The sequence below is a fragment of the Coturnix japonica genome, chromosome 1 (assembly GCF_001577835.2).
Source record: "Coturnix japonica isolate 7356 chromosome 1, Coturnix japonica 2.1, whole genome shotgun sequence".
In the NCBI taxonomy this organism is placed as follows: Eukaryota; Metazoa; Chordata; class Aves; order Galliformes; family Phasianidae; genus Coturnix; species Coturnix japonica.
In genome coordinates, this window is record NC_029516.1 from 53757114 (window position 1) to 53818058 (window position 60945).

Below are 60945 nucleotides of genomic sequence, written 5' to 3' on the forward strand. Positions count from 1 at the left end.
AGGCAAAGGTTTGTGTGTTGGTTTTTCAGTGGCTTAGAGAACTAGAACAGCATGAACAATCACAAGAGCCATTTCTCTCTCCTTATGTCAACATAATGTAATTGCTTCAGTGTATTTCTGAGGAAAGCTGGAAAATTAGTCAACAGCCACCGAAAATTGCAAATTTTCTTCAGTCCTTTGCATTTGAAAATGCATGAATGTGTGGAAAATTCACTGTGCACCATGATATTTTCCATGTGCATATATAGGCACAGTCCTCACCTGAAAGGCAGAGGGAAAAAGAAGCCTCCCACCTTGCAGCATGGCCTAAGATTTGCGTGGCCCTGTGGAGTGGGGAGAGATCTGTGCCTGCCAGCAGGACAACCTGCCCTGTGCCCACATCTGCCCAGGCTCTCTGGAGAAGCTACAGCTGGCTATTGTAAGGAATGCAGAAATATTCCAGAGTGATTTAAATACAGGGTTTAGGAATTTAAGAGGAAATTATATTGTGCAGGTTACAGTGAAATCTTACATGAGGTGACACTGCTTCTATACAACCTGCGCACGAATTTTCCAAAGTAAACTACACTTCTCAGAACATCAGAACATATCTCTCTAATGAAAATGAATACTTTATACATGAAAGAGAGAATTTTAAGATTAACTGAACTGAATTGCATTTAGTATCATAAGCAGACATCTGAATAAAAATAGATGAATGTTCTACCAGCAGATATCAGAAACAGAAGTTGAACTGCAATACTACATATCTAATTTCACTTCAACAGAATAACAAAAGCATGCCAAAGGGCAATTGTTTGTATGTTGAACTCCAATACTATTTTTCTTCAGACTACATGCTCCATTGCTGCAGAAATAACATTATGGTGATTTTTTTCTTTCCCTAGATTTTATCAGATGCTATTTATCAATAAGTTTAACAGAAACAAACAAACAAACAAACAAAACAAAACAAAACAAAAAAAACCAAACAAAACAACTATGAAAAACCCAAAACCTAGAAAACAAACAATCTCACTCAACCAAAACTCTATAATTGCAATTTAGATTTCTTCTTTACAAAGTACTTTAATGCTAAAAAGCTACTGAATATCTGACAGATTTGAACCTGTCTACCCTGGATTATTATTGCTACATAACATTGCCATTAACACCATTCATTTTAAGGACTAACTAAACCCTGACTACATCTGTTTTTCTTTTTAGCTTCATGGTAAAGTTATCATCTGCTTGATTTAAAGAATTAGGCAAGTATGTGCAAGACAGCTGGAAATTTGTCCTGTGTCTCTACGTGAGACACCTAAATAATCTTAAATACTTTAATAATCTTAAACTGAGTAATTAACTCACTACTTAAAACACGCTCTAATGACTTTAAAGATTACAGTAAGTAATATCATAGCAAGGTATGGAAGACAATGTGAAAAATGTTACACAAAGCATTAGTTAATGTGTTGGAGCTAGCTGAACCTACATTCATGTTCCATCTTCAGTACTGCAGAACTGGTGGCAAAAACGTCCACTTCATGGTATAGAATTTAAAAGTAACTGATTTATTAGTAGGAAGTGTTATGTAGTATTTGGCATGAGAAGGGGTTCTCAATATGGTACCAAAATGATACAAAGGCTGCTCTTACCTGCCATTGAAATGAAAATGAATTTATTTTTTGGGCTTAAAGTTAATCTTAAGGCATCAAGCCCCTAGACATATATTGCAGGAACACAAGGAATTATGGCATGTTGGAGGTAAAGAACAAATGAGAAAAGATGGTCTGTACATCTTTTTACTTATAGCACCAACTGTAGAGCAAGCAGCATTTTTTTCCCCAGTGTAGTCCATTGTTTCCTTGTAAATTAAAATGCAATTAACAATTATAACCCACTGAACTCTATTTACTTTTTGAACAGATTGCCCTTGTACAAAAGACAAAAGAAGAGTAATTTTAGTCACTTTATTTCTTGTTCAAAATACATATGAAACAATTAGAATAAAATTCTTTCAAATATGTTCTTTTTCTTTTCTTTTTAAATATAAAATTATCACAAACTGTACACTTCATAACATCTTTTGAGGTTTAATTGTTACATATTTTTTTTCATAACTGACAAATAATTTCACACTTCCTAGAGAATACAGTGTAAAAATACCGAAATGTGTTACAGTTCTTAAAGTCTAGTGCAAAAAAATAACATTTACGATCAGTAGTACAATTATATGCTGTCAAGTTTCACAAGTGGCCATTTAGCGCATACAAAAAGCCAGTAACACAAGTCTGGAAAGTTATTGGTTTTTTTCATTTTTTTCATTTTTTTTTTTTTCTTGTCTCTATAATGCAGAAGCCAAGGATATTGACTTGAACAATGGCTAAGTATCAAATCACAGACTTCATTTAAAAAGTCACATCATGAACATCGAATAAAGGGTACTAAAACAGTCAGGTATTTAATATTAGGTCTTGGGCAGCCAACATCACATAGCGAGAAGAGACAAAATCCTAGAAGAACTCTGCAGCTACATAGACTTGGCAACATTTTTGATCTAATCATAGAAATTATTTTAAAGGTAGGGAGTTCTGTTAGAGTTTGGGCCAGTTGGGGCCTAATCCGGTACCACATGTTGTCATAGCAAATATGCTTATTCTGACAGGCATTATATTAGGTGCTTCCTTTTCATGTTTTAAAATATTTAGTATTTCAATATTAAGTAATACTGAATATTTATTAACATTTCCTATGGCCAGGACTCCAATTTAACTTCCTACCTTTTGAAGCGTACACTTGTGCCTTTCCCACAAATAAGCATGTACTAGAAGAACATAATGATCTCTGCTGAAGGAAAGATCTGGCTAATTTCTGCATTCTACTCCCTCCACTTCACCTCTCCTGAGGAGTCCACTGAAGCCAGTTGGCTAAAACACAGAGTGAACTGCAAGCTCAGGGCAAGAAAGGAGAGCTTTGTTGGGCTCCCTTTTACAGTGGTTCGAAGGGCATCTGGCTGGCACACAGAGGAGCCAGTGCTGCAGATCTGCCTTTCAATGTGATGAGGACTGGGCAGGGCAGGAAAATGAGGAAATACAATTTGTCTTTGCCCTCCCCTGTCCCAACTAGTACAGCTGGTCTGGCATGGAGGGTGCAGAGATGCGCTTTTAGCGAAGATTAGCCATGAAACTCCCTAATTAGTCCACTCCTAAACAGCAAAGAATCTGATCAGGTGCTCAAATCAGAGTGCATGCGCAAACCAGATTGACTTCAACTAGCAGCTCACTTAAAAAAATAATTCTGAACAGTTTGCTGGAAAATGGCCCTCATTGTGATCTCTGCCACAAAGGGGAAACAGCACATAAGGCACTTCAGAAGTGCCTCTTCAAATCAGAACGCCAAAAGTAGCTACTTTTAGGGTAGAGAAGTAGCCATCTCCTGTCTTCAGCGCATTTAAATCTAATGTACCCTACTGAGACCACTCATGGGAATAAAGAATAGAGAAGAATTTAGACCCACACTTTGAAGAAAAAGAAAAAAGAAACCGCATGAAATATGTATCTATATTTTCTACTTTCTTGAGAAATAGTTTTCTGTTTATTTAACAAAAGTAAATTTTGCTTAATATATATATTTTTTTTCCATAGAAATATAGAGCAAAAAAATTGCTAGATGTGCAACAGGACTGTCTAAATGTTACATATTAATTATTTCTATCTATAGAAACACTCTCTAAGCTTCAATAGTACAACGGTACCATGTGGAAAAGTATATGCCACTACTAAAAAGGAAAAATACAGTAAAAATATATCTGATCTCTGTGCCTGACTACAGAGACTAGACACTTTTTATTTTGGAAATCAGGCAGCTGAGGCTCATATTTCCTACCAGCATTAGTAAAATCAGCAGTTGCAATAGTAGTTCATACCCTAGGGATGCACTGAAGACTTTTACTGTAATCTGAATTGTCAGCAGGCCAAAAACAACCATGGTGGATACAGAAGAATTCATTCTGCTTGTCTTGAGACTCCTAGCTGAGTTTACTTCTTTAGTTGCTATCATACATCGTCACATGCAACCTGAGGCAAAGGCATCTGAAATCAACAGTAGTATTGATGCTTGCTTTCAATGGGGGTCAAGTATGTGATGCTGTGCTTCTGAATGCAGTGACCTAAAGAATTAAAAAGACCTACAGAACAAATTTGCTGTACTGATTTACTGGTCTACTGTCGTGATATTGAAAATAAAGACAATCATTTACATTAACACAGAAAATAATTGCTGTATAAAAGAACAAGTGATAGGCATAAAAGAAAGCTTGTTTTGAAAGCATGTTACACTTCTTGTGCACTGGCAATAGATTAGCAATGAATAGATTTTGGTAAACATTTTTTTATTAATGCAAAATGTTAAAATTTGTATTGTTAAAATTGTACCATCAGAGGCTGAACTGAATCACATTTTGTGCTATATTATTTCAATAAACACAGAAAAAAGCATTTATGTTTTTTTTTTCCCTCAGCATCTTGAAATTTTGCTGCCACAGGTATTTTTGCTAAAAAGGCCTTTTATTTTATATTATTTTATTATTATTATTATTTTTATTTTTTTTTATTTTTTTTTTTTTTGCGTCAGTGTTAGTTTCAGTGCATGGAAGTTTGAGTAGACTGGTACTAAAAGACCACTATTTGCCCCGTTAGAGATGAAGTCTTTGAAGAAAAACTTTGTATTTAGCAACAGTACAGAAAACAAGGGAAACATTTTTAGAAGATGCCTTAGAATTACTTGAATGAAATCTCTTTCCTCAGCGTGGACTTCTCATTATCCAACTCTCTTCAGGACTGCTTGCCTATTTAACAGCTTGCCTTGTTTCTGGAGGGTATGCAGAATCAGGTCCAAAAGTTTAGAAGATGATCCTCAGAGCTTCTCTGAAACCAAGCTATTGACTACAGGTTTCTGTCTGCTACTGGCAAGTAGCTAAAGAGCAGTAATGCCAGCCTCCCTTTCAGAATAACATGGAATCAGGTGTACAGATTCAGTTGCTCGCTAAGATAACACTATATTTTGTAGTTAGTGATCCTGATTCTGTGGCCCAAATTTACCTTGATAAAAGACAAAGGATGATGTGGTGGGCCCAGTAGTGGAGAGGCTGTATTTTTAAATGAGTGTATTAAGTTCTTGTGCTGTAAGGGTGATTAAGATCATTAAACACTTACACCAAGAAAGCTTGAAAGAATAAATGTAATGTAGTGCAAAGTGCCCTTTTGAGAGTCTAGCAAATCTTGTTTTTTTCATTTTCTGTGGTAGCCAAATTTCCACTTACATAAGGAAGAAAGATACACCCATCCACACATACCCATTTAGCAAGAATAATTACAACTGGCAATTTTATGTATTGTTCAGCTAAGCAGTCCTCTCCCTCAGAACTATTATTATGCAATTAAGCCTCAGAAAAGCATGGTGAGGGAGGTAATGGTCATGTATTGATCACTGACTTTCAGCAAGAGGCAACCACTCCCAGGGTGGAGAAATCACAATGCACCTGGTACTGTGTGACAATTTAGGATGATGGAATAAGAATTCATTATTCAACTGAACCTGCATGAATAGGAAAAACGGGAAGAGACGAGATTTGCCTGGAACAATTGTGCAAGTATCCTATTCATACATAAAGACCTGTGATGTATTAACTGAGAAATCCACAATAAGTACAAGTTTGGTTTTGTGAGTCATTAGGGAACTGACACCTGTGACAGCCCAGTGGCTCATTCACCATTGTGTGACATTGGTCTAGTCCTGACTCAAAACCAAAGCCAGTACCTTTTGTACCACAGTAGGATTTTTAAAAGTGTTGCCTGTTGGTTTTTAATTCAAGTACTGATTGTCTGCAGCTTTGCAAATGTAAAGAGGTGACATTATATAAAATGATTTTTTGCCTATCATAAATTTTCCATTGTATGTCATGTGCCAAGGAACAGGAGGCCATTACAGATAGGAATGTGTCTAAGCAGACTTTGGTGATATCTATTCTTTTTTCTCATTAATGCTGCAAGAGATGGACCAGAAAGGGATGATGTGCTATGCTATGCGCCACTAACAGCAGCCTTTGTACTATGACTCCTCTAGGATCAGGATCTGTGGGGTGGAGAGCTATTTTGCAGATTCCTTTTTAGTGGTGATCATGTTAAATGCCTAGAATGTCTGTTAAACTGGCAAGCATCTGTTAGAACATCACCAATGTTAAGAATTACAAATGATTACACAAATAGGAATTCTGCACTACAGAACTGTATTAGGAAGCTCAGCCTTTGCTTTTAATACTAACAGGTCTTCAACTATCTGGTCTTAAAACCATGCCATTGTTTTACAAAGGAAACTAACTCTAGGCACTTTCTAGAGCTAACTGATTTTTATTGGAGGTTTGATATTTCACACTTTTTTTTAATTATTATAATTTTTATTATAATTTTTTTGTGGGTATATTTGTTTTACTTCCAAAACCTGAATTTCCAAAGCACAAGAATATCCCAACCCATGTTTAAAAAGTAACCCCTCCAAAACATTTCTATGCTTCTATGCTTGCATTCTGAGGGACAGTAAAATCGTATATACAGGGCAGGTTGCTGTCATGAAAACATGTTGCTGTTATTCTATTGCTGGGCTCTGTGTAATGAGTGAGTGGCAAATCTCCTAGGGAGCCCTGAGGATGACATAAAATAGCCACATCCCCACACTTTCCTTGGTCTCCCTTCAGCTACTTGCTCAAGTCAGGCTTCCTGAATTTGCCTCTCCAAGGGAGAAGCAGGATTTCACAATCCTCCTTCAATTTTACTGGGCTCCAGGACACTGTCTCTATAGCAACTGTGCTAACCGGGACAGTCTGAATGGATTTGCAGCTTTTCTTTCAGGGAGGTAATGAGTATTCCACTTAATTAAAAATTGAATGTTATTTAAATATTTAAGTACTCAATATGTAATATTTCAAACAAAAGGATTCAAAAATAATAATCTATATGCATACAGAGTGTAATCTAGCCAAATTTCACTGTAAACTTTAGCAATATCTTCCATCAGCTTACTCGGACATAAATCTTGACTGTTCTGAAACAGAACTTTTAATCTTTCCCATGTATTTTTTTATTTGTTTTTTTTTTTTTATTTGTTTTTTATTTGTTTGTTTATTTCTTCCTCTGTCTGCTTGAACTTCCACCGTTTGTGCAATGTGCAATACATCTGCAGACTGAGTAGTGCACCAAATGAATCTCCTAGGCCACCATGACAGATATTAACTTTCAAAATCCCACATTCTTCTTAGAGGCGCCCTGCTGACAAATATTCTCTTTTTCCCTTCTCTTTTTCTTTATTTTATTTTATTTTACTTTATTTTTTTTTTTCCTGAATCCTACCTGAAGAACTCATTTATTTTGAAACCAATAGCCAAACCAACATGCTGTATTCATAAATTATTACAGAGAAGCTCCACTTTCATCACAGCAGGCATGGGACTTCCTGCAGACCCAGCTTCGAGAGCACAGTAGTGAATTATGTATCAGTCTTCATGTCTTCCCCACTAGATAGTGCTTTGGTGTTCTGATAACCTATTTAACCTGTATTTATATTTTTTTAGTTGTATTTTGCCAGTGTTGATACTGGGGGTCATCAACAGTGCTAACATGGGTCACAGACACACTTAGCATTACAGAGCACTCAAGGACATGCTCTCTTATATTGGTAAGGCACCAAAGCTTATTGTTACTATCATCAAACTGAGTTGTTCTTGTGATGGTACAGTTTTAATTGATTTTTCATGTTTTGCAAATTTAACATGCTTTGTGATTTTCTGGAAGAATGAATCCCAAGCTACAGAAGAATCATTGTCTGTTCTGGAGAGGAAAAATTTTATAGCTATAGCAGAGGCATTCTCTTTGATTCAGTAAAGAGGTTTCCCAGCAACAGCAACATTGTAGAGGTGCTATCAGATAAAATATAAAATCACAGACCTGAGCACTTGCTATCATCAAGCATCCCCTTGCACTCAGCACAAGATTGAAGGTGTTAGTTCCATTTTCCCTGCCAGATCCCCCTGTGATATTTAAATGCCACATGCAGCTTCATCTTTTCTCAGAGTTCCAGCTCCTAGATTGCCAGTTTCCATCCAGGACTATGGAAATGTGGAATTGTGTTTGAGATGTCTATTTATCTGGACTAGTAAACAAAAGACAGTCTAGAAGTTAAGGTATTGTGATGCTCTGGACATCTGGATGGCTGTGACAAGCCCCTCATTTAGTTCCTACCCTTAATTCTAGCTCTTCTTCATGCACCTCCCTTTTTCTGCTTGCTTAATTGCACATAAAGAAAAGATAGGTGATATGAATACTGGAATAATTATGAGTTTCCAAGGGAAGATTTTAATTTTGGAGAGTCTGCAGTTGCACTGAATAACCGCATGTCTGCTGCCACATTTTCCTTTGTCTTTCTCAGTTCCGCAGGCTGCTCTCTGGCACAATCTGTTTTTTGACACCAGATAGCTCAGTTTAGACTGACAAGCCTCAGAAGCCACGTGAAAGTGAATTCTGAGGAAAAGTTTAAACTGAGTCTCAGCTGTGGTGTGAATGAGAGAGAACATTTTCCATCAAAACTTGCATTAATATTCTTGTCATACATACTGTATTCTATTTGCATTTTGGATGGTCTGACAGATATTATATGAGCTTTGTCTAAAAGTTACCTCAGTGTCTAATTAAATGTTTCATTTCGGTATAAGTGCTGAACAGCACCAATTTCACATTCTTGCAAGTGCAAATGCTTGTATGTGCAAATTAAGTTTTTGTGTTCTCTATTAAAAGCTTTTCAAATTTGGCAGGCACGTTTATGGATCTCTTAAAAACTTTGCATTCTCAGCAGGAGAACTCTGTTACTGAGTTCTAAAATAGTTACCTTTATTTAAAACTCTTACATGCTTAAAATATAGTCAAATGGTTTCAGAAGACAGTGTACAAATTTTGTGAGGCCACTAATCAAATTAACATGATGATGTGCTGAAAAATCAGCGCGTATAAGTTTATTGGATGTAATCCATTAACTGATTAAAAAGGCATAGGAAAATAATCTGGGAATTAGAGCATCATGTATAATTTGTGCAACATCATGTTGAAATTTTTCAAAATGATTAAATAGAAGCCAGTAAAAAACCCTGAAAATTAGGTGTAATGGATGGATTGATCATGTGTTTTTTTTTTTTTTGGAAAATTACTTCTCCTACTATTGCTCAAAAAATGCATCAATAGAAAAAATATCAGAAATAATTGTTTTTTCCCTCTGAAAAAAATAACCTAATGAAATAACTTCTTTCTTGCTCAAAATAATGAAGAAGGCTGTGATTCTTTTAAAAAAAAAATAATTGTTACTTAGAAATAGTAAGTGCAAACATTTCCATATACTGAAAAAGAAATGTTCCAGGGGAAGGCTTGTCCTGAAATACTAAGTTTGTATTTATCTTGTTTGTCCTGGACACATTCTTTGTACATGTCCCTGAGACACGTATATTCTCCTTAGTGCTTCCTCAAAACCAAATACCAGTCAGTGTTACTGATTCCATAACCTCTGGTAATCATAAAAGACTGTGGAAGAGGAAAGTTCTTTGACAGTTCTTCATAGAATTAGAATGAGAAATGTAGTGATCCTACACCTTTTGGTCAGGACCCCACAGGCTTCACATCACTGCATTTTAAGGCCAGGAGTCATGTTTAGGCAACACAGACAAAATTAAAGGTCAAGAATGTACTGCTTGAACATATAGAAGCCAGTCTATACTGAAGCCCAAGATAGAAAGAAAGATAATGGGAAAATAGCTGGTCACTTGCCAAGAAGGTGAGGACAAATGTTTTATCACCAGATGGATACTATAACGCTAACCAAAGTTGAGAACATAGAGTGCAGTCAATCCTATGCTACTGCCTGCAGTGCCAGTGGAACTGTAAATCTACCTATGTTGTAGGGTCCTAGTTAACATTTTGCATAGACCTAATAATAATTTTATGGTTGCTCAGAGCAAATCTAATGGTCCCTGAAAACTTATTTAATATGAGGAAGGGAAGCAATTGTTTGAAAACAGTATTTACCCATAAGACTAGAATGACTCATTAGATACATTTGTATGTGGGCTTTTTTTCACTTTACAGTGCATTATTGAAAATAAATATAAACTTTAACAGCTCTCCTGAAACCACTTAATCCATCATACACTTTCTCTGTACAATTCTGTGGTTTACTGTTGTGAAAGTACAAAAAAAGCTCTGCAGTGCAAAATTCTTATTAACTACAGTTACTGTTTCCAGTAAAACATTTCAATAAAAATATCTCAGGCTTTTGAGTTAGCCTCAGGATTATGAGTTTTTCAAACTCTTTTAAAATTACTACTATATATTTTACACCAACCATTTGCCAAATTTGATTTCTCTCAAATCAGAGTAATTGTGATATAGCAGAAATATGAAGAAGTAAAAAACTGCATATTCAGTACAGGAATAGGAAGTTTACAACAGTTTTGCAAATTAAACCCGTAAGAGTTAGATAAAGCAATATATAAATTGACCAACTGTGTTAAGCTTTTATTTAGAGGATACTTCTATGAGTGCACACACAGAGTAAGTTGTGCACGGGGCTCTAAAGCCAATGGACTGGTTGTGCTAAGCATTTACTCTACCTTGAGAAAACTAAGAAAGCAGTAAAAAAAAGAAAAAAGAAAGAAAGAAAAAATATAGTATTTTGCATTATTTATATTTATCACTGATAAGCAACAAATTAAACAAGGGATCGTTTTTAAAATCAGATATTTTGTTAATCTTGCAGCCTGATTTTTCGTAGATGCAGAGCATCCATAAATCAAGTTTAGACACAGTAGTCATACAGAATTGTTATTAGCCATACAGAAAACAAAACAATAACGTAACAACAACAATAAAAACAATTAAAAAACTCTCTGCACCTACCCTCCCCCCTCCCACCCCAAAAAATAACAAAAAAAGCAAGAACCCAAAAGAAAAGAAACAAACAAAAATACCAACAGGGAAAAAAATTGAGCAATTATTTCTTTGGTGTTTTACAACAATTTAAATTTAAGGAAGTGACAACTGAAATATCTTACTACTTATGATGAAACATACAGGACACTCATAGATAACAATGAAATAGTGAAAAAGGTGTTGCTCATCACTGAACACTTATGCTACATTTCATTGTGAAATTGTTAGCTTTTTGGATATTAGGTGCAAGAAAGTGCAAAGAATATTCAGTCAACTGTTACAGTACCACATTACAAAAAGTATTTTCTAGGCCACAAAGGCCACAGCTGATATAATTTGTATTAAGATAAATGTATACACAAAATAAGTTTTCAATCTCCATGTACATATCTACGTATCTATATCAGCATTGCAAGACCACTGGGAAAATGATTTAGGCCACAAATCTCGTATTTAAAATATTAGACATCTAGAGAGAATAAAGAAATGAAATTCTGCAAGGTAGCTCTGCATTTATGGTAATGAAAGTACAACCTTGAACAGGAAGGATCAGTACTTAGCATTACCAATCCTCTCTGGGAAATGCATTTCTTTCTAGAGGCCATGGAAAGCAATTTTGAAGAGACATGAAAAAACTTCAGTTGAAGCCATTATTGTTAGTGTTTTTAATAATAAATAAGGAATACCTTATATAAAGCTCTATTTGTCTATTTGGCTTGCTTTCTTCATGTGTATGAAATCATTTTGAATTACTCCTTTTTGCCTCTTAATAAAAAAAAAAAAAATAAAAAAATCCACCACAAAAACCAAAAACAACCACAAATAAAAAACCCCTAGAATATTAAGAACAGCCTTCTCAGCATCTCTAGAGCAGTCAAAATGTTTCAAGGCATAATTGTCAAATGTAGGATTCAGTTAAAGGAATGGAGGTGGCTGGATCTTTATTAATTCATTCTGTGTCAATCAGGCCAAACTAACCAATTCCAAGTGGTTCTTTGCAAGTCTCTCAATTTGCAGACCTTTTCCCCTTCATAATCAGATTAATTTCCACATTTTTTTTCTGTTCTCATAAAACAATCTTCCATTTTTCTCATGTGACAGTACAAAATGCTGGTTTGGAAAAATGCCATTCTCACAAGGATATAAAAAGAGTCACCACTCAAACATTTTTCTAGTTGCTCTTCAGCTTTCAAAATCCAAGGTCCAACTATTCAGTCTTTTCTGTGCTCTTCACAATAAATAAATAAATAAATGAATGAATTGGTCTGATTGAAGTTAGATCTACAAAATAATATTCAGTTCTCTTCCAGTTTTTAAGTCAGCTCACTTCAGCAGATGATTTGTTGTATTTTCTTTCAATGTGTATTCCAATAAATGAATTTTCTTGTTTATAAAATTGTTGCATTTCAATTTCTTTTTCCATATATTGATACAAAGCACAACTCAAATTTATTTTGGACATCTAATTTGAGGTACCAATGAAGGACCAGAAACACAAACTACGTATTTAGTTAAAAGTACTTCAAACAAATCTAACACTCATGCTAAATCCAGAAACATAAAGGTGTTGTTTTTTTTTTTTTTTGTTTTTTTTTTTGTAACCACAGCTTTTGTTCATGTTTTTGAATACCTAAAATTCATAAAACAGTTTATGTTACATCAGAACATATTCACAACTTCAGTTTGGCCTGATTAAATACTGAATATGGGATGCAAGATGCCCACAGCAAACAGGCTCTACGGAAAGTGCTAGAAGCATCTGCTTGGGAGACCCTTATACTTCTGTGGTGCTACTGCAACCTCCACAAGACTCCTCGTAGACACATCCACTGTCCATAATGATACACCCATACCTGTTGTTCAATGTCATGCAGAGCTAGTGGATAACTGAAGTAAAACTGCTACCAAATACAGCTGCTGGCCTCGGTGCACATGGTAATTATGCCAGTTAGTTTAATGAGTTCCTGTAGGTGCAGCAGGCATCCTGATTGCTGGAATATTATAACTGCATAGATCCAGTCACGGGACATTTTCCATAAAGGCTGAACTGAAACCCAGGGAAGCCTGTAGGGTCCTACTGAGCCAATGTGGCTTCAAAGGACTTTTGATGAGTGCTTCAACCCTGTTCAAAGCAAGAACTTCTAAAAGTCAAAATGTGACAGTAATTACTGTTGTTATTTTCTTTTTCTTTTTCTCTTTTTCCTCCTCTTTTTCTTTTTTTCTTCTTTTTCTGATTTTCTCTTTCTTTTTCCTCTTCTCTTTCTTTTTCTTTCTTTTCCTTTTNCTTTTCCTTTTCCTTTTCCTTTTCCTTTTCCTTTTCCTTTTCCTTTTCCTTTTCCTTTTCCTTTTTTCTTTTTCCTTTTCCTTTTTTCTTTTTCCTTTTCCTTTTTCCTTTTTCTTTTCCTTTTTCTTTTTCTTTTTTTTCCTTCATTCTTCTATTTTTTGTTGTTTCTATTTCTTTCTCTATTTCTCTCTTACCTCCTTTCTTCCTTTCTTTTTTCTTTTTTTTTTTTCATGCAGTGTTCAGCTTGAAGTCTTTTTTTGACAAGTCATATCAAATTTAGTGCAATTTATATGAGATTTTCTACAAGAATCATATATGACTATTTGTACTCAGAAGAATTAAGCATCAAAATCTGCAGTGGTACTGAATTACTTCAGGGATTATTCTTTTTGATTTTTATGTCTATTCAAATATATTGGATATGATACTGGATATATGCCAGAGACAAAACAGGTGAGTGAATTTTTATGAGAAAAGATTATATTTGGCTCAAGTCAACTCCATTCTCAAGGTAAGAAATTATTATAAACTGTAATATAAGACTTAGAATAGGAAAAAGTATTTTAATACAAAAATATGGATACAGTTCATCTGCGAAAGCCAAACCTGTTTATGTAGATGTGAGCTACATGGGAGCACTGGACACTGAATATGATGAATCCACGCTTGTTCCCTAGGGTGTAAGTGGTGGTTTTGGTGATGAACAAGATCCCTGGCTATCAAAACTGGTTGCTCGGCCAGGTAACTGCAAGAAAAATATTAATTTTACAAATGTCATTAATCTGGCCATGACTCCTTTCAGAGAATGAGGGAATCCCTCAAAGAAGAACCTGAGTCACAATGAGAATCTTTCTGGGTCAAAGTCTTAATCAGAACTAATAATATAAAGAAATTTCCTAGAGACCTAAAAATTCCTCTGACTCTTTCACAGGAGTGGGTAGGTACCCCCTTTGCCAAACCTACATAACTCAGAGAAAGCCAGAAACATCTCAAAAGAGGCTTCAGTTGTGCATTGACTCAGTTTCCCTATCCTCATACTCTTCAGGTATTCTACTGAAGCCTTGATGTTTTTTCTAATGCTGAAGATACTGTGCAGCAAAGCAATACACAGTGGGAAAGCCAAGTCTTGAGCTGCTTCAAACAGCAAATCATTTTTCTACACAGAGAAACCTAGAGGAGGTCTCTATGGTGCACCCTCTGTGTCTTAAAGCGGGGCCTGCTGCTTCTTGAGTCTTCAATATGAATCTTTTCAAACTCAAAGCTGATTAGCATCTTGTATACTGAAAACCAATAAGATATGACCACACCAGGCTGAAGTTAGAGTCTAAGCCTGGGGAGTTGTAGATACAATCATCAGTCCATATGAATAAGCTTCCAATAAAAGCCTACTAGTAAATCTAGAGGTAGTTGCTATTTTTTTTTTTTTTTTGGCCTCTAATTAGCATAATTAGCCAGTTTCAGATTAATGTCTTAGCATCATGATTGTTAAAGATTTCTGAATAGGAAAAGATTGCTTTTGATCTGCTTAAAAATGATCTCTTAAAAATGAATATAAGATCAAAATCTCTGGAATTTTAAAGGTTTTAATGTTACAGTGCTCATGAAAATGTTTGAAATGGCAGATATAATAAACAATAAACCCAAGCAACTAGAGGTAGATTTGTGCAGAGGGTATTATAGAGGTGTGATAGATGGGAAGTGGCAACCATGTTGTGCTGATTTTTATGGTTCTTAGAAGCACATAAGCAGGAGAGAGAAAATAAACCCAAACATAAAATACACTGAGGAGGAGAAAATTGTGCTACTTTTTACCTCTACCAATGGATGCCAGTGAGTTATTGGTTTACGTGGGTAAGCCAGCATTTCATTCCAGTGATCTCTTCCAAGCCCTTCAGCATCAATTCCTGTCCGACACACTCCGATGACCTCATTGTGCCCTACACTGAGAATTGTAAAGATAGATAATTTTTTAAATGTAATTTTAATAACATTTGATGTATAATGTACTAGTCTCATGCAACATAGTAGATGTCCAAGATTTTCCTAGTATTTATTACAGATATTAGTTTAGTGGAACTGTGGCAATGAGATATCCTGTAATAACATCCAAAGCCTCCAGCTACTTCCAGACTGCTTCTAGGAGCCATACAAATAGCAATGAAGGTTTAACCTTTGCCATTAAAATTTTACAAACATAAACGCTCAAGGAAAACACATTTAAATTTTGCTATAGAGTGTCATGGAGTTATCTAGATCAATCTGTGTGCATGACAGGGGGCAGCAGGCCTACTGGCTCCCTGACCACAAAAATGGGAAGGGAAAAAGGGAAGGGGTAGGGAGATGGGAACTGGGCTCAAGGAAACAAACAAAGCAGTGACAACAAACTATGAAGGAAAACTTATTTTACTAACTATGAGATTGGAATGCAAGATAACACTATACAATAAAATTGAAACTGAGGCTAATAAATCAAATAAAAGGGAAAGAGAGAGAGAGGTTTTCCGAAGACCGAGAAGCCTACTTTGAAACTGAAGGTGCCACGGCTTGGAAGCACACCCAGACTCGCTACCAGGCAGTTTGAGAGAGAGACAGCATCACTTCCGTGATGTGTTTCCCTCTCTGACTGTGAGACCCTCTGGGACATGTAGTTGTTCTCTGTGCTCTATATGATGTTATGATGTGGAATACCAATAGAAAAATGTACAAAACCATGACATAGAGCACAGTGATGGAGGATGCCAGGGAATAAATTCTTGCTCCAGATGTTTCAGATGTAATTCACACTACATATCCTAGATCTAATTAATCTCATTTGAGTTTCTGCTAAAAATGTGAAAGTCGAGGTTTTATAGCAGTAAGGGGCTTACCTTAGTAATTCAGAATTCCTAGTAGTGTGATAGACTTGTTGAGGGAACACAGAAAGTAATTTTCTTTACTTTCCCTACAAGTACCTGAGACTAACGTTTCCTACCTTCCTCTTAGTTAACGTTTTGAAAGGAGCAGCTGGAGAGGACTAGAGTTGCTCTACATTTCTCCCCCCAGTGGCGTAGCAGTGTCCCTTTCATATCTGAACATCTTCCTAACAGAATTATAGAAGCAAAATAAAATCTGATGGTGAGGAAAGATAATCTGACATTTTGTATTAGTAAACTGGACTTTCACTGCTTATTTGCCCTGCAATCTCAAGAGCTCATTACTAATAGCCCTGGAAAGAAGGAAACTTGGATCAGGCACTGTCAGTCAAGACTAATAGTTTACTTTGAAATATTTTAGATGCTCTGAGCAGGAGTCTTCAATTCTCAGTAAGGATACAAATTAGTTGAAGCTAAGATGTGTAATCACTGAGGGATGAACTGAAGGATTCATCCAAATAATTAATTATGACTTAATTCAATGAGGCAATTATGCACCTAATTATTTTTTAGGCATCTAAATTTCCATTGATTTCAAATACCTGACATTTATATAGGAACTGGAGACACAAGTGTCTTTTAAACCAGGAGGCATAACTTACAGACTCTTACATTGTACAGCATCTAGATGGGGACAAAAATGCATGTCACTGCTAGAGGCAGGTAAGGAGTTTTAGCCAAGCTTCTTCCTTACCACAGACAAAATGGACCACGCTCTAAAAGTTGTGGAAGCTTTAAACCTCTTCAGGAAAGGGCCCAAAGACTTTATCCTTTGTGAAACTGAGCCTGCTTGAAAGTTCAGGGAGGTAGAAATCAGTTGCTCACAACGATCAGATAATGTCTAACTGAAGCTTAATGTTCAGAAAGCAAGCAGTGCTTACCGATCATAATCCATCACTGCAATGGAGAGGCTGACCTGGTCCACATTCTCTGGAGGAATATCAAAGATGATGGCCTCGTTATAAACTGGATTGAGTGTATTCTTCTTTGTGGTTGTTTTCCGCTTTTTCAGTCTTCGACCCTCACACATCAGTGACACTTTGACATATGGATCTAAGTAACAGACAATAAGCTGTGTGTACTTGGACTCAAAGCCATTCATACATTTAGCATAAATACAGTATTTCTGTAGGTGTGGTATAATTATAAGACATAAAATACAAGATCTTTAATAACCTTGGGAATGCATGTTTTCAATATGCTCTCAATGCAATGGGAAGGCATAAAGTTTATGAATGGATGTACCAAATATCAGACCAAAGATAGCAGGTATGAAGGCTGCCAGAAAAGTAACGCCTCCTATTTTATTATGTTGGCCCATAATGTCAGAAACAGATGTTGGTGGTATGGCAGTGGAGATTGAACCTTCCTGATAGTATCCTATTAAATTTTGTTACTATGTGACAGATAGCAGTAGAGCGGAAGGCTGACAAACTGGCATCTGACATGGAAGTGTGTATGAAGCAACAGTGCTCCACTGAATTCCATGCAGAAAAAATCAGACCCATTGAAATACATCAGAACTTGCTGAACATTTCTGAAGACCAAACAGCAGATGTGAGAGAAGTGGGGAAGTTTGTTTCAGTAACAATGCTGTCACAGCAGCTATGAAATTCTAGGTAACTTCTGCTGATGCAGATATTTATTAGCATGGAATGGATGTTCTTTTTTATTGTTGACAAAAATACACAGATAATGGTGGAAACTATATTGAAAAACAGTGTTTTGTAGCTGAGAATTTGCTCTATGAAATAGTGTTATTGTGCTCTTTGTAGCTGTTGTAGTTTCCATGAAAATATATAGGAGGCAGTATGAAAGTACATTCATTCGAGTACAGGTCCTACATCCATTCTCGTGCTGCTTCTATTCAGAACCATGCTAAACATGCACTAAATGAAGAAGTTGCTTTTTTTCTCCTTTCTGAGTAAGCTCTGCTATGCTGTTTAAAAAAAGAAGTAGATTCACCTGATGCACCAGTTATATCCATTGCTTTGAGATTTCTGCATTTGATGACTGTTAATGTCATTCTCCCAGCAGTTGGCAAATAACAAAGGGAAAACATGATCTCACCCAAATCTATGCTTTCCTAAAAAAGAAAAGCAATTATTAGAAATCCAATCATGCTGCCAACAATCCAGTTCATACCATGCAGAATTTAAAAAACATTTTTAAAATACAGAGAGACATCTTTTGCAGCCTCAGATACATTTGAAGAGAAGAGAAACAAGAATACTTGGAAATCATTTCTATAACATGCAGAAAGAGTACCAATAGAATAATATTTTAATGACAGGATCTAGAGTTACTAAATGGAGAATTTAAATCAGGAGCATAGCCAATTTTTTTCTGGAAGCATTTGTGTTGAATTCACAGTTAGAAATGCTGTTGAATGTAGAATTTCATGCTCTTCTCCTGGAAAACTCAGATTGCATCATCTCCAGTATAAAGAAATGAAGTGGGATATTTAGATCACATACATTTCCTTGCATTTTAGCTACTGAAATGAATATAGCAGTTTTATTCATGCACATATGTATGTATTTGAAAGGTTCTTCCTGTCTGAGAGCTTCAAAAAGATGAATGTGCTTCTAAACGTTACTAGACTTATTGATTTTACCTTGTTTAGTGGGTTCTTTTTTTCTAGAAGAAAAGCAAAGCAAAGGAGTAGCATCTCACACTTTCCTGCCTCAAGGACAGCTTCTAGGAGGATGCTGTACTAGGGAAGATAGATAAGGTCTGATAGGATCTTGATCATACTCATGGAGAAATAGTTTTTATGTTGTGGCAATGTGTTGTAAATTAAAAAAAAAAAAAAGAAAAAAAGCTATATAGATTAGATGTAACAACAGCTGACAAACAAGATCTAAGGAAGAAGGTTTCCATTAATTCTTTTTTTTTTCTTTTTCTTTTTTTCCCCCCTTCCTTAATATACACATGAATATATAATTTCCTAATATCACACAAATGTAGCTTTTGAGATATTAGTAATATTCTGAATTATTCCTGTTCTTTTAAGATATTAAATAACTTTCTACTCCTCCTCCTCAAACAAACGAAAACAAAACCTATGTTTGCTAATCTAAACAACACACCAAGAACAAGCCAGGATTTTTAAATAATAGCTTGTAAGGATCTTTTAAGGCAGTCAGCTCAGTAAGGCAGCAGTTCTCAAGCATGTTCACATGATCTTGAAGGATTATTTTTAACTTTCCTAAAATGCTTATTTTTAGTGTCCGCCCTGTCTTTAATATTTTATCTGTCAGACCTGCAACTACCCTGAGATTACGAATCTTAGTTCAGCTGGATTTATGATACAGCTGATCCAGCATCAGAAGGTGAGCATGATATATTTTTAAATGACGAATTGTAAAATGATTATTGCTGGATAGATGACAAATATTTTGCTTATAGTTATGAGTAAGAGTGAGGATTCTTCATATTTTTCAGCTACATATGAAAAGTCTTATGAATTTCCCTTGCGTTAATCCTTTAGCTTGAAATACATACTTCAAATCTTTCTTGAATAAAAATGGACTTAATCACATGCATAGATAGTTTTTATTGTGCAGGTTGGTCAGTTCACAAATTCAGTCATTTTGCTGTGATTCTGTTGTAAGTATTAAGAGTGGTGTGAATGTGAACATACTCCTTGGGTAGATTTCATGCTTGTCAGGATTTCTCAGGAAAAATCCAGTCTACATAATAGAGCCATTTTGTACCCCTCCTTTGCTCAGTTCCTTACTTTGCCACACAAGCTGCACAACTTTTTACCACAGAGTATACACACAGATAGTGACAAATAGTTGTCCTCTGTTATACTTTACAGGTTTGTCATAAGTGGAATCTGTGTTTTAAAGACAGTTTCTATTATTACCATTGCTTTCTGAATTCAGACTGATCACTGGTTCTCATATATATATATATATATATATTGGAAAGAAATCTCATCCTTTTCTTTGAAAAGAAAATGCAGTTCCCCCACATCTGACTCTTTGAAGTGCGAAGTCTGAGTTGAGAGAGGTGATGGGTTGGGTCATGGAGTACAGTAAGAAGACCATGAAAAAGTCTGGGAGGGTATAAATTCTTCCTCCAGTGAGTTGATTTTTGCAGGTGAATAGAGAGGATCATTTTATGCAAGATGGGAGAACATACTTGAATTTTCTACTATTACATTCTAAAGATAAATTATATATATGCTCAGAAGTCTGAGTGAGATCAAATGATAAACAGCAGTTCATACAGAACTATTTGCCATGACTTCAATTTTTATTTATTTATTATTATTATTATTTATTTATTTATTTATTTATTTTAATAAAAAAGCAAAGCTCCATGTGGCGGTTACTTTCTGAAGACTTATGAAAACCATTAGTGTTTAACAAAATGATCACAATTTGATATTAATGGTCAGTCCCTTTTATTTCCTTTCTAAACACTGTGTACTGAATATATATATTATATTGGAAAAGAACTTGTAAAATTAGCTGCAATCAGACCCAGTGTTTTTGATCACAAAATGAATAAGCAACATGCCAAATGCAAAATAATGCCTGAACAATGAATGAAGGTGAAGTTTTCAGCCAACATAGCAGGCCATCAAAAGGAGCGTACTGAAGTTACCAGAGCTCTGTAATTTGTGATTCTCTTCAGTTTGAAGCAATAAGGGATGAATTTAGGATTGGGAAAAGGCCATTCCACTATTTACTCAGGCATCCCTTAACACCTATGATCTACATCTGGTGAAAAAGTGGCTCATGTCAGCCTGATATATCTAATTTTCATATGGCAGAATAATACTAATGCTACAATGTGTACTATGAAAACAGGTAAATTCTGCAGTAGGCTAGAATACATTGTATTTCAGATAAACACCCTAGTCTGTGTAAAAGAAATTTAAGAGTATCTTGTCTTAAGATCGGAAAGCTAGAAATAAAATCAGTAGCTACATTGCACTGATCTGTAGACACCACATAACTACCCTGGTAAAGAGAACCTGCTGTGATAGACTACTACCGGCAGTTAGAAGTTTACATAGTCCTCTGAAGTCAAATACAAAGTGTCTGCTCTGAGTATCTGTTAAGACCGGTAGTCTTTCTTCCTACTTGGGCGAATTCTTACAGTGACATATTATTGCTATAACTGTAAGAGTTATATTAGGACCTCGAGAAATTATCAGGCAACTGAAAACTATGATACTGAAAGAAATATAAATAAAATATATATTCTTTGGAGCTCATTCACACAGTGTGAAGCCCAATAGTCATGAACTTCTAAATTTGCTTTTGAAGGGCTAAGGATAAAATTGCATCAGAGATCAGGTATCACATGAAATGGCTGGGATATCACCCATTTTATTTTGTTTTTCATAAATTGTGTTCTAGAGGGTCATGAATTTGGAGATGAACGCATAAGTTCAGACATAGATAATGAACAAAGTAAGGCTTGACATATAAACATTTTCTGAAATTCTTTATCACACTGATTATCCTGAGTAACATTTTCGATCACCTTGGGTACTTAAGTATTATTTCATTTAATTGAAATTTAAAAATAGGATTTAAATTACTTCAGAATCCCATTGCTCTAGAAAATTCATATTCCTCTCACTCTACAATACACTAGGTAATTTAGTTCACACAACTCATCTGCCAGGAACCCTTTAGTATGAGCAAATCTATGGAAACCGAAGCACAGACAATATCATCTGCACTGCAATCCACTTCAAAAAACATGACTCAGAGGATGCAAGCCTGGAACCAGTGGCAATCTCTCATGCAAATCTGAACTATCCTTCTTTACATGCTTTACATGTACCACGTATTCTCTTATATAGCTTTTGTTATATCTGTACCTAGGTAACTCTCATGACATTTTCTTTCTTTCCTTGGCTTACTTTGGTATTTTTTTCTTCTTAAATTAAACTTACATTTTAATTAACAGATAGTTTTACAGATGCTTGTAATAATTTTCCCCTCACCAAATTACAATAAGAGGTACAAAACCTGACAAACAAAGAATAAAAACTACCAGCATCAAGCACAGCTGCACTAATACAAAAAGAAGCAGTTGCTGGTACTGCATTTTTTTTCCTCTTATTTCCCTTTTGTGTACAGAAGCCATCATAGAGAACTAAGGAACTGGAACGGTGTTAAGAACTACACTAGTTTCAGTTATTTTCATGGCTCCCAATCTACCACACTATCCAATCCATCTTCTGTTACAGCAATGCTAGAACAAAGTAAAACAGAGGGAACAGACATCAAGTGTGTATGTTAGATGCACATATTAATTAGATCTTTTAGAAATGGAATATAGATATATATATTTTTAATAACATAATTACTCTACAAAAGCAACCTCCCCTGAATGGATACACTAACCAGTTACCAAGAATATATACACATTCATTGTTCCATGTCTGTTTGGGATATCAGCCCAGAGGCTGGCAAAGTTGGATAAAGAATCATTCTTATTCTATTGCTTTGTCATCAGACCCACTAGAAAGCAATACTCCCATCTCCAAACTTAGCTCTGTGGAAGCATTTCTACAGAAATGTTCCCTAGTTATGGCACAGACAGAGTAGAGTACTGTAAGGAGAAGTTTGAAACCTTTGCAGAGGAGCACCAATTGGTCCACTCAGGTTTTCAGAACTGTTGTTACTGGACAAAGTTCTGCTGTTTCTCATTCTGATTAATTCATCCAGTCTTGACATTAAATTTAATCAGAGATAACATTTAGCCAGGAATACCTACAAACCCAGGGAGAAAGTCAGCAACAGATAATATTACACTCAGGGTAGTTTCTGGATAAGAAAAATTATTTACAGATTATGTTGTTACTGAGAGGATTTACATACGGTCCTGCCGATATGTAAAGTGTCATTTTTACAATAATTTTGTAATAATGATAATTGTCCGTAAATATATCCTAGCCATTTGTTAATTGGTGCTTCTTCCTTGTCTTTCCTTTCTTTTTCAAGTTTTGCAAATCAAATAAAACCTTAAAAGCAACTAAGTATAGATTTTTACAGTGAACAATGAAAATGTTACTGGAACTCAAAATTGCATATACTTGTATTGGCGCTAATGTGTCATTTATTTCTGTTGTTAAAATAACAGTGATCTGCATAATGAATACTGCCCTAGAAATTGAATTTCCTATGAACCATCCATGTTAATTCCATTGTCATAATCTACAGTAATTAATAAATTTAATTTTTTATCTCTGTGTTACTACTGAGGACTACTCTCTCAATAATTGTAATTTAAGTGATGTTTTAATGATTACAAGAGATGATTACAAGAAAAATTCTTAGATTGGCATTAATTTACTTTACATTTAAATCCTAAATAAATGATCTGCACATTTTCTCTTTCCATTTTCCTGCAGTACTTTGAGTGAGTGCCTGTACTAATTAGTAATTACTTTCTAGTTGTCAGAGAAATTATTCAGACATTTACATTTCTGAATTCTTAGCTGCTCAGTCATATTAAAAACTAACTTTCTGCACAGTATTCAATAATAATAATAATACTAAGAAAGCAGTGGCAGGACTTTAGGACTTTATGAATACTGTTTTCTCATCTATGCATTTTGAATTTGATACTATTTATACTAACACAGACAGTGTCAAAAGTTCCATGATGAATTAGCTGAATAGAACAGCTAATTCTACCATCTCTCAATGGGATTTCACTCTGGAAACCTTGTCCTTACAGTTAATATTTACTTCCCTCTCCTGTCATTCTTTGCATACAAAATTCAGCTATTTTTGTTCTTCCCAGCACCACTTACTGATTGAGTGGTTCTCCTAGGAAATGAATCAATAAGATTTATGTTTGTTCCTGCCCCTGTGGAAGATGGTATGGAGACACTGGGGTCTGCTGCTCCATAATGACCGTTTCTTCCTCTTCAGGAGGCCTAATGTTTATGTTAGTCCGATGTTTGCTCTAGGTAAGAGTAACTGTTGACTGTGATTGTGATTGCAGAAGGAGGTCTCCTTGAGACAGCAGGTAGGGTCCAGCAGGCTGAATGCTCTCAACAGGAGACAAGGAAGCCTCCTGGGTGCTGGTTTTGTCAACCCCTTTGTACATAACCATCAGCCTTTTGCGCCTGGGGGTTAGTTTCATCCTGCCTGCCAGCAACAAAGCTCATTCATGCCTCAGAACAGCTAGGAACAGAGATACTTATGTGATCTAAATGTGGCATCCACTGGCATGTGAATGGAAAAGTAACCGAGTAGCTTCAGATATATTCATCTGAAGGAGCAGTGCATTGATTACAAAGGGAATACTAGCAGCAAGAAATTCAGAGATCACTTAAGGCCCGGCTACCACCTGGATGCAGAAATATTAATTTCCTCAGCGGAAGCCACCCCCTTCATTCATCTAATTTCTCTTACATTTAAGGTAGATCAGAAGTAGCAGTTGGCTTTTAGTAAGACAGAATATTCAAATGATCTGTCATTTCAAATGGAAAGAAATATTCGACAACTGAAGCCTCTGCTGCTTTCAGTAGCTAGAAAGAAACCCATGCTTTCTCAGTTGTCTTTTCTGACTATGAACTGGGCTGAAAGCAGTCCCAAACCTAAATAAAAAACCGAAACACTTTTCCTGTAAAGACTGAACTGGAGAGTTCTCTCATTCACCCAGTAACAGGTAATTACATAGAACTTTTATATTATCAGGAGTGATCAGAAATGAGAAATGCCGTCTATTCTTGCCTATAAAGGCACTGATACCATTATGGAATTAATAAATGTTTCTGCTTCAATTTTGTTTGATTTACTTTCCGCCTATATTTTGAGCAATGAAATTAGAGGCAGATATTTCCAAAGCAGTCCATCAATTTTCAAACAAGAATCAGAAGTTGATGAACTTTCATATCCAGAAAATTTTAGATCATTTCAAGAAGTGTCCTTTTTGCCTAAATGATTTTATGATACTGAGTACTGGCAGTTAAATGCAAATAAACGGGTTTTCTTTTTTTTTTTTTTTTTTTTTTTTTTTGATTTAAAATTTTTTTTTTTTTTTTTTTTTCAGTTTTTTTCTTTTGTTGATTTAAAAAAGTACCAAAACCATGCAGTATATTATATTGGGAATAACAAGCTTCAGAAATACATGCAAAGCTTGCAAGCACTTCACAAAAATTCAAGATGATAGATATGTTGACTAAACAGCTCATGTGACACTGTTTGCCTTGGTTGCTTTGAAAGAGTTTCCTACAGTGTATTAAGAATTACAGTATACCACAGTATAATACACAACCTTTGCAGGTGTTCCAAAGCTGCCTCTGGTTTGCCTATAATTCAATCAATCAAACGAACAAAGTAAATAATGGATTATTTATTGAAAATGCAACCACCCATGTTGAAGCAAAACTGGGGGGTATTAATATAATCAGATACCTAGGATACTTCTTCTCCACAGCCAATTTTACACCAATTTTATCTTGGTAATTTAACATTAAAAAATGAAAATGCTTTCGCACTTACAACAGGTACATACTACATATTATACAGTAGCTGCAGGTTTCCAACAGAACACATAACAGAGAAACAATGACATGAATGAAAAATTAAAAGAACAAAATACAAAATACAAATACAAAAGATGAATAAGTACCAACGGTTGAAAACTATAAAAGTGAGTATGTGAGGGACCAATCCTGCACTTCATAAAGTCATTTCAAATTACTATTGTGGGGGGGGGAAAAAAAGGAGTCAAACTGTGGTTTATCATGTAGTCATTGGTTTTATGGCCTAAAGGATTCAGTGCATCCACTCAGACTTAACTTCCCCATGTTGTGTGTTTCCTGTACCAAATAAAAACTCCTCATGGATGTGCAAGCAAAGCCTCTAAAGATGTCTGCCTGACAGTCTTTATACAGTGGAGAATCTCCTCATCTGCTGCAGTAACTTCCTTCACAGTAAAATTTTGTAATTCACTACTTTGGTACTTCTGTCTAGTGGATCTTCAACTCTTACATTGTGACATAAAAATAAGTTTTTTCCAAGTAGACAACAGGAATGTTTTTAACTTCATTAAATCTTCGGAAGAGAAAATTCTAGACTATGGAAGAGATGTAGAAGACTAAAAGCTGAAGAGAGGCCACTTCTGCTGTACTTTTTGAAGTTTTGGTCCTATTCTTTGACCCACTACTTCTACCATTTTCTACTATTTATCATTTAGCAGCGGCAAACCATTGGTGCAGAAAGCATGTCTTAATTGCATGGGTGTCTTAATTCCTCCTTAAGGTGTAAGTGCCTTCCTGTTGAGAACCTCAGTTTTGTTTTTGTTTTTAATTACAAGTTCTTTATAAACATCAAAGTATTCCTGCCTTGGGTATGGTTATTTTTTACTAATTGCAAAACCATCCAGACCACATTTTTCAAGGCTTGATCCAAGTTCCCTTGACTCCGGCAACTGTTAGTTATTTAATAGCTAGTTAGTGACTTTGGGGAACTTCAGATCTGATACACAGCACTGTAATTCCCCAATGACTAACATCTTATGAGCTGTTTCTTGCTGTGCAGGATTGGCTCCCTCATCTTACAGTTTCTAAAATGTCAGAATTATCAACCTTTATTACTAACCAAATTTTAATCTACATGAAGCAGCAGAAGTAAAACACAAGGCAACATATTGCACATATAGTAACAGGACACCGTATTGGAGTGCTCTGTTTTGACTGGAAAAAAAGCAAAACAAAACAAAACAATTACACCAGTTTATTACATAATTTGCTGAGAATTAGGTGAAGCTTGTGGAAGTCAATGTAGTCACTGAAAGCTTGAAAATATTTTGTGTGTGTGTGTTTATTGCTAATGATTTAGGTGGAGAAAACTTATGCACATGGAACACTATAAGCTAGAGTGGCCGAAAGGCTGAAATCTAAATGCTAGATGCTTTCTCTTAGACTTCATACAGAGTAAAATGGGCAGAACAAACTAAGCACTGTATCTGCATGTACTAACTCTTAGTGAAGAAGAAACTTTGATTAGAATACAGTGCCATGATTAGCATTTTTCATCCAGGTGCACATTATTATCCCTCTCAACAGCATCATCTGCTATGCCATTTCAATCTGCCTAAAATGACGGGACAGTCCAGGGGTTCTGATTTACTCAAATCTAGTTTTAAGCTAAAGACACACATGTCGGTTGCAAAAAACAACTGTAGGCATATAAATTATTCCTAAGGTATCAAATATAATACCAACACTATAAGAAAGATATAAATATAAATATATATATAAATATAAAAATATTTGTACTATATTATCTCAAGGCCTTAAACACAGATTGAATTTAAAGCTTGAGAACAAGGTTCTTAGGTTTTCTTAGGCTGAAATCTGAGTTTGATCAAACAAAGCATACAGAGATGTGGTTTTCTGGAGGTGTGCCAGAGACTGTTCACAGCAGTTTGGTAAATCCCACAGTTGAAGTAAATAATTTTCCTGAATTCACAACTGAATACTGTCCTCATTATGTTCTGCTCTCAGGTGCTTCTCCTTTCTCAGGAAATATGTTGCTCCTGCTCAAAATAGCGAGCAAATCTAAGTCCTTATTGTCCTTTTAATCATGCACACCTACATTCCACCATCCAGCAGGTATACACAGCGTAAGAATATTTGGGAAAAGAGATATGGGAAGCCTCTGGCTCTACTGAAGGAATGGTGTAAAGATTCTGTCTCTGATGCAATGCCTAGTATTTCTGAAAAATGGGGACGACAGACTATTTTGGTTGTCTCCACAGAGCAGTGGAGGGGAAAATTTCTATAAAAAAAGCATTTTAGTTAAAAATACCAACCAATTCACCAAAACAACCAAAGCATCTAAAAACAGTGCTTTGCCTTTTCTTCTCAAATTCTAACCAGGGAAGATGTTTTCAGTTAATAGTGATAATGGCTGGGGACTGGTGAGTTTTCTGATGGTAGTTTCTCATCCATTATATGTGTTAATTGCAGTTATGTGTTATGTGCAGGCCTTCTTCTCTTGATTGCAGCAATAGACAACAAATAATTTATATTTCATTTCCTAACTCTCCTTGCTTGTGTCTCTTGAGTTTTGCTAGCAACCAACAACAACAGAGACACATCTACTGGGGAACCCTAAGGAAAGGGCATTAAGCAAAGAATTTCAAGCATTTTTAGCATCTCTTGTCCCTCATGAGTTTCACAGCCATTGAAAATCTGCTAATAAGAGGAGAACGGGCTCTGTTTCTTAATAGATGATCACTTGGAAGGACAAGGTATTTTCCTACCAAAAAATATTTATAGTTCTTGTTAAACAGTGATTTCTTTTGTGATGTATTATTTAATTGATAACCTAATTTACATTTGCACAGTGAGCTATAAGAATGATGATATGTTCCCAGAAGATTATTTCAGTAATTAAATTTTATCACTTGTTAAGCATACCTTTCTCTAAGCTTAAAGGAAAATACTGACAAGATTTTATTTATTCATATATTTATTTATTCCCTCTAGCATCTGCTGGTAAGCAGGATGCTCTGCCATGAACTACAAAACAGAAATGAAAATATCACATTAATAGGTTTGGAACACATTACTTACGGTGGTTGCACAGTGGATGTCTTTCCATACATTGGCTTCCCTGGAGAGATCTGAGACCTCAAACAGGTTCTCAAGAATAACTTCTCCTATCATGTCATGTCTAGAAAATCTGTCAAAATCATAAACACTGAAATGCAATTTCCTGTTGCTGAGTTGATCATAGGCTACAGGAAACTGAAAGGTTTCATCAAAGACAGGGTTTAATGTCTTTCTGTGAACTCGTGTCTGAAACTTCTTTTTCCTGTCTGGAAGCAGATAAATCTTAACGTAGGGGTCGGATGTTCCTGTGAAGTCTTTAGCAGGCAGATCTAAGGCTTTGACAATTGTGACAGCCAAAAGTTCGTTTTCGTAATCGTACCGGAGAGTGAAATTAAGTTTTCCACATGTTTTCACATCTTCTTGTTGCCCATCAGAATCCACAGATTTCTGTTTGTAGAGTTCTGGTTTTATTCTCCCAATGCTGGTTGTCGTCTCTCCCCTTTGTAAAACTGGATCTGTCCCCATGTTAAAATCAACACTGGACACTTGCATCTGCCTCGGCAAGTGCCTTCTGAAAGAATTGTGCCTGTACACATACACACACAAAATGAACCACAGTTATCTCCAGGAAAAGACCTGGCTATTACTAAGTAGAAAATACAAGAAGATAAAATTAGTAAGGTTTCCACTCTTTAAACTAAAAAACAATACCCAAATGTTTTATAAGTGTGAGAACAACTTTAAGAGGAAATAATTAGTCAGGATGAACTTGGCCTGAGAGATGCTCAGTGTCCTGGCACTATATATGTTTCTCACTTTGTTTTCAAGCTATGTAGCTGAAAATCAGCTCAGGTTCTTTCATAGAATCCCAGCATTATTTGATCCTACTCTGCTAGGACACGAACAAAGTATAGTCATGCAGAAAAAAAGCATCTCTTACAGACAACAGACTTCCTGTTGTTCAGAGTCACTCCTTGTCTGTTTTCCAATTAAATATTTACTATGCTTGAACAATGATCACTGTGAAAGCCCCAAGAAAGCCACAGAAAGGTACAGATGTTGTTGGCATAGTGCTTTGCCACCCTGCAACACTTTATGTGTACCTATTGCGTATCTGGTGCACTGAGGTAAAGGCCACTTTATCCTGTAATACTGTTCTGGCTGCAACACACTTCAAAGTTTGAGGCAACATTTTCCTGTGACATTTTTTTTCCCTTCTGTTCTCACACTCCTCTCTGTAGCGTATTAGCAAACTGATTCATGTACTCCTACCGAAAACTATTACGTTTAAATCCTTGCAATTCTGAATACTATGTAGGGTATCTGTACTTGTTTATGAGCTTATCTTGACTAAGGAACATTAATCGAACTTTTTGCCTTTCCTACTAAGATGTCATACAGCTTTAAAATAGCATAAAAACACTGGTCAAAAAGCTTCATAGACTTAATCATCAGCAGATGCCATTATGACTACACTGTTCAGTCTATTTTTTGGACATTTTCACTTTTCCTTGGTACTTCACTACCCTTACAATCTGCACTGGCAAAGCTCACTACCTCCTCCTGCGAGCCATTAAAAAACAATTTAATTGTCAGAATTTCCTCTGCTTTTTGCAATCAATTGCTTATTAATGCCAAATGCAGCCTTGCCTTATTGCTTGGTTTCCCTGTGGTGTTGTGTTCTGAAAACAAGAGGTGTCACAGCTGTGTGTTTCTTTCTTTAAATCAGAAATGCAAATTGTCTATTTGAAAGCAACTAGGACTCATTTCATAGATATTATTTGTATTTTTGCTTAAGTGAAGTGGTTGCAGAAGGCACCCAGTACAAAACTACTGCAATTTAGCTGAACAGAGATACAAGAGGGTAATCTGCAGCCATTAAATAATAGACAAGAATGTTTCCCATTTTGGTTGCTTCAGTACTGCTAGGTGTAGCGTGCAGCAAAACTGTAAGAAAATAGGGGAGGGAGAACTTCACAGTTCAGGTTTGAAGTAGCTCCAGAAAACACAGGTGTTTTGATTTCAAATTTAGATGAACATTAACACACCTCTCTCATACTACATTGCAACTTTTCCATACACAAGCACATATTTATTTGTTACAAGCAAATACTTCCTCTTCTCTTAAAAGCTTAAACTCTTCAAATTCATAGTATACGATATCCGTGATGGAATGGAGGGGGCAATGGGAAAGCTTTAACTAATCATAAAAGCAGAACTATGTTCTTCAAGGAGTTCCATAAATGCTGTTGAGCCTTCATCCTCTGAGAATCCCAGTCTCATGGATGTGCCAAACACAGGGAAGGAACTGATCTCCACCCAGAATGCAGTGGCAGTAAATTTTGAGCCTGCAGTGATTTAGGTGCTAGCTCTCTGGCATTTCTGACTCTGCTTATGCAGGTAAAACAACAAAAATGCCTGCATGTCATTTTTAGTTTAAATGAAATTTGATATGTGACAAACTCTCTTTTCCAGTAACCTCTTGTATTTATAAAGACCTGAGTTAACTCTTGAAAAAGTAACATGTAAAAAAAATGACTCCATGATTTCTAAGGTACCAACCTCCTTTCAAACTGTCAAACGCTATGTACATAAGATTCTCTGATGAAGACAGTCATTGTTGCGTGGCATCAATAAGTAGAACAGTGCAGCTGTATGGCTGTGCCCCATGGGAACCAGCAGAGCTTTTGCTCTAGTAAGCCAATGCCCTAATTACATAGTGCCTTGTATCTGCTCTGAGTCACAGCATTTCACCAAGACAGTTAATTGGTCTGTTAATTATTAAGATGCTTCACTGTTGTCATGGCAACATATTTATCATCCTTTGTTCTGCAATAACAAAGGAATAATGACTGTTATAATGAAGTACAAGGATGTCAAGCAACCAGGATAAAAAGGTGTAGGGAAGCTATTGATATGTGCAAATCCAGGTACATCCACCATTACTGGCCTTTACATAGCACTCCTATAATATCCATACTTTCTATAACTTAGAACAAATACATTTTGAGTGACAAAGTCTGGATGTAAATCTATAATATAAAACAAGTTTGAACAGGAATAATGATAGTATGAAGCTGAGTTCTAACACAGCAGGAGTGACATATGTAAGACAAAAGAGAAGGATAGGATGGTGATTTATAAGTTGAGATTTACAACATGTGGCTCTAATCTATCTTCACTAGATAATACTAGAGTGATGTTTCAGACCACATCCAGGAATGGACACCAGCATTTAAACTGTATTTTGCCAGGACTTAGTCCACTATTTCCTTCTTGCCATTACCAAATTCAACTGACCTGTTTGTTTTTCTTTAATCTTAACATTCTCACTCACCTCACTTTTGCCTCTGTGCCTCATGGGACCTGACTTACTCTTGCAGAATTGAATGACAAACTCCTCTCCTACCAAATGCTAAAGAGCTCACAGCTCTTTTAAAATACAGGTGAATACTTGAAGGAAGAAATATCAGAGAATCAGTAAACTATATTGCAGCATACCTTCACAAAGTGCAGAGAAAAATGGCCCTCTAACCCTGAGCAAAAATGCATCTAAATGAACACCACTGATGCAGAAATTCTATTGCAGTTTACTGGTGCCAACACTGTGTCATTAAGTACTTAAGGTGGGACAAGCAGGGCTACTCAGGGGAAATGAACCATCCCTCCAGAAAAGATTTAGAACTGATAATTTAGGCAGGATAAGAGGAAAAAGCTTCCCCACAGTACATACAGAAAGAGCAGGACAGATGACAGACTTTAATTTTGTAAAAAATGCTGGGTTTCAACTTTATTTTATGCATTCATATCCCAGTCCAAATCACTCTGGAGGTCTATGGGAATATTTTGACAGCTTGAAGTAGCTCTGGATTACTTCCTTGAAACTTCTTTCTTCCCCTGTGTTGCCACAGAGTTTTCAAGCCTATCTGTCAGCTAGTTATTTCTTCTGTCTGTTCAGGAAGTCAGACAGTCTGATCACCTACAGATTTACCTGTTGGCACATAATGGATAAAACTGTTCAAATTAATATCCAATTAGATAGACAGCAGCACAGCAGTTGCAGATAGCAGTTGCATAAGATCCTTGTCATGTAAAGTTGTATCATCTTTTGTCCCTCTGCCTGTCCCCTCTTACAGCAGCAACAACGTCAAAGCTGCCTTCCCAGTATTTTGGAAAAGCTCCTCAGAGCAGCCAGGATACCATGCTCCCCATCTCAGCAGGTGGATATATGATATAGTATAGTGTGATATAGTAGCTGCAACCAGGCACAGACAGGTCAAAGTGGCTTAAAGGCAGCTATACAGTCTTGTCATTCAGGAGATAGTTCAGCTGCTGGAGTCAGCTAGACCACCCTTGGCTGCAGTGCTCTCATTTTTGGTTGCCTGTTGGCTGTTTCCTGTTTTTGGAAAAGTGTGAGGAAAAAAGCACTTCTGCACTTACCAGCTCAATGAATGCACTGAACTGGCAAAGTACTGGTCTTGGGGACCCTTAGAAAGGCAGCAAAGTATGTGGCCCTTAAATGTAAAGCACGTCTTCTACAATCTTGTGTGTCAATGAGAATGGGGTGGATAGATTTTTATTATTATTGTTTGGCTTTTGATTGTTTGTTTTGTTTTGGTAGCATGCCTCCATTTAGCAAAAGGTCCACTAACTTAGTCACTTCCTATACAGCATTTCTACTCTCACAGTGTTATGCAATACTTCAAGTGCCTCTTTTAACTTTCATTTTCCCATTTTCTGTTAAGAAAACATTCATTTTCAAAAAATAATAATTATTATTTATTTTTATGTAGGAAGCAATCTTTTTAGTTTACTGCCTGCTCCCTCTGCATTAAATTTGCTGACAGTATTTGAGGAAAATCGTGTTTGATACTACAGATCACTGCACATTTCTTCTTCAAAATAAGTCTGTATCTGCAACAAAACCAAAGTTTCTGTCCTTCAGTGTAATACAAAAGAAATCATTGCTGCAATAGTACATGCTTGACATATGTTCCAAAATCTATATAGAATCTGTATTGCTTTGAAATCAATCTGTAAGGACTACATTCTTAGACTGGGATTTTAATTCCTTCAGAAGTGGCAAACATGTCATGAAGAAATGTGGCATCAACAACAAATCTGTCCTTTATTTAATGAAGAGGAAAACTTTCATCTGTAAAAGCAACTGTTATGTCTACAAAAATGTATCTGTGAAAAGACAGACTTGCAGTACTTTGAAAAATCACACTAGGATGGATTTTCCTATACACAAAACCAAAAATGGAAATGTTGTAAATACATATATGTAAATACATATATATTTACAAAGTAGAAGAAGATAGATTTGATCTTCATATAACGGTGAGGTAGCTGAAGTTCTGCCTTCTTTTTTGGGATATTCTGTTAATGAGCCAGAGGCTTTACCCTCACACTACTGCTGTTTTGCCCATAACTGCTAAGAACTCAAAAGGACCCTAAGATTTTGGAAATTTTCACTAGAATGCTATGGCTGTACCTTTTCCCAGGAAACATGCCACAGATGCAAGTATCCCTTACCTTGATGATGACGTGGGCTCTGTGATCTGTCTCTGCATGCGTGCATGTCTGATCAGATGTTCTTTCAGTGCGTTCTGGACCTCTGCTGGTATATCGGGTGAAGTGTGGCTAATTTTCAGTGCAGCTTCAAGTACCTTTGTTGTAGGTTTCCCATTTTCTTTAACTTCCTTTTTCTCACTGGTCTCCAGAACCTCTGTAGGAGCACTGGAGGTGCTCTGCGGGACATTACTGGCATTGGAAGTGAGAGGTTTGCTTCTCCAGCAGGGCCAGCACAACTTCCAAAAGACAAAAAGTGAGACTACCAGCAAGGCGAGCCCGCAGAAGCTGACGACTACTGCTAACAAACTGACTGAGATGTCTGCAAGGAATTAGAAACAGAGATCATCGTGACAAACAAACATGGAGAGAAAAGAATATGAAACAGGTGAGAAGACAGAAGCATTGCAATTGTTATCCCATGATGAGTTTCGAAGCCTCATTCAAAGCTTTTTTCTTTTTGATATCTAAGCCTACGCCTTTAAAATACTATTATCCTCCACTACCTCTTTTCCACATTCCCCATTCATTGTTTCACAGTCTCAGGGCCAGTACTGAAACCACTGGCCACACAGAGACAGTCAAATTTCTCAGGAAGTAAGGGACTACCCAAACGGTCCCAAATCCACCTACTTACAGTGATCGAATGGTGTTTACTTGGGAATACATCTTGCTGAAAAAAAATTAAACAACAATAGCATTTTCTGTAAGCATCTATGAAGATAGGTCAGTCACAAACACCCAGGCTGATAGAGAAGTTTCTTAGGACTTGTCAAACTTCTGATTTTGTGTGCTAACTGGTTCATAAACATATTAAAACTGGATAAACAGGAACAAGGTACAGTCTGCTGTGAACAATAAGTTGCAGGGGTTAAATCTCAAACTGTTAGATCACGACATGAAGTTGCCTTCATACTGCACTATTCAACGCCCTTGGTTGTATGAAGACCATACCATACACTTAGCCACCCCTGCTGCCCTGCACTTGACTTTCTGTGCCATGGTGGATTAACATATCCAATAACACTGCCAAAGTAAAAGGAACAGATTTCATACTAACTAAATTCTGCAAACAGACTTGTATTTTAGGAGATGGTGGATCACCAGAAATGCCAATTGGAGCTTAATTAAGACTTTTATTCTATGTGACACATTTCAGTTTGATTTTTCCAGTATCATGTAATCTTCTAAAATATAACTAAAATAACCCTTTCCTTTTGAAAAGAGGCTTTTGTATGCTTTTTAAAAAAATCAATAAGCCTTACTTAAATGCCCCTCAAGCAAAGGCTGCTGCTACTGCTTGTTACAACAAGGTTTGACAGTTTAACAGCTAATATTTTGTATCCATAGCTGGAGGCTACAGGCTACTAAACTGAACCAGTGGAAAAGTGCAACCAGCGTATGAGCCTAATTTTTTCTAAAAGATCACAGGATAAAAAAAAAAAATTGTCCTCTAGGTGTGTGCAATCTATGAAGCAGTTTGCAGCTCATGAGTCCTCCCGGGAGATTAAGTTTCTGGAAGATAATTTCAGAAGGTTTTCTTTATTAATATTTAATCTTCAAATACAACTTTCAGTAAGAAATAATAAGCTTACGGCCCATTCAACATGAAAATAGATAACAATAGTCAATGTAAATAGGTGTTTATAGTCTGGAGACATGCCTCAGCTCAACCTTCCTTCATATATGTCCTGGCCAGCTTCATGGAAGAATTGGCAGATATGCTTCTGCATTTGAAGAGTTTAGTACTAACTGCTCCCTGCCTTGAACAGAAGTCCACAAACATTTTTGACAGGCTTGGGCACCTTTTTCTGCATACAGCTAAATGTCAAAATGTAGCCCTTGGAATATTCATGTCAGCTTAATGAGAAATTCATACGACAAACTTCAATTTAAGATGCTCCCATAAAATGAATGGATGCATAATTATACCTAATAGCAATGTAACACAAGAAGAAAGCAATACTTTTGCCTACAATTTTTCTAGAGAATGAATCCCCAGTAGGGGTTATTAGGCTATTTGGTTTGATCTACTGTTTACCCTGCTATCTTTTCTGAGCCTCATAATTTTTAATGGGCTTGTGCATATTTTGCAGTAGTGTCCAATCTTGATGGCAAAAGAAGACATTAAAAGTTGCTGCCGGAATTTACAGCTTGGTTCAGTGATTAATCACTTTGTTGCAAATTTGTATTTCTGATTTGTATTTTTGTAATTCTTATTTACAATCCCTGATTCTATCATGTCCTTGTATGAGAGATTAAAATATATGACATGCGTAAGAGGTGTCTTGTGCAAAACACAAATAAGCTAAAAGTGCTAGAAACAAACACAGAGCTTGAAATGCAGTTACCAACACCAGTCCCTGGTATGCTTTTAGCCATTTTAGGTCTCCCAGCCAATTCCTGGGCATGGGTCATTAGAGAAGTGCAACAAACATTCATCATAGGCACTTGGATGTCCTTCTGTTTCAGTAGATGATGGAGAGACGCTGCGATATGTCAGTTGGTCACAATACCAGAGCATGTTCATACATTAATTCTGTATATGAATACAGAGGTATGCCCCACCGAAGGAACTTTTTTGATAAATGAAACCAGATGAATTTTCAATCAACTAAATATTTTTAGATTCTCAAAGTCTGACAAAATATATAAAAAAATGTTGATGGTATCTCAGAAAACAAGAAAAAAGAAAACCAAAAAGAAATTCAGTTTGAGTTCATCTGCAATATTTCCAGCTCAGTGTAGGTGTTATTAGCATAATTAGCTAACATTTTGAGTTGAAGGCTTTTAAAACTGAAAAGTTGCAATTATTAATTTAGAAAATGGTGAAATAGATGAAATTATTTTAAAAAAAAGAAATATAAACATCTAACAGAGTTTCAATTTGATGAAGGCACTATCAGTTGAAAAAGATACTATCAAAGCTTTTCTAGCCAATCTTATTTTAAGTTTTTCACTGCGAGAGATTTTTCAAGTCTTCAAATAACCTGGTGTCTCTTTTCAACTTTCTCTAAATTTTCTTTCTTTATTTCCGTTTAATAATTTCAAATGGTCTCTAATTCAGTGTCAGAATCTTTACAGAAAAAAGTAGGTTCCATAGCCCTGAAACACAGTATGAAACATCTTAAGTTTTACGAGTAGTGAAAATATTGGAGAGCTAATTCTGGAAATAATCATATAAATTATAGTCTCCATATCTGGTATTTTAGTAGCTTGCTCAACAGCCTCACATATTGCACTTGATAGTGTAACAGATACTTAAACAAAATAATGAAATACAGCAATTGCAAAGGAATTGGACAAAAATAATAATAATATATATAATTCATTATAATAAAAGTTATATTTATTTTATTACATTTACTGCCATAATTGCTAGAAAGCAATTAGTATGCCATATCAATTAATGCAAAAATTATATTGTTTGATTTTCTTGCTTTTGAAAGCCACTCTATTGAACAATTATTATGCAAGATTTGCTGTTAGGAGAAGATTAGAATCATTTATAGATCAGTAGACAAAGGGAGCTTCCTTGACACTTAACATGTTGCACTGGATATGTCTCATATATTACCCTTTCATAGGAATTTAAGAATAAAAAACATTAAGAGATGGTTCTGCAGAGCAGGAGTTTCTTCACATACTCATCAAGGAAATCTGGATAGAGAGGAAAATGGTTACCAAAGGATGGAAGTGTCTTTAGGCTGGGGTCACACTTTAGTTATGTAAGTATTCTTTAGATGGTGACAGATTCAAAGACTGCCTTAAGTTTTTAGAGACAGAAGGGGGTACACTCTCTGGTCTGTGACAAGGTTAATTGTCAACACCATAAACAATATTCTTGCCCTTCTCTGCTATGAAGAAAGAAAAAAATCATTTTCAGCCTCAGGCAAGCTTTTGACAACTCTTTTTCCAAACTGATAATCGCAACCTGTCTTCAATGCTATATGTTTGCACAGAATAGATATATTTCTGAACACTCGCCTTGGCACGCTGCACTATGGTTTTGCCATTCCTGTTCACATGCTGAGTAATCTTAGGAACATGAAGAAAAACCCTCTCTCACAATGCCCCTCCTGATCAGTGGGATATCTTCCACTGATTTCATTGAAGCTAACATTTCACACCCAGTGATTTTTCTTTACCAACTTCTCCTTAAAGTCATCTTCATAGTTATGATAGAATTTCATGACTGAATGTCCCCTGTTTCTTCATACCTTCCTATTTAAAATAACTCTTTGAAGAGTGCCACTATTGGTCAATTTAATACCTCTCATTTGGGAAAGGCATGTCTACTTAGGAAATGCTTGAGCTATATTTACTTCAAACTCTTTCTGCATTTTTTGTAAATATTTTTGGAGAGACATCCAGCATAAGAGGCTTCTTGACAGCTGGTGTTTCATATTAGGCAAGTCTGTAGAAACATCCCCACCCTTTTTTTTCTGGATGCTAGGCAACATTTTGAACCATGGTTTCTGTACTGTGGCTTCCGACAATTTATTGCTTTTAACTTGCCTCAGAGAAGTCCTGCACATGAACCTATTCTCAAACATGCACGCTGGCAGACTTCCATGTCCAAAGCAAATTAAATTCATTTCCATTACAGTCAGTGCTCTGAAAGCACGTGGCCCTTGAGGCTTAGCTTGGGAAAAAAAGGCACTCATCAGCCATTACTGAATGTATACCAAGGAGACCACTCAGTGTGATAATGTAGCTGTCCATATGCATAAGCAGCAGGCAGGGCAAGGAGGGACCAGTCAGCTACAACTGTGTGAAACCACATTATGCAGTCTCTCTTGCTCATCACATCACATGGCAGGAGGTATACAGAGGTGTGTACTGACATATTGCTCCTGCTGGATCTAGAGGATAGGGGCAAGCCTGAAGTACAAAGTTGTACCATAGGTTCCTACCTCAGGACTGTTACAGAGCCCAGTAGCCTTTTTCTGCCTTTAGAAGAGCTCTGAGTGTCTCTAGCAGACAGAAAAACAGGAGCTGAGTTCTCTTTTGACCCCTCTCTTGGTGTATAGTTGATATTGGATTTCTTAAATATTTCATGTTCAACATCCAATAACTTTTTTTCATAACTATTTTTCTTCAACTGTTTTGTTTTGTTTTGCTTTTTACTATTGTTAATTGTCCATAAGCAAGTCTGCTATTTCCATAGGAACCACACTGAAGGGAGCTCTGGAATATAAGCAGTCAGCTCATACAGATTAATTAACACATCTCTGATTTTCTAGAATTTGAAGGATATAGGAGCTTTACCAATTATAAAACATTTAGGTCCAACAGATCTCCCTTATCCCCACAGGAAGAAGTTGGCCCAACCCAAAACTTCTGCTGTTCAGTTTTTTGGGAGGAATCTGAAGAATCAAAAGTTTCTGGTGTTCATTTTCACTTGGCATCAGCAGATCTTCCACAGATACCTCTCTGTCAAGTAAATCCCAAGGATGGGGATATAATGGTTTGGCATGCCTCAGACAGCAGCAGGTGCAGTCTCTTGTATTTGCTCTCTTCACTGCATTTGGTCACAGCACCTGATTTACCTTACAAACTACAGAAGTAAACTTCAGCTTGAAAATCTGCATGTGGTCTCTTCTGCTGCTGCCATACCGAAACATACTTTGAAGATCTTCCTTAAATCTTTTGACTCCAGCCCTATTGTGAATGTGTTCTTTCCTATGTTGTTAATTCAGACTGATGTCTGAAACTGTACAAAACAGCGATCAGCCATCACCATCTCCTGGCTGGTATATTGCTTCCTAGTGCTAACAGAACTCAAGGGTAGCATTTTTCTTACTGGTAAGGGAACCCAATGAAGTCAGGTGTCACTGTGATTTACTACATCTTTACTGCATATAAAATTAGTAATCTCTTGTCAAGATCATTTAATCTAAGTTACACCATTTATCAGTGCATCTGATAACCTCTGTCTGTCCAACCACTAATAGAACATCCTCTTTCACCATTTCAGATTCCATGTATGGACCTTTAGATTATGTTGTGTACATTAGATACAGGGCATTTGCCAGAAGCTTGTTAACTTTCTCCTAGTCCACATAATCTTTGGTTTTATAGAAATCAGAAGGAATTTGAGTAGTTGTATATAAATGAAAATTAGTATACGTTGTTTGTAATGAGAAAATATGGCTCGCACTCTGCCTGTCTGGGTCATTGTGTTTTGCCTACACTGTAGGAAGCAAATGACATCTGACTGAACGCTGGCTTTTACACTCTAATTTACTCTAGCAAATGTAAACTGTTTTCCTGAATTTCCAAAGCATTTTCTGGCTTGTCTGCCTACATACTTTTTTACTTCTTAGTTCTCATTTAGTTTCAGGAGGAGGTAAACTCCCATGTCTGCACAGCCCACATTTCCCATTTACCTTCCATTAAACAAAAACACAGCTCTGGGTTTGGTCCCATGCTGCTCTCACATTTGCAAGTATGTCTCTGGAACATGGAAACACAGAGGCTGGAAAACATCTGCAAGAATACTTCACTATCCTCTTTGAGACAAGAAAAAACTGCAAATGTATCACAGGCCCTTTGAACAGCCAGCAAACACAAGCATGCCTCACCTACAACCAAGTTCATGCAGTTGAAGTATCATTCTTGAATTGCCATGGTTATGTTTATTCATACCAAGCAATACATAACGAATATGTTACACACAGGATGAGACCCAGCTAAACACTTGTCTCTTTATGATCGTTAAAACAGATCTGTCCCCGAGCAGCTATAACCGTTCCAGTATTTTTCATTTCTTTGCAAAACATGTACAGAGGAAGAGTCTTTTATAAAATGCTTTTACTCTGCATCACCGCTATCTGCATGCTGAAGGCTTTTGCACTGTTATGACTGCCTTCACATTTACTATAAAGAAGTCTGGTTTCTGTGGCATGTTTACCCCTCTGTTATACCTTTGCATTGCTGAATTGCCTGCTTTTCTGTTTGTTTGTTTTTCTTCACAGCTTGTTAAGAAACATTTCATAAAATACAGTTTTCAGTAACCCTGCACTTTTTACTTTTTCCCTAAACCCTGTTTCTCTCTGATAACAGTTTTGCTTTGATCAGGTGACATCACAAATAACTCAGTCTGTCTTTTAAGTTTATCATTTAATTTTATCATTTTTCTTTGCAACAGAACACTCAATTGTTGCAAATAACTGTTACTTCCTCATGAAGAAATATTTTCCTTTCAAGTATACTTGCATCCTATGTTGTGTTGTGTGCAGTGTTTTCTTACTCCTTCCATACTTCTGTAGCAAATTTTCAGTCAGGGATAAGGTTAGAAGCTTGTTAGGTTAAAATAAATAATGATAATAAAAATAAAATAATTGTGAATAGAATATTTAGGTGAATAACAAACAGTCCTGTGTAAGCTGATGTTCTCTGCATGGTCAACTTAAAACAAATTCACTGCCTGACAAGCAAATGAGCAAGAGCAAATAACACCCCCTAGAGCTCTCCAGCCACGCTCTAGCTGGCTAAAATACAATCTCCTGGCAGGGAAACAACTGACTTCCCAGCTGTTAAAAATACTGTTTTCCCATGAGAACTGATAATGAGAATCTTGAGTTTGCAGGCCTAGCAGGCCTAGCAAAGCAAAGACAGCAGTAAGTAAGTGGCGAGACTTTGCAGAGCGTGTGGGATGGCAGTGAGTTTTAAACATGTCCCCAGAGCAGGATGCCTGTCTCCTCTTAGGACAGTTCTTGCCTTAACCTTCAGAAATGCTCCCAAATGGGATTTTGATGTGCTTGGCTCTTTACAATGAGGAGAGATGCTTAACTGGCAAGAAAATGAGCTAGTGTTCCTTACTGCTCACACAACCTGAGTATAAATACAGGTAAAACCAAGCAGCACATATGAATTTTGGACATTTCTAGGAAATAATTAGCATTAACTTTTGTTGGATACAATCCCGTACTTCTAGTTCCTACATGTTTTCCACCAGACTCTTCCCATTATTTGACAAATACATTTGCCCAAATCTTCTGGAAGTAAAGGTGTAAAAATAAATCAGTTACACCTTTAATACAGCATTTTGCCAAAAAATATTATACTCTTCTCAAGAACGCTCACACAGTCATCTAACTATATTAAGGCACCATAAATGTAAATAGCTTCCTAATCTTTTTTTGTTGAGTACTCCCCTTGGGACAAGATAATTAATAGTCCTTGTAATTGCCAGGGTAGAAAATATAACGGCAGATGTTGTATCTTCACTAATTGTCCAAAGCTCTGGGAAAATTACAAAATTATTTCTCTCCATAACATTCTTTATTATGAGTTCCATAGATTAATTATCCATTATGTGAAATATGATTAGCCTTTCTTGACCCTAGAGTTGAGCAGTAACTGAGGGTCCTAAGGTTTTGCCATTGTCACTAAGAGGAAAAAATACTGAAGAATGAAGACATTTTTTTGATGTCGTCCTGTTTGTCTGCAAAGAATGCCCAAACTCTTATCTCTCTGAGAACATAAGGAGTCAAATGTCTGGAAATTATTATTATTATTATTACTTTTAATTAATATTAAAACAAAGAAGCTCTCCTTCCTGCTTCGTTGTTTCTTTTTGGATCCTGCCTTTCCAAAGCAATACACTCCTTTATTTTCTTTGGCCTGACTGTTGTCTCTGGTTTCCTCTTCTTTGTTTACATTCCATTCTGTTACCCTTGCTATGCTTCTAGACATCTGTACTGTCAAAACAGTAACAACAATAAAGCAGCTCCCAACCTCTACTTGCCAGTGAAACTTGTTGGGTCACAGAGTCAATGTCATCTCATATTTTGGTGTGAACCTGAGTTGTGGTTGTGATTCCTCTGAGAAGGTCAACTACTTTATTCAGCTGAACAGAAAGCAATGATCACACCCACCAACACAACCATATCAGAGCAGTTCTAGTTACCTATTTTAATGTTCTAAGTTCCAGAACTTTGTATTACACAGAAAAGGTTTGCTTTCCTTTTTACCATCCTCTCTTTCACTTTCTGTTAGCACCTTCTCACAGCCTCCAGAATTTCTTCTAACAGCTCAAATATCTTCTTACTCTGCCTACAGTAGTTTCTTCACTGCATGCCTCAGTGCTTGCTCAGGGGCTAACGTCCAATATGCTGCACAGAGCCCCATACCACAAATAACTGAAGTGGGCATGGACTGTGAAAGAGATTTCCACATCAGGCTGCTGGGAAAGCTAAAGCAAAATAGGGCTAAATTAGCCCATGCTCCTCTTTACCATACAGCTAGTGCTGCATGACACCAGATGTGTGCAGAATTTACTAAGCTACAGGAGGATACGTCTACTGGATATAGACTCTCACAACAACTGCTACCATTCCAGACACCAGTGCTTCAAGACTACACATTTATGACTTCATTCTCAGAACAGAGAATGCTTTAGATTTATACCTTTAATGAGCTGCATCTAGGGATGCTCAGCACTGTGGACAGCACTAACTTCACCCACAGCATTGGAAAGGTACTCTGCATACATTTGAAGAGCAGAATTGAAACATTTCTGTGGCATGACTAACCTTCCCATGACCAGATTTCTCTCAGCCTAAACACTGCATTGACAACCTTTCACTTTCAGAAAACTCAAGTGAGTAATATCTACATCTTGTCTACCCAAGTGTTTATATACAAAAAATACCGTCAGTTATCAACAACAGCATCTCCACTCTTCCACTGGAGTCATAAAGTATTAATATGTGATTGCTAGCATTTTTATTAATAAATGAGACAATGTTTGCTTTAACACATATGCCAATAAAGTTGACACCTTTACAGTGTTCCTTTTAAGGAGGAAAAGGTGAGATTTAGGAATTTGGTTGCGATGCGGCACCCAGGGGTTCAAGTCCAGTATCTGTTAATCATCACTTAGTTTTCAATCTAACAATTTTAAGTTACTTAGAGTTTTCAAATGTCAAACATTAAGTAGATTGCTGTTCAAAACTGCAGACAACTCTTGAAAAGCACTGTTTACATTCTGATATGAAAGCATTTCATATTGGAGATTTAAAATTTCTGAACAGCAAGTCTTGGTTTACACTGTGGGACGTTTCTGTATCCCACCTATGTATGTACATATCCACTTTCCTACTACACGACACCTAATGTGGACTCCCTGTGCAGTATTCTCTACAAATCCACTCAACTGCCCCAATGGGTTGGCCCCAGAGCCCTGCAACCCTCACCAACTGCAAACACAAGCACAAAACCCTGGAAGGAACACACAGGTACTGGAGTTTGAAAGAAGAACCACTCCTCCCTAAGGAAGGCAGCAGCAACAGGTGTTTATTTATTTATTTATTTATTTATTTGGGGTGGGAAGGAATTTGCAGAAAAATCTGTGAGCACTGGAAGAAAAAACACAAAATATTATCAGCTGCTGTGGTAGCAACAGCATGGCTGGAGTACATGCTCAGTACCTGCTGCCTTTCACTTCTTGGTGTTCAATTTATTCAATTTCCACTGCACACTTGGTATTTGCTGGCCACAGTGCAAGCTGTCCTGCTCCATTTATGCACTGATGGAACAGATTACCGACCACTTTTGACAGAAATAAATAACTTGGTCTTATTTACAAGCCCTGACCGCAAAATAAACATGATGGTCAAGAAGGGCTGTGGAGCATACTGTGTGGAGAAAAGCAAAAGAGTGGAGCTGCTTCCAGAAGACCCAGACAGCCCCGAAATCAATGACCAAACAACGTTAGGAGTTCTGCCCGGTTTCAACCCCGACATTTTGTTTTGGCTTCGGAACATTTAAATTAGCCCGAACTCCCTCTTCTCTCCCCCTTGATTTCCCAGACGAGTTCTGAACCTCCGTCCTGCCCCGACCTTACAGCACCCTGCCGGCAGGCAGAGCTCTTCCTCAACCCTAAGCCCTTACCGGGTGGATACGGCCATCCCGCACCGCTCTCTCCAGACTCTCAGCGCACGGGGCGAAGTGCTCGGCGGCCACCCCACGCGTGCCACGTCCCACCCGTGACAGCAGCGGCGAACACAGTCCCTGCCCCACCGCCAGCCCCGCCGCAGGGAAAACCTGGATGTAACTGAGCCGCCAGGGGCAATGGGTGAGCGGTGGCGGCGTGGCTCCAGCTCACCGCGGGGCTCGCACGTCGGGGAGGATCTCACCCTCTTCGATTCCTCACTGTGCTCCCCACTCCCGCACCTGTCCCCGTCCCCGCCGCGGTGAGCCCACCCCAGGTGCGAGATGCCCGGCGGCGCTTTCCTCTCTGCGTTCCGGACGCGAAGCCTCCGGGTTGAGAGGATTTTAAAGCGGGTTGCGTGCCTGCCCTCCCCCACACTCCCCCAACCATCGCCGTCCGCCCCCTCGGCACGCAGGGAAGGCAAAAGAAAAAGTTGCGCTCTCCGGCCGCCCACGCGGATGCTGCAGGACGGGAGCGGCGGAGCCGGGGCCAGTAGCGGTACCTGTGCCGCCGATGCCCTGTCGGGCGGTCTCCAGTGGGAAGATGCCGGCGCACTTCTCTCGCTCCACCTGCCCGCCCAGGCACAGCTCGGAAATGATTTGAAGCGCTTTGTGGCAGAGGCTGCCCACGCCGTCCTCCGCGTGGAAACTCATTTTCCTGGCCAGCCGGTCGCTAAGCCATGGCTGGAGAAGGGCGGCTCCGCGTCGGACCCGCACAGTCTCCAGCGGGGAGCGGTGCGGAGCGGACGGGAGCGGAGCGGCGGGCGCGGCGCGAGTGAAACCGCGCTCACATCCGAAGAAGTAGTGAAGTGAGGGGGGAGGAGGGGGGGGAGAGGAGGGGGAAAAAAAGGGGGTGGGGGGGAATAACAAAGGGGGAAAAAAACACCAACATCCACTTAGCAACGCCTTTTGTGCCTAGCGGGCTTCGGTAGGCGGTTCGGCCAATGGCAGCGGGGCGAGGGGGGGAGCAGGTGGTGGGGGGTCTCTACGCTTCCCCCGGGGAAAGTTTTTCGTCCCCGCCGCTCGGTTCTGAGCGCAGCGGGACGCGGTGCGTTGCGGTGCGGGAGGCAGCGCTGTATGCGGTGGGTGAAGACCCCCAGCCCAGCCCCGCGGGACCCCTTAACCCTGATGGAGCTCTCCCGATCCCCCGCTGTTCCTCTCTGCTCCTCGCTCACTCATCGCGGCGGGAGGATGGAGAGATTGCCCTGCAACTGTCCGGTCGGTTATTCCGGGACATCCTTTCGTAGATGACCCGAGTTGTGCAACCTTCGGTGCAGTCTACAAAGCAACGTCAGATCGTTTCATTAGCAATAATAACAACAAAAGTCTGTATTATGCAGAGTTGGAAAGTAGTTTACTTCGGTTATTTCTCCAGTTTATAGAGTTAGAGCAACCTGGCAAATGTTGGGTCTATTTCCTCAAAAACGGTTTTTGTTTGTTTGTTTGTTTTATTTTTTTAATATATTTTTAATAATAAAAAAATTATTTACAGGTTAAAAGTTCCATTTACTGTGAGTTCTTGAACATGTAATGAGAACTGAGTGCAGGACAGAATGCAGGTGGTTATTCCTGTTACTGGCTGTGTAGCAGAACAGCATTTCATGCTATCAGTTTGTTGATATACTTCTTGACACTCTGATATGTTTTTGTGTTTGTGAAGAAAAATGCTTCTACTTCATTGGCGTGTGCATCTTTCAGTACTTAACAATTCTGTTTAGGCATAGAGGAAAGGAAGTCTGCCAGCAGCTTGCTTAACAGCACTGCCTGTAGCCACCTCTGTGTTGGTTTCATAAGCATGAGAAGTTCGTTTGTGTACGAGTGTTCTTTTTCCCCCTCATTTCAATGTTATGTGAATATCATAATAACTCTCTCTAAGCAAATGCAAAGTTTAATGTCTGAAAACTTTATAATCACCAATAGCTGTAAGTTATGAAAGATTAAAGAAATGTTTATTCTAGCATAAATCTGAAGTTATGCACTTCATATAGCATAGATGCTTGTAAAAATACAGAGTTTCTACAAATGAGCTGTTTGGCATTTTGAAATCTCATACATTTATGCATAATAATTCATTCCCAGGTATTTTTCAAGTCTGGAGAAGAGAAGGCTGCAGGGAGACATCATTACAGCCTTCCAATATTTAAAGGGAGATTGTAAACAGGAGAGAAATAAACTTTTAAACAGGTAGGTAATGATAGCACAAGGGGGAATGGATTTAGACTGAGGGAGGGAAGGTTTAGATTAGGTGTCGAGGAAGTTTTTCACTCAGAGGGTGGTGAGGCATTGCCCTGAGACGCTGTTTGTGCCCCATTCCTGCAGGTGCTCAAGGCCATGCTAGGTGAGGCCCTGGACAACTTGATGTAGTACTTGATCCAGCAGTTGGCAACCCTGGCTGAGGCAGGAGGGTTGGAACGTGATTATCCTCGAGCTCCCTTCCAATCCAAGGCATTCTGTGTCTCTATATAGTGAACAGACTGTGTAGAACACAAACCATAACGACTACAGATATTATGTTCCTCAAAGCTATTTTCATACATATAGCAGGTATTTCAGATACTTCAGGTGCTACTGAATATGTTTTTCACTGTTCAGTGCATTTCCTGAGACTGGCATTGTCAAAACTCGGTTACCACAAAATGTTCTGGCAATTCCTAGAATGTTTAGACTCTTGTTGCAACAGCTGAGGACACAGCACTGAGTTCTACTTGAACATTCATTTAGCTTTCATAGGAACCTAAATCAGTATGATTATCTCATGAATATACGCTTGCTGGCAAGATAAATAAATAAATACGTACATCTTTTAATTGTAATGAAGGCTGCTGGTACCTACTTCCAAACTTCACAATACAAGCATATTTACTGTTCTTATGACACTAACAACCCTGTTCCCAAAATTCTGTCATGCACTACCAACTAATAATTAAGCAGTCTGTTTATTTCGAGACATATTCATAATTCTGACAAAAGCTAACAGGAGATAAATATGCGGAGGAATGAAGGAAGTGTCTTGTCCAGAAATTGGCTTTGAATGAGGACTGTATTCAAAGCTCAAGACCTAAACTGTTCTATTTCTGAACTCTTCTACAGACTCTCTTTGAGCACATGGGTGTATATCACACAGTTAATGAGTGAAATCTTTCTAAGGTTACTGGCAGTGTTGCCACTGAATACAGTGTAGTCAGCATTTCACAAATTGATCAGCTTGCAACTCATTGACTTATGTAGTGCAAATTCTATACATTCTTAAATTATTTGCCTTTTGTAGTCAAGAACTTTGTTTCAGTGGAGAGCATACTGTCTTATTGCAGTTACCATTGTAGTACTGATAGGTAAAAATATAAGAGCTCAAACACATGCATTCTACAGTGAAAACCTTATATTCCACGTGAATAATTTGTGAGGACTGAGGTTTTCAGGTAGATGTCTGGAGACAAGTACCCAACTCATGTGGTGCCTCCCATAGATATGAATTATAAACAAAACATAAGATATCTGAATACATAACCGGACATGAAAGGCTACTGAGATGCTGGAGCATATGCACAGCAGTGAGAACTGAAGCTGATGAAGGGACTAGAAAAAGAGTTGTGAGGAGCAATTGTGGGAGCTGGAGTTTTTTAGATTGGAGAAAAGGCTGCTGTGAGGCTTTCCAGCTACCTGAAAGGAGGTTGCAGTATGGAGGGTATCAGTCTCTCAAGTGATAAAAGGAAGCAGAGGTTAACATTGTCTGAAGTTGTGTCAAGGGAAAGTATACTAGATACTGCGAGGAATTTCTTCGTGGGGCAAGTTGTCAAGGTCTTTTCCAACATAGACAATTCTATGATTCCATAACACCTATTCTAAATTCTTCTGAAATACTTTAATGTGCACGGAGAGTACTGGTCACAGACTGCAGTATCACTGCATATTCATCAAATACATCACCATTCTAGATCCTGTGGAATAAGAAGTGCTTGTCTCTGCTGCGTCTGAAGTTCAGCTGGAGAGGAGATGTACAATGCCAAAGATGTCTGAAACAGAAAGTAGACTCTACACTTGTAGCTGTGCTTGCAGAGATTGGCCCTGAGAGTGCTGCTGGGCATCTGAACTAGAGGCTCTGTAGATACATCCAGTGAGAGCTACGCTTTGTTCTTGTGCAGATTTCACCAGCTGTCTTCAGTGATTCTTGTACATCGTGTCTTTTAACATCTTTTCATGAGAACTATGTCACTTGACAAAATGGCACCCTGATCTTACCTCACACCTTTAAGTATTTCTGTCTTTTTACCTCATCTGAGAATTTGGCCTTCGTTCCTTGATTTTAGATTCAACAGAGTTGGGGGAAAATAAACATTTCAATTGTAGCCCTGAAGAAACTGCAAGTAGAAGAAGAAAGTGAAAACACTGTTTACAACTAGCATTTTTATTTGTAACCTAAATAGCAAAATAAACATTAAAGATTGCTTTACTTTACCTGAATATTTTTAACTCTCTAATTTTGAGTAACAAGTTCCTTTCACTGCTGATGTGAAAAAAAATAATAAAGAAAATAGCTGACAGGTATTATTACAGTTATACAGCAATCCAGGAGACAGTCAAAGAGGAATGTTCCTAACCTGCAAATTAGAGCATAAACTATATAGAGGTGCCTGTAATAATAGACTGAAACACTGTGTCAACTGGATGTGGGAATGCTGCTGTTCTTCATCCTTTGTTCTACTAATTGAATGAAGTTATGATCATTTTGATCACAACTGGGCCTTCACTCATAAGGTGAAAGGCTGGCACTTAAATCCAACCCATTAAGTGATTCCCTTCTCTGTAGTGCTACGAAAAGGTAGCTGCTTGGCGTTGTTTTGTCAGTAGAACAAATACTGAACAGGTTGAGTGAGAGCTTCTAGCTTTTTGAATATTCAGAACTGTCTGCTTGGAAGAGAACCAAGGCTTAATGGCTACTGCTTTGAAGGGCATTGGGTGTAAATTCCCATTTCCAGCAGTCTTCAGGCTGTCCTTGTAAATGCAAGAGTGCCTTACATTTCTGTTAGTTATGAACTAATACACGAGGACAGTGGCTCTATTATCCTTTATTTTTCTTGCCTACTTAATGTTTGGATATTTATAAACATACTCCCTATCATAGTTTCAGAAGTACTAAAAAATATGCTAAATTTCTGGTGTTCTATCATTCTTCTCAATTTACTGTTCTCAAGTATGTTTTCATAGTAACTTGTGCAGCAGGGCTCTAATATGTGGCACCTTTCAACTTCTAACTCCCTATGAATACAAAAACCAATGCATACACACTCTACTACCCCACACACCCCACCACTCCAGTTAACTCCAGAGAAGTGCTTCCTCAATTTTCAGAAATGCTGAACAGCCACTACTTTATTTTCTGTTTGTTTGTATTCCATTTAATTTGTTATAGTTGATATTTAAGACTACAAGGCTGAACTGAGTCCCACTGGATATATACAGGATGCATACAGAGCATTGCTGATGCAACTTCTGAGAGTAAACAGCAAATATTTGCAGTTCTGTGAAAATGTTTTTCTGCAAAGTCATGGGCATCTAGTGTGGTATTTTATGTTGCTGTTTGAATGGATGGAATAGGAACAGTTAGTCTGGAAACTAGCAGATCCCAAGAGGTCAGTCTGGCTATCTCAGAGTATGTCTGTGTGGCTTGCATGCCCTTTGCTGCATGCAAAGTTATTAAGACCTGTCTACCCAACAGTGTACAAAGGAGCTGTGAAAATTCAGTGCTTAATGATCACAAAATGAACAAACAAGTTGATATCAGGGCAGGACAGGCAGCTCAGAGAGTGTAGCATAGGGAGACACGGGGGCACCTTGCATGGAGACCATAAAGGGCAGGGTCAGACTGCCAGAAATTATTCCATTGCCTAAGGCTGAAACAGGGCAGCCCCTGCTCTGAGCTGGACCATGGGGCTGTGGAGACATGGGGAGTGGGAAGCCTGTTGACGCTGGAGACTGGGTTGCAGTGAGTCCCTGCAGTAGCCTCACTGGGCAGGGCCTGATGGTCATAGACTGACATAGGCGTCTAGGGCTCAGGATGTGTGAAGGAGCCCTGTGGCAGCTGGGCAGGGAATGTCTGAACTGACTGTGCCCTCATGGTCCTGTCTGTTAATAGATAAAAGGTTGTAATAATAAATGGAAGCATGAAGTGCTAAGAAAACCTCATCTGGCTAATCTTCAGTCATAAATCAGTTGAGACAGTGTTTGAAGATACGGTGCTCTGTGAACAGAAAGCTCCAGGCTGGTGACAGTTAACAGAGCAAGGCAGCAGTGACACCTGTTACATGATGGCTAATTATGTGTTGGAGGAGGTGAAAAGAGTGATCTTGAGACAGTGCTCTCCCTTGATAATCTGGTGGGGTTCTTTTACCACATGAAGTCATCTTGAGGCTAAGAAGTCTTTTATGACTGTTATTTCTTGGTTGAAAGGTTTCTGTATCTCTGATACGTGACAACCATCTGGGTCATCTGCATCATGCAACCGCTCTTTTTTAATTTTTCAGCTTTAAAAAACAGAAGAAAAGCAAGGTCATTTGAAAGCAACATTTTTGAGAATGTGTAAGATGTGGTGCCTTAAAAAGGACATATTCTTTCAACAGGTAGCATGTTAACAGAATTTGTTGCCTTTTTTCCTCCTGCCACCTTCCTTCCTTTCTCTTAGTTTCACTTATTGAATAATGAGGTTGTGACCGACATTAGAGACATCTCTTCAGCTGTGGATAAGAAGTCATGCTGAAATAATGGTGTTACTTGGGAAGTAGATTGGATAAAATAATTCTGAACGGGATAACAGATTTTTTCTTTCTTGCAGGATTTTCAAACATTTTCCTTAAAGCCAGCTTCCTCAAAATATACTGCTTCTGATAAAAGAAGGCAGTCATAAGCCTTGGTGAAATAAAGCATGGTTTGCTACTGGAGTGGTTCAAAGCAACCAGATTTTACTGATGAATTTGAGCCATTCATCTGCATCCAACGAATTTATGCCAGTATGTGGCTTCTAGTGAGATGGCTATGAGCATCTTATTGATTTCCAAAAGCTGGATCCAGCCAAAAGGTGTCTGTATAGTGATTATCATTTTTTATTCTGGTTTTATTCCTCTTTGCTTTGTTGTTTCATGGCAGAATACCTTCTATAATAGCTTCAAAGTTTGTTTCTAAAATATTTCATTAAAAAGCCTAATAAATTAAGGGTTTTGTGGCTCACTGCTTTGTATCTTTCTCTCACTGTAATACAATGCAGCCTTATTGGAACACAGTGTAAAACTCCCTGAAATAATTTGTAGTTGTACAATAACAGGAAAAAGGCATTTATTTTTTTTGAAGGACTATACTCTCTACCTACAATATATCAAGATATCTCCCATCTAAGCTAATTAGAATAAAATAGGTCAACTATTTATGAAATGAACACCTGTTCATCTACACTGTCAATAGCCACTGAACAAAATTATTACATCTATATCAATTAGCTCCACATAATAGAAACAAATAATTACTACTGAGCTTTGTCAGAACAGTAAAGACATCAACTCTGCCTTGACATTCATACATGATAAATGAGCCTCATTTTAGCATTTGTTGAGCAGCAGAAGACCTTTATCCTGTGACACTGTTCTATGCTACTGTCATTATTTCTTAATTATCATCACTGGTTTGGAGCTTGGTATATGTTACTGGCCAATTTTAGCTTTGACTTAAGTGGATATAATGACATTTATTCACAACAGAAATGATGTCCATTTGTGTAAGGACTGAGCTTATTTCTCAGTTCTTAACCAGTGGATCATGATTCATTTCCTTTGTTCACAACAGATTCTGGAAAATGAAATCCAAAATTTTTTACAATGAGAAGATGCCATTCAATAGGCATAGATCTGTGAATTAGTCTCACACTGCTGTCTTCATCACCTTCTTCCTCTCCTGACCATCTGCCCTTGTTCTGTGTGGGGAAAAAAGAGAGCTGCCCTCAAAGGGTGTTTGATGTCCTACCAAGCAGGTTTACATAGTGAGATATGCTCTTTGAAGTAGTGATGAAGGCAGCTGGATTTCAATACTCCTTGGCCATCCTCAACTAAACCTGTCCCTTTAGGTATTTGAAAATTAATCAGCTTTCAGATTCTCCCTGCTGTGCTCAAGTCTTTTGTACTTCAGCAACTGCTGCGTAATACTTTGGCTGGACCAAGCAACTCTAATAATGTGTCCAGTTGTAAAGTGATATATCATGTGCTGGTTCTCAGAGAGCTTCAGTTTCCCGGAAAAATTATGATAAGTAAATTTGGTTAGGCTGGATGTTTTCAATTCTCTAATATTTTGTACTTTTTTCTTTTCTTTTCTTTTCTTTTCTTTTCTTTTCTTTTCTTTTCTTTTCTTTTCTTTTCTTTTCTTTTCTTTTCTTTTCTTTTTTTTCTTTCTCTTTTTTTTGTTTTGTTTTGTTTTTGTTTTTGTTTGTTTGTTTGTTTTCCAGTGAGAGAAAGGAACTAATCTCTGGTAATTTTAATTGACACAACTTCAGTTTTGTGTAATCACTCGTTCCTGAGATTTCTTCCTAGCTCTTAATCAGTGCTCTCCCTTATTTTTTACAGAAAGAGGAATAAGCTGGAAACAGTGCTCAAATGGAAGCATGTCAGCACCATGCAAAGATCTACCTTCAGCGTCTTTCATATATTTTTCCATTAACAATCAGAGCACAGTTGCTAATTGCTGAAGGATTCTGTGGGAACAGAAGCAGGAAAGTTGTCATGGCTTCATAGAAGGGATGGAAGGGAGCATATAGAGCAATGGCATCCATTTATCTTCTCCAGCACTAGATTACAAAATGGGCAGGCTTCTTGTACTGGGAGAAGTGTGCTATACGTCTCTTATTTTTACCTTTCACATATGACTTGAAGACATCAGATTTCATTTTTGGCTCCTCCTCATACAATACTAGTGGTTTTGAAAATGGCTTAAATAAATGCCTGGAAAACTAACTGTTTCTGCCTCACCTCAAATTCTAGTTATCCATCATGGATTACCATATTATAATGTACAGTATTTTCATATATCTTGATTGAGTCCATGAGTATTGAGGAAACTTGAAGCAGCAGAATTTGCTTCAAGATCACAGCTATTAATGATTGTGAAAGTTATATCAGGGTTATTTTATCTCAAGTGCACTATATTTTTTTCATGTTTAAAACCAGTTTTTTTGGCTTGTTTGAACATGCTGTCATGTTGGCCCACTGCACTGATGGGAGTCCTGTGATGTATAAACAGATGTATGAATGGATTGGGTTATATGCAAGTGTATGAATATTAACAAGCCAAGTATATAAACTAACATATTCCAAATGTGGATGAATCTTGAATATTCTTATCAGCATTCTTCATCAAAATTTCTAACTTTCCATTCAATCATTTAATATATATGAGCAGTGTATGCAGGAGTAAAATCTAGTGAGGCACAAATAAAGTTTAAGGGGTGGGAACAGTGCCTAATGTTCTTGCTAGAGACATCAGAGTCTCTAAAATGTACGGTTCACTAACTTTAAGAGATAGTTTCTTTTAATATCTAGTCTCTATCCTTACATGTTGGCATCATAATATTTCATTCACAAAATACTTTTCTGAAAATGTGACAGAGCTGTAGAGAATATTTTACTAATTCATAGTCCCCTAAGAAAATCCATACCTGCAAAATAGCATTCCTACTATTTTTTTAAAATTAATTTTTCTCTTAAAGATGTGAATTTTTCCAAAAAATTTACAGCATGCATATTCAAAGGAAAAAAGTAGCCAGGAAATATGGCAAAATAATATATTGGTTATTTGAATTAGTGTTGTATTAGCTGACTGAAAACAATCCTCTGGAGTGCTCTTATTAATGTATCCTCCTATTATCTGTGTAAGTCAGGAATTTAGCTGAAGGTCATTTTTATTTTTATTTTTATTTTATTTTTATTTTTATTTTTATTTTTATTTTTATTTTTATTTTTATTTTTATTTTTATTTTTATTTTTATTTTTATTTTTATTTTTATTTATTTTTATTTATTTTCATAGAATCACTGCTAAATAATTGTGAAGATTGTGAGTTTAGCATTCCTTTCTTAAACAGTGAATGTCATACTTAAGGAGAATATACTGAGATGATGAATTTTAAAGATGTATGTTTTAAAGGAAAAAGAGAAGAGGGAGCAAAAGTTAAAAGTAAGCTTTTTGGTAAGCTTAAAGGCTTTTAAACTAATTCTGAGTATTGCCTTGTAGACATCAATTTGTACTCCTCGTAAAGGTAAAAGTGTGGCCAGACTCTTCACTGCAGATAAACATCCTTCAGTGTAACAGAAAGAAACCTGCAGAGAATCAATCTGTAAATCTGGTTATGAGATGGGTCCTGTACTCAGCTTTTGATTGGGTTTGAGGGTATTGCTCTGTTTTAGGACAGGCAAAAAGCCTTTTTAAAATACAAATAAACATACAAACAACAACAACAACAAAATGCACAACACCCCAAAGCATAAATAGATGATACCCATCTGTTAGCTAGAGATCAGCTAGGAATCTTAGTTCATGCATGCTTAAGACATAAGTGTATAAAATAAGGTTTTAGAAGAATTTATAGCTAGGATTCATCTCACCTACATTTAGATATCCACATGGTAGATCCACAGGTAGACCTGATCAGTCTTTTATAGCTCATCAACAGAAATGGGTTGTGAACTGTGCTTTATCTGAGCTCTCTTACTTTTTTACCTTATTATGAAATTTATTTCACACTTAGAATACCTATTTGTCTCTATGGAAAGGGTGATCAGCTCAGGTGAACATATGAATCCCACTGCTGGATGCCAAGTCCAATGCTGTTATTCAGAATTTCATCCTTTAAGATAATGATACATATAGAAAGTATTAAGATATTGCAGTGTACCTTGAAACCACAGAACCAAGGATTTCTGTGGAAAGGCAATTCACTTTTCACTAACCTTCCGCTTCCTCACCGAATATGATCTCATGGGGATGCTTAGATTTGTACCCTAATGAACATCATCCATGATGAAAACCATGTGTCAAGATAGTTCTGAATTCCCCTTGCACAATCTTCTTCCTTTCTGGGAAGCCAGTCCTACTACTGATGTTCTGCACACAATGTCTGTTTGGGCACGCTGTTATGAAAAGGCAAGAGAATAGCTACTAGGGCTGAAAATAGGATGGACTTGTGAGAAAAGACTAAATCCATTTGTGTTTTCCCTTCCTGGCTTCCATTCATCTGCAGTGGACATTTCTCCATAACAGAAGGCATGACTGGAACTGGTAAGAATTGAGGCTCCACTGTGGGTCACAAGTTAGTTCTGGAACTACATTATTAAGTACAGTTGAGGTATTTGCATACTGCTCATCCGCAACAGGAAGCAGACACTCTGCTTTTTAAGTCACGTCAGTGATCTAATGTATAAATAAACATTCTCTGATGGATCTGTCACACAGGAGCAGTATTTGGTCTCTTATAAAACAATACTGAGATCAAATGCTTTCTAAAACTCCCTCGCAATGACCAGTTGTCCATGCAATGAGGACTTGATTCATGAAGTCTCATGAGCCTAATAACCAAAAAGCAATAGATTTTCTGAACATTAAAATTTGCACCCTTGGGGTGTGCAGAGAATCCACTTCATGTGATGGCTTGTCAATTACTGCACATTAGTGATCTGTTCTTTTCCCTGAACGTGTTCTTGGTTCTGTATGACTGTGTCAGAGCAATAGGGAAGATACAGTCATTCCTTTGTCTCATAAACTACCTGACTGGAAGAAGAGTTTGGACTGAAGATGAGAATCTGATTGACAAAACACATCCAGGGATGCAACACAAGTAGGTTAGTGAAGAGTATATAAAGCAGAGAGAGTTGAATTTTGGCTGATAAAGCTGATTTGAGCTGGTGACACTGAATTAATTCCAGAATAATGGTGAGAGCTTGGTGTTGCATTCTTCTGGCAAGGAATCTCTAGCTCATTTCTTACTTGGTAATTAATACTAGGTAGATTTCACTATTATTCACGCAGCAGTATGCCGAGGAAACATTATGATTTGCTGTTTCTATCAATCTCAGCAAAATAATCTGCATCTCCTTTGGCTGGGAGCAATGTCAGGCCACATCAGAGATGAGTTGGGTACTTTGAAGCGCAGGAAGGGGATGCATGCATAGACTATCTCAAAAACAAAAACAAACAAAAAAAGTGTATGCCTAATTTTATTGAGCAAAATTTTATACTAAGTAAAATGCTACACATAATGATACATTCAACAGTAAATATATATATAATTATATGACAGCTAAATTAATAGTTTTGTTTAATCTTAATTTAGTAGAACCATGACGTTCAGAGTTACCTGGAAGCTTGTTGAACAGTAAGAACTCAATTCACATTCAAGATGATAATTTTTAACTGTTGTAAATAAATATACATGCATTTATATATATATTTATATGTATGATGATACACCTAAATGCATCAGTAATTTCAACCACTTTCTGCTCTTGCTTTCTCTCACTGTTGTCTTTTAGCAGCACAACAGTTCTGAAGTTGCATGTGTTACTAATTAATATTATAAAATACCTGCTTAGGACCAATCCAAAGCCATTTGATCTAATAAAAATATTCTTATTGATTTCCAGGGGTTTTAGTACAAACTTTGCAGAAGTGACTCTTCCTGAACAAGTGGACGAATAATTTCTGCTGTTATATAATCCTAGATCAACAGGTTCCCCTTCCCCCCCGTAAATTTGAATATGAAAGAATGAAGGCAACATTTCAAAATAAATATATATGTAAAAATATGCATAACATTGTTGAAATATTAGAATTGTTTTAAGGCTTTTCATATGTCAATTCATATATTTTGTAATAATATTCAACTATTTTAAAGTGTTTTGCTGGTAATGTATCTTTGGATACTAAATAATTAATCACTTCATCTTACTTTTCAGTAGAGGGCACTCAGAACAAATCATAGATCAGAGTAAAGTCTAAAAGACACTAAACATCATGCAAGATATATATTAGAAACACCACTATGTCTCAAGCAAGGATAGTATATATTTACATATGTTTTAAATGTAAAGCAGCACCAATAAAAGATAAAACTTAGCAAAACTTGAGCTGTATCTTGTGAACATTATTACGTATTTCACAGCATGATGTAAGTAAGCTATTAAATTTTGAGAAAAAGTGGTTTGTTCATCTTTATGGATTAACTACCAGAGTCTAATAAAATATTTAACAACTTTTTAATGAACTAAGCCTGTCCTCTCTTTCCAGACATAATGAATAGAGTGTATAGGTCTTGGCAGTAGAAATTATTGTCTGTTTTGGTACAAATAATTTAAAATATGCAAAGTAGAAAACACTTGGGCTTTGTTTCCAGCTAAAACTGAAGTGCTAATAAAGAGAGAGGCCCCAATTTCTCTCTACTTTCATTTATCTTTTATATCAGTATAGCTCTAATGAATGCAGCTATTACATCATAATAAGAAAAGCAATGCAGCGGGGATGAGCAATTTGATTATATTACATTTCACAAGGAAATACAGCAGATTCAAATTAGCTTTTATAAAATTGACAATAATTTAAATAAAATTCAAGAAAAGAATAAACTTTTGCCACTTAGAAGACATTTCCAAATGAAAGTGAATTGTAACAAATTTAAGGCACAAAAGTTTTTAATGTCTTTCATGCACTTGTTATGTAAGAGTTCTATTTTGTTCCAATGTTTTTGTTTATTTTGTTTATTTTATCTATCTATCTATCTATCATCTATCTATCTATCTATCTATCTATCTATCTATCTATCTATCTATCTATCTATCTATTTATTTTGGATAGTATAACATTCATTTTTCCTTACAAATATTTGAACTTACAGTAGGCATTGCTATTTGATAAAATGAATGCTTTGTGAATTAATCTTTATTAGTTTGAGCCCACAACCCCCGTACACACACAAGAATTCAAACATGAACACATGGTTCAGGCAGTTTTTTGTGCAGGAAAGTCTTCTTTCTTACTTGGAGACTAACTTCTGTTATCTGATATGACTGGGTTAAGTTTAGACAATGATACACAGGGAGTACCTGTTTGTATCTACACAGTAGTAAACATCATTTTATATCTTTTTATATGTTTTCCATCTTTATTGAAAGACAAAACTGCTGCAGTTTACCTACAGAAGTACATCAAGAAAGTAAACTTTCTGATATGCTTCCAAATACGAGATTCGAGACTGACCTGTTGGTGGAGCAGAAAATTCTATCTGCATGTTCATTCTTTACCAGGAAGGACTTCTCCAAATATATACAAGCTAAGGCAAATCTTCTTTCAGAATTTCCAAAACCCAGTGATCAAAAGTAATGACATAAGCTTTAGAAGGTTTGAATTTATTTTGGCTTGTAAGGTACCTCACTAATACTGCACTGCCCCTGCTATTCCAGTGATAAGTTTCTATTAAACCACTGCTGTTAATCATCTGGAACCAGGCACCAGTTCTTTGGGACTAACCACTGGGTATTAGCACGAAAACTGCAAACTCATTTTATTTCTGTGCTAAACTGCCACAAGAATATGAAGCTACTCATAGAGAGGTGAAAGCTAGAAAGCTAATCTACCTTACTGCTAACTCGAAAGGTTTAGCCAGTGCTGTATCAATGTGTGACATAAATCAAGGTTTTATTTTTTGAAATGTGCAACCCTGGTGGTTTATAGACTTTAAAGATCTTCCTAGAAGAAAGTTTGTTTTATTATCTCTCCTCCCCGTCAGAAAAGTACAGACTGTGAAATTAAAGTAACACACCATTTCTCAAAAAAGGGAAGCTAGTCTGAGCTTTAGTTGTATTGGGGTAAAATTCATCATCAGATATCTGTTTTATAAATGCATATGTTATGTTTGAGGGAGACTGTGAGCCAAAATGAAATATGTTCCACTTGTATGTGTATATAAATATCATACAGTATATTTCACGAACTGCAATACTGCTATCGTTTCAGACTCCCACAATGATACTTAAAAGTGATTCAGAAATTCATAGATTTAATTTTTTTCTAGGAACATTAAATATTAGCAGTTCTATTTTGCTTGAAAGTACCTTGCACTGTAAAGGTGAGCAAGCAATGCCCACATAGGGTAGACTGCCAGCCATGTTCTGTTCATATCAGGAGTGCATTTGCAGTTTTCTCCTTTTTCTGTGCTTCAGTTCACATCTTGGGATGGTTTCATATCTATGAGTAGGATTCCTTTCCAATGAAACAAACCTGGAAGAAAAGATCCAGGAGTGTGCACAGCATGCTCCAACTACTAATAAGTACTCATTAGTCATTCACTCATCAAGGGGCCAGATTAAACCTCCTGAAAAATTTGATGTGAATATTGCATTCTCAGCATCATTGTCTTCTCCCCATGGGTTGATCCTGTTGTGCTGCTCTTTTTACTAATATAGGCAGTGTCAAAACAACCACAAATCTACATACCTTGGCCATCCTAAAAATTCTGTCTTTTATTTCTTGATCCATAAATTATGCAGAGGCAGTTTATCACAGGCATTTGAAAGCTAAAATGCGGGCTGTGTTGGTTGATATAAATGTGTACTCACATAAGATGGTAAGCTTCATATCCTGATTAGCTGAGGATGGA

At 37.1% G+C, this 60945-nt stretch overlaps 1 protein-coding gene and 1 long non-coding RNA gene across 4 annotated transcripts; one reads left to right on the forward strand and one right to left on the reverse strand.

Moving 5' to 3' along the window:
• Positions 1-13510: 13510 nt before the first annotated feature.
• SYT10 (synaptotagmin 10) lies at positions 13511-46066 on the reverse strand. Of its 3 annotated transcripts, none has more exons than XM_015866419.2 (7): positions 45774-46061; positions 34294-34651; positions 28777-29341; positions 18165-18285; positions 17081-17129; positions 15100-15229; positions 13511-14032 (listed from the first exon to the last, which is right to left on the reverse strand). In XM_015866419.2, exons 1-7 carry the CDS (start codon positions 45922-45924, stop codon positions 13961-13963), a joined length of 1446 nt encoding a protein of 481 aa, XP_015721905.1. In that variant the 5' UTR covers positions 45925-46061; the 3' UTR covers positions 13511-13960. The 3 variants fall into 3 exon arrangements, with proteins under 3 accessions (XP_015721905.1, XP_015721895.1, XP_032301451.1); XM_015866409.2 differs by having other exon boundaries at positions 17081-17252; positions 45774-46058; XM_032445560.1 differs by lacking the exons at positions 13511-14032; positions 15100-15229; positions 17081-17129; positions 18165-18285 and adding an exon at positions 18616-18915 and having other exon boundaries at positions 45774-46066.
• A 9186-nt stretch (positions 46067-55252) lies between these two features.
• On the forward strand, positions 55253-58557 carry LOC116653622. The gene is made up of 2 exons (XR_004307812.1): positions 55253-56576; positions 57938-58557. It is a non-coding gene; the product is annotated as an uncharacterized LOC116653622 (long non-coding RNA).
• Positions 58558-60945: the final 2388 nt, after the last annotated feature.

Coding starts and splice junctions, on each gene's coding strand:
- SYT10 (XM_015866409.2), bottom strand. CDS start 45,924: ATGAGTTTCCACGCGGAGGACGGCGTGGGCAGCCTCTGCCACAAAGCG. Junction 29,342..34,293: donor GAGCCCACGTCATCATCAAG/GTAAGGGATACT, acceptor GTATGTGTACAG/GCACAATTCTTTCAGAAGGC. Junction 17,253..18,164: donor GGATATAACTGGTGCATCAG/GTGAATCTACTT, acceptor TCTGTTACTTAG/ATCCATATGTCAAAGTGTCA.